Source organism: Calliphora vicina, chromosome 1, assembly GCF_958450345.1.
Source record: "Calliphora vicina chromosome 1, idCalVici1.1, whole genome shotgun sequence".
Taxonomy (NCBI): Eukaryota; Metazoa; Arthropoda; class Insecta; order Diptera; family Calliphoridae; genus Calliphora; species Calliphora vicina.
The window spans coordinates 95,056,652-95,128,740 of record NC_088780.1 but is presented as its reverse complement, the minus strand read 5'-3'; the positions used below and the strand labels follow the sequence as shown (position 1 = coordinate 95,128,740).

Below are 72,089 nucleotides of genomic sequence, written 5' to 3'. Positions count from 1 at the left end.
CTTTTTCGAAATTCGAAACTTTTAGGGGAGAAAACGGGTAAAAACTGTATTTTGGTACTTTTTTGGCACCATATGTATCTTTTAAATCAATAAACATAGAATCAAATTTTAAATCGTATTCTTTACTTATCAAAAAATAAAAAATATAAGTTTGGTACTTGTTGGAACTTAGAACCCTTAAGGGATAAAAATTGTGTTTATTTTTGGTACTTTTTCATAAAATATGTTTTTCATACGAATATTTTATTATGAACTCCCACCACGATGCAGATTTTTATTTGAATAAAATTTTACCACCGCAATGGGGATAAAAAAGGTACCAAAAAGGGGATAAAATCGGGAAAATACATTATATTTGAAATTATTAAGCCAATTTTGATAATTTTTTTAACGTTGGTTCCTGGATTCATACAAAAATTAACTAACAGGATGTTATTTGGAACTCGAGTACCAAGGTGTATATTGGGCCAAATCCGGGAAAACAGTTTGGTACTTTTTTTAAAACATATTTATTCTTGGGCACATTAACACAGATTTTAATATTTTGAGACATGCCTATAGCATAAACAATTTTGGCAAAATGGAATATTTTTAAATTTCAAACTTGGGGTGTTCAAGGAAGAAAAGGGAAATTGGTACTTTTCTCTTAATGGTACTTTTTTAACATTTTAAATTATTTCAGTTATCGACATTAAAGTTAGCTGATATGTATCTGAGTGAAGTTAGTGTTAGGAATAGGGGATAATATTTAGGTACCAAAATGTGTGAACTGAACTGTAGGTACTTTTTTTGTTCTTCTATTGGTACTTTTTTGAAATTTCTATAACAATGGACTTAGAAACATGAAATTAAACATATATGGTCCTAAGTGAGTGAGAATTCTAGGGGGAGACTTTTTGGTACTTTTTCTTTATTGGAATGGTACTTTTTGTTATTTCTTCACCAATGAACCTAGAAACATGAAATAAAGCTTATATATAAACCGAGTGAGTGGGAAACCACAAGTGTGGGTTTTTTGGTACTTTTTCTATATTCTAATGCTACTTTTTCGAATTTGCTATAACTATGGACTTAGAAACATGAAATTAAGTATATATGGTCCTAAGTGCGTGAGAATTCTAGGGGACACTTTTTGGTACTTTTTCTTTATTCGATTGGTACTTTTTGTAAGTTCTTCACCAGTGAACCTAGAAACATGAAATAAAGCTTATATGGAACGGAGTGAGTGGGAAACCACAAGTGTGGGCTTTTTGGTGCATTTTTTTATATTCTAAATTAATTAAAATATATGTAATTTGCAATATAAAATTAATAAAAAAAAAATTCATATCTACTTTATAAACATTCTCATTAATGTTTGCGTACTTTTGTCACTTTTCCTAATTTCGCTAATTCTTTATAGTCTGCTTTAAATAATGATTTTTATTTGGAGTAGAAAAAATTTGCAATATTATTGGTACTTTTTGTTAAGACTCAATTGGTTTTATTTTTAATATTAATTGACATATTTTTATACCCACTATCAAAGAAGATAGGGGGAATATTGACTATATCATTCCATTTGGTATCATCATAAGATTCTAAGACGATCTAGCTATGTCCGTCCGTCTGTCTGTCTGAAATTTTTCACAAAAACTCTCTGTTAACAAGGTTTATTTGGTATTGAAAATGGTCGATGATTTCACCATACAAATCTCTTTATTTCTACTTATTTTGCCTTGTTTAGGAAAGATTGTTATTAAAAAAACTACTTATTAAGAGTACTTTTATTATTATTTCGTAGTCAAATGTCCAATTAAAAATTTATGGAATTTAATAATGAAATAATATTTTTCCTGTATTCAAAAAATACTTTATTCTAAACCACATTTCAAACACCTTTAATAATGCACTTAAATGTCATAACTCGTGCCATATGTTTTCCTATTCAATTAGCAGACAACCAAAAACACAAAATCCTTTTTTCAAGGATTATCACTCAAACACAAAATGAAATACTTATATTTATAGTTTTAAATAAAGAAAATCAAAAGGTGCATACTTTGCATGCCTTCATCTAAAAATCATTTCTCAAAATGCGTGTCAATATTTCTATTGCAGTCTTTAAATAGAAGTAGAAACCGTTCAACAAACATCATCTGTTTTGTAACCCCTTGTTGTATGAGGAGAAATACAATATAGAAAATAAAAGAGGAATATGTAGAAAGAATGTCTTTGAAAGAAAAAATATTTGTGTCAATTCGTTTATTGTCAACTTCATCTGCATTTTTATTTACCGCATAAATGTTGTTATCCTTGCGTTTGACATTTACATTTCATTCATATTATTCAGTTCAGTTCAGTCATTCATTCATAACCATAAGAATAAGGCTATGCCAATATACATACGTTCATACAAAAAAACAAACACATAGACACATATTCAAGAATAGAAAGAAAAATACACTTAAAAGAGTCATATTAGTAAATTATAAATGAGAAAAAGGACCTTTAATGGATCAACCCTTGTAAAACGTTTCTGTGTGTGTATGTGTAATGTGGGTAAAATGAGCAACAACAATCAACATTTTTCTTTTATTTTAATAAACAAATAATGAAATAACAAGAAAGGAATTTTCGATAAATTATGTCTAAAAGAAGAGTTTATTATGAAAATATTATTAAGGACACTTTTTTATACAATTTAAAGATCTTAAATAAATTTATATTTATTACCAACTTTTAGTAGATCGAGCATATTTTTCAGTGAGAAAATCTAACATAGCCTGTAAATTTTTTAATATGACTTTAAATGAAAAAAAAGTTATTCTGTGATCACTCATATTTCCGTTTAAAATATTTTGCTGCAGAAAACGATTTAAAGTCAAATCCATAAACACAAACAGCCTAACCACAAAAGCCTTAAAGTCGATTTTAAGTTCATAAAGTTTTAAATTTCGTACCATAAAACAAATTTCAAATATAATTTAAAATGTTGTTTTATTATTTTAAAATAAGATTTAAGTTTTGAACATTTTTTTTTTAATTTTTTGAAATTTATATTTTTATTTACATTCACTGCAAAATATTTTTATTTATTTGAAAAGCTTTTTTTAAATATTTCTTATGGTACGAATAAAAGAAAAGTTATATTTTAAATTAAAGTCGACTTTAACAAAAATTCACTTTAAAATTTCTTTTATGGTTAGGGTGAAAGTTTAAATTTAATTTATTACTATGAAAATCTAAAATCACCTAAATCATTGTTAATATGCGTTTAAATGGTAAAAGGTAGGTAGGTCCTCTAAATTACACTGTACAACAAATTGAGGATTTTTGATTGGAACAGAATAGCGACCCTATAAAGGACATGTTGAGTAGATAATTTTTGTAGAATAAACATATAGTCCAGCTGGTCTATTTTTTTACAGTGGGTCAAAGTATTCATTTTTTGATCGAAGTGAGCATTATACTAAATGTAAAAATGTTAATTTCTGAAAGATTCTTATTGTTAGAGTTATATTGTGGAATTTTATGGGGATCGTTTTTGTGGAAGATCTATTTCCTCTTTAGAGGTCAATTTGACCATTTTTCGAGAAATTCAAAAAAACTCCTTTGAAAAGGGACATTTAAGGATTAAAATATTCTAAGAAAATTGTTAACTAAAAATTTCCGGAATTTCCCGAATAGATGTGATTAAAAGTCGTGTTAACAACTACCGTAAATATCCATTATGACAACGATATCAATTGTTGAAAAGATCGATAACAGTCGCTAATCTCAGATCGAATAAAAATCATTATGTCCCATGATACAGCTCAAATTACAGCGTACATGAAGTTTCATTCTATTAAATTTGAAATGCATACCCCTGCTGTCAAGCAAACTTAGATTAGGTGGAATATCCATCTGGTGTCTGTGATACTGGATACTAATTTATTGTGATAATGATCCTGTTGATTTTAATGTCTAAAAGTTTATTTCTTAAAACGGTCGTGGGTTTGCTGAAGAATATATGTTTTTATGTAATTTTGCTGATGAAGAGGATATAAACTGTTAGTGTTTTTAATCTACATTGCGGTTTCTTAATGATTCTGAAAGGGTTCTGACACTCATGATTTCTGCAGCACTAAAGATTGATTTACATCAAAAAATATTGAGGACTTGGACTTGCCAGATCCATGCACTGATTGAACCAAATTTTAAATGTCAATTTATCTAACATGAACAAAAAAATTATTGGGTGTATGATCTAAAAATGCGGAATCTATTGAACGCAGTTTTTGTTTTTAATAACTTATTTGTCATTTATTCTCACTTAGTTATTGAACATTATATTGTAAAGAACAAGGTTTTTTCTTGCGGGAAGTATTGCTTTACTTCTTTAATTTGAAAAAAGTGACGCTGAAGCACGCCGATTGGTCGCCGAAGGTTAAGGCGAATGCGAGATATAGTTTGTGCAGTCCAGAAGTGGTGATTTTGACACGGAAGACAATGATCTCCCATTCCAGCCAAAAAAGTTTGAAGACCAAGAATTGGAGGCAATTAATACTCCATGAAGATTGTTGTCAAACTCAACAAGATCGTATGTGAAGCTTGGCCAACCAGCCGAATCGGCACCAAAGCCAAATATCCATGGCGCTAAGGTAATGCTCTGTATTTTGTGGAAGCAAAATATTCCTATCTATTATGAGCTATTGAAATCTGACCAGACCATCACAGGGAACCTGTACCGAATGTAACTGATTTATTTGAAGCGCACATTGCACAGTGGGGAAAATGAAAAAAGTTGAAATAAATCTGTAACTTCTAATCCGATATTTAAATTTTAATAAAATTTCCCAGGACTATAGAAGAGGTGTAGCAGAGTTTTTGGAAACTTTGATTTTCTTTTCAAAAATATATAAAATTTTTAAGAATTAAAAAATATGGACACAAGAAATCTTAGCAATTTTTTTTAGAAAATTTATATTTTTTTAAATCAAAATACGAAAGTGAAAAAGAAATTAGTGAAAACTGCTTCAGACAATCCCCAAAAATCCCAAAAATTTTATTTTTTAGATTTTTGGGTCTGTTGACGGTACCAAGGTCCGGTCTATAATTTCCCTTTGCAAAATATTTACATATTGTTTCATACAAAAGAGGTTTCAATTATTTGAAATCAGCTATAGGATTAGAAAAAAATTGGCATACATTTGAAATTACATAAAAAATAAGTCTACTTCGGAAGGCTCTGGACCTTGCAGTAATACAAATTATGAAATTATTTTTTTTCTATAGTATTTCCCAAAATATTACCTTTCAGAAAAGTATTACATATTTATTTTGTTTTTATTTTCTGTACAAAAATTCGTGAAAAAATTTTTTTTAATTTAAATGCACATGACTTTTGAATAATTAAATAATGTTAATTTGTTGTTAATTCAAAAAAATACATTTCAATAACATCGGAAAGATTTCGATCCGTTATTAGCAAAAAAAGCAGACAAAGGTAGGTAAAAAAAAAATAAATTTTAATTTTCAAATGCGAATAACTCGTAAACTTTATATAACTCATAAACTTTATATATAAAAAAATCCTTCAAATCGAACCCAGAACAAAAATTAACAAACATTTTCAATTTTTCCTTAGGGAGGATCCATATGAAAGCGGACAGCAGTCGAATTTATCATCTCCGATTTTAATGAAATTTACCACATACTATATCCAATACGTTCCTCATATCAGTGACTTTTTCAATGGAAACTTATTCCAATGCAAAAATATCGCGATTTTAAAATTGAAAAATTTGTTAAAATTGACACACATAATTGCCCATAACTTTGAAAATACTCAAAGACCAGCATAATTTTCAACTCCATTTTAAAGCCAAAGATATTGTCCTTAAAATGGTATGAATAAAATTGTTTACTTCCAAAACGTTGAAGGTAAATTTTTGGTGTATATATTTCAATGTAAAAAATTTCAAAGATCGCAATGTTAAAAGTTAATAAAGATAACGATATGAGGACACCTAAACTCTCTACTATATTCGTGCAAAAAAAATTCTCGACTCGACTCTTCAGGAGTTATAAAGAAAAACGTTATTAAAAGTAAGTTTTTTCATATAGCCATGGGAAGTTGCAAATTTATTTCTATTTTTTTCAGTTCCCTCACTATGTATTGGCCGAAAAACGCCCAGAATATGTGGCCAGACATGAAACCGTAATATTCCATCATTACAACGCTTGAACACATGTTGTAATATGTACCTTAGGGTGGCCCTTAATAAACGAAAGTTGGATTTTGGCCATTCTCACCCCCCAGTTTGCTGAACATTAGTAAAAAAATCATCCTGAAAACATTTTAGGTAAATCGGTTGGGGTTAAGACGTGCCGCAAGCCCTCTGAAGTTTTGAAATGCATTTACAAGGGGAAAAAATGCATTTTTTTCAGTTTTTGTAAAAATTTTGCCATTAAAAAATTACCTTTGTAATTTAATTTAAAAGAATCGAAATGTGTACGTAATTGTTGGTAAAAATTGGTCAAAAAATGTTAAGATTTCGTTCGCATTCTAAGCAAAAGAAAACTGATTCGTTCACATTAACATGAAGTTAAGGAATCCAAAATCAGATTTCTTCCGCTTAGAATGCGAACGAAATCTTTCATTCGATATAATTCACGTGAATTAAATATGGAAAACCGTAGAAGAATTTCATTGAACGAAAAACTAAAAATTTAGATGAATGAATGAAATATGGAATAACAAAATTCTCAACATGTATTTTGAAGAAAATAAAAACAAACATTTTATCGTGACTAAGTTTTTTTGTAAATTATCTTTACACAAATTAAGTGGAATCTTCAAAATCTGTTTTTTTTTACATGTTTGTCCGAGAATCGATATCCCTTACAATGAAGGCTTTATTAATCGTGGAAAATACACCAAGCCATCCTCCAGAAGAACAATTAGTAAAAACTACTAAAGATATACAAATTTGAACGATATTCTTGCCTCCTAATGTCACACCGCTCATCCAACCTAGGGATCAAAATTCCAAAATAGAAAAAGTTGTCCAAAATTAAAAAAAATCATCTCGATATAACGAATTTTTCAATTTAACGAATGGGCCTGACAACATATCGTTCGTTATACCGGGATTTGCCTGTATTTATAAATTATTTAAACCTTAATTTTGATAATTCTAAATTAACTTGTATCACATTTCAAGCCTAATTTCTTAGAAATTATTTGCAATTTCATACTTGAGCTTTATTTTGTTAGCAAATAATAAACATTTGATTCAAAAATTATTCATGAAATCAAGCGAAATTTATAACACCTTTTCAAAACGATCGGTTTTAATCATTATTATATATAACAAAATACATTAAGGGCGGGTAGCTAATTAAAATTTAAAACTGTATATTTACATATTTACACATGATTAGAATACTACCTCTTTTAATAAAGTAAAAACACAAAGTGAATTATATACACCTTATTTATAATACCAACAACAACAATGAAAACTAAAAAAAGAGAAAACACACCTTGATTTTGTATTTATCATTTTATTTTACAACTAAAAATAAAAAAATAACCACAAAACCAATGAACACTTGTGATAACAACTGTAACAAATATGTATTTCTAGTACATGTTAATTTATATATGAAAATGTATATACGTATAATGAATATTTAATTATATTGCTCATACATCCAAGTAAACTCACTCATTCAACTTTACTCATTTTACAACCTGTATTAAAAACAACAACTAAATATGTAGTAGAAAAACAATAAAAACTACAAGAAAGTATCGAGAAAAAACAACTAGAATAAGTACAAACCAATATAAATAAGTATGTTTGCATTTCTGTGTACAATAAATGTACGTATGTATATACATATGTATGTAGATTCGTATGATTGTAGGTGTTTGTGTGTCATTTTATATCATTTGTGTGAATGAAGCTCCACCTACCTCCACAACCACACAACTACACCAATCTCTTAATATATATAAAAAAAAACAACAACGAAACAAAAAAAAAATTACTCATTAATGTGTGGTTTTGTTTTTTGTGGCTGTTGTTGGTTGTTTTTTTAGTAATTGTTGTTGTTGTTGTTTATTTTGAACGTTTAAACAAAATAATACGCACTCACGTATGAAAAGTACCGATATATACACTTTTATATACCTACTTAAATGTATATAGATGAGTGTATTTGTATATAAGTCTGTTTGTATGTAAATAAATATATTTTTATTATTTAAATACTTGTACTTTTGTTGCTGTTATTGTTTCATTTCGTTTAATATTGCCTTTGTTATTGTTTTAATGAGTTGATATGTAACACATTGTTGTTGATCGCCAGAACTTTAAAGTTGAAAAATGTTTGAGCTTCCCATACGAAGTGATTTTTATAGGGAATTTTTATAAAATTTAATACACAGTTTTAATCTTTTAATTAAGAGCAATACCAGCAAAGACTGCAATCTCTACTTTTTTAGTATATGTTATACATAACAATAACTTGTATATCTAAAGATTCTTATATTTATTATATTACATGTTTTGTTACTCACAATTTTGGAAAAATTAGGTAACATTGTAGGTAGATGAGAGTAAAAGCTACTATCTCCAATGGACATTGATGTCTTTGCTTCATTCGGTAGTTTTTGACGATAGATTTTATATTGCTTAAAAGCGGATGGCTTTATTAAATAAGTTCACGCAAAAAATGTATATACCACCTAATTATTGTACTAACAAAAAAATTTATCAGAATTGCCCGATTTATTGTATATCTTCCACAAAAATTATCTTCATAAAAATCCACAATAGAACTCTGACAATAAGAATTCTCTCAGACATTAATTTACAAAATTTGTTCGGTTAGTATAATGCTCCCTTCGATCAAAAAATGAAAACTTTGACCGACTGTAAAAAAAAATTCAGACCAGCTGGACTATAAGTTTATTCTACAGAAATTATCTACTCAATATGCCCTTTCAGAATTATAGGGTAGCTATTCTTTTCCAATCAAAAAGTCTCAATTTGTTGGACATTGTAATTAAAAACAAATTGTAGGAGATATACTACAATTCGAAGGGAGCATTATACTAACTAAAAAAAAGTTGTAAATTAATGTCTGAGAGAATTCTTATTGTCAGAGTTCTATTGTGGATTTTTATGGAGATAATTTTTGTAGAAGATCTTAAACCTCACTTTAAGGGTCAATTCGACCCTTTTTTTGGGAATATCAAAAAAGACCTTTCATAAAGGACATTTAAGTATTAAAATATTCTACGAAAATTTATGCTGAAAAATTTCAGTTGGGGTCACAAAAGATACCAAAGTTGTAAATAAAGCTAATAATGCTAATTAAGCGTAAACGCCACAGGGTCTCACATTTTTTAAAAAATCGCCAAAAATCAAACTATGATCAGAATGAGCTAAAATTTAAAATGTAAATAGTTCTTAAGAATGTCTACAAAACACATGTACACATGTAAGTTATCTCTTTTAGTTCAAGAGATATTTTGGTTTATTTATTTTTTTTTAACTCAGCTCGATCTTTTTTGATTTTTTAGATATGGAGAACCTATGGAGGGTCGACATTTTTTTTAAAAATATCTGGCTCACTTAAGAGGACATAGTCGCCCCCAAACCTATCCAAACTTTGCCAATTTAAAAAAAAATAAAATAAGATTTGAGTAAAAAATTATAGAAAAGCAAATCCTCGATTCTCCATTAGAACTAAATCTCAAGAAAATATTCATATACAAGACATAATAAGCTATAATATAATCGCCATGTTCATCTTCTTCTCACTAACAGCTCCAATTGAAATCATTGTTCTGTACACTGGAACTTAAATGATAGTCATATTAAACAGCTCATATATCTCTTGAAATGATGAGCGCTTGTTCTCGTTCTCAGGAATGAGAATTCCAAGAATTTCACTATCATTATTATTATTAATTCCTTTAGTTCCTATAAGGAACATAGGGCCTCAACAAAAGATTTCCAATCGTTTCTGTTTGATGCTAGGTTCTTGATTTCATTCCAACTTTTTCCTGCTAGCGAAGCCTCTATGTCTAACTGACTTCTCCAAGTATGGGCAGGCCGCCCTCTCCTTCTACTACCTTGCGGATTCCAGTCAATGGCATTTCGGGTTACATCTCCGGGTTGTCTTCGTAATGCGTGGCCTATCCATCGCCATTTCCTTCTCAAAACTTCGGAATGTATTTGCCTTTGATTTGTGACAGTCCAGAGGTGTGTGTTGGATATTCTGTTGGGCCAGTAGATTTTTAGTATTCTTCTTAGGCATTTGTTGTGGAAAGTGTTTACGTCTCTAGCCGCCATATTCCACGTTTCACAGCCATAAAGGAGCACAGACTTAACACACGAATTGAAAATTGTTAGCTTAGTGCGGGTGGAGATTGATGGTGATTTCCAAACTCTGCTTAGTTGTCCGAAAGCTTGCCGAGCTCTCATGGTGCGATTTGAGACATCATCAGAAGAGCCTCCAGTCGATGTTATGATGCTACCCAAGTAGCATCATAGCACGTCCTGTAGTTGGATGTCTTGGATAGAGAATGGCCGGTTGGATGTTGCATTTACTCGCATTACCTTCGTCTTATTTATATTTACTTTGAGTTCTGCCTTTGCAGCTTCTGTCTCTACCATTTGAAGACTTTGCACCATGTCAGAGTGACTATGTGTTAGAAGACATATGTCGTCGACATAGTCAAGATCGGCCAGGCGGCCGCCTAAACCCCATGTTATGCCTCTGTTGTTGCTCGTTGCATTTCTCATGACAATGTCCACCACTACGTTAAAGAGTAACGGCGACAAGATGCAGCCTTGTCGCACACCAGCTTTAACAGAAACCTTATCGCTAACTGAATTCCGGTGAAGTATACGACAGCTTGCGTTCCTGTATAACTCTTGGATAATCCCTATTATTTTCCTGGGTACGCCCTTGCATGTGAGTGCTTTCCAAATGGTAGTGTGGACAAGTGTGTCGAAAGCTTTTTCAAAGTCGAGGAAGACCAGGTATAGGGGGAACCTCCATTCTACTGATTGCCCAATTATTATGCGGAGACTGTTTATGTGATCTACACATGATTTTTGAGCTCTGAATCCAGCCTGCTCGCAACGAAACTCTTTGTCGAGGGAGTTAGCAAGTCTCATGTTGATAATGTTTGCGATCACCTTATTTATCATGCTTAGGAGTGTGATCCCCCTCCAGTTTTTGCACTCCGTGAGATCACCTTTCTTAGAAATGTTGATGATCAGACCCTCTTTCAGTTCGTCGGAAAGTTCATTATCATCCCAGAATCTTTTCACCACATTCAGAAGCAGGAAGGCACTTGTTTGAGGGTCTGCTTTTAGCAGCTCTGGGTTGATGTTGTCAGGTCCTGGAGCCTTGTGGTGTTTAAGGGCGCAAATAGCGTTTGCTATTTCGGTTATAGTGGGGGAGGTTGTGGGTATGTCGTCCCTTTCGATGTGCCGAGTGCAGTTACATAATGGTTGGGGTATGTGCACGTCCATTGACAACATGTTGGAGTAGTGGTGTACCCAGATATCTAGCTGTTTGGGATTCTGCATCCGATCCTGGAACTGGGGCTGCCATCACGTTTATATAGCGAGCCGCTTGTTATAAGATCCGACGCTCGCTTCCTTCTAACATGAGGGACAGTCGCTGGTAGTTTTTGGCAATTGGTTATTTGAAGGCGCCAATTACTCGCCTTGACGTTCCAAGTATCATAGGCACTCAGAACTTGGTAGGAGTCCGGCGCCACCCTCTGAGACTCTCCACTCGGAACCGCTGATTGTCCGCGACTGCCATGGCAGCTGCTCCGCATATCTACGGAACTTTCCACTATCCGCAACCTGTGGACGCGCCCGGTAGCTTCCTTAGGTCGTGGAATGAACTCACTTGAATAAGACCATAGATCTCAATTTCGTGCATTGCTCAATCCATTCCCGACGGCGGGAATGGATTTTATCATAATATTAATTTATGTCTAAGGCGACGAAAAAATTTGTCTGTAAAAACACTTCAATTATTCAGAATATTATTTATGAAGTAAGATATGAAACATCAAATTTAAGTTACTCATTGAATTGTTCATTCTTTCTCATCCTAATTTCTTTCGGAAAATTTAGAATAACAATTCCAACTTGTATTTCTAGTTGATATGATGGCGAATGATGCTTCGAATTCATTCGAGTGCCAAATTTTTTTGTTAATTTATTTATAAAAAATACCCATATATTCAACTGATATTTAATTTCATATTAATTTGCACCGGCTGCCGCGGTCTTAAGGTTATCTTTTCAAGAACAGTGATCAAATGTACTCAACATTTCATCGAACTAATCGACAAGAGGCTTTTATAAAAGTTTGTTAAATTATGCGGTTATCCAATCCTTTTTAAAGTAACATTTTCAAACAATAACCACTGCCTAATTCTTGTGATTAATTTAATGATAATCTTACAACTTTCACAACACCATTCTGAAGGAATTGATCAAACAAAAGATGAATTAATAATTTTTTTTTTACCAGACATAACATTTTATTAAAACCTTAAAATTCCATCGTTTTAGAACTCTGCCCAAGACTTAAAGCCAATAGGTTTTATTTTCTTTTCAACAAAAAAAAAACACAAAAAATATAAGAATTTATCCGTAAGATGTTTAATTTGAATGTGTGGTTCGCATCTCGATATATATTCAAAATGTATATTGAACCTTTAAAAAAGTAAAAACAAACAAATTACTCAAAAACTTTTTCAAGAGTTAATTTAGTATAGAGATGAACAACAAAATAAAAATGTGTTCAAGGCAATTATCTCAAAAAAACACACAAAATTAACTGTATGAAAAAATAAGATGAAGAAAGAAAAACAAATTCATTGATTGACGGTTCTTAGGAACACAATGAAGGATGGCTCTTCAAATGAAATGTACATTTTTGAAATTAAATTAATTTTTAAATATGTACTCGCATTTTTAAAATTAAGCAATTTTAGTTTTTTGCCGGTTTTCAAAATATTACTCATGTATTTGATATGGAAAGTTCTTAGAAATTAACAAAGTTAATTTATAATAATTTACACTTTTTTATTTCCCAGAATTTATTGAAAATTTTCACAAGTGTTTATTTATTAATTTGCATACAATTGGCATTGATTATTTAATTTAATTATTCTATCATAATATTTTACAACTGTTTCGTTGCATTTCTTTTCTTTTCTAAACTCTTAATTAATTAATAAAGAAAATTGTACATCAGTTATTAGTTCATTTGTATTTATTAAATATTTGCTTCTTCTTTAGCATACAGAAATATGTATTTGTTTATTAATTTTATTCAATTTTCACATCTTTCCATATGGTCATGAAATTAACAACTCAAACTCGTATCAGTTTTCAGAATTCAATTCTATTCTATTCTTCCTTTCTTTCACATACAGTGTATTTAACCCTCATCTTTTGGTGACTGTTTCATATCTTGTTTTTAGTCAATCGTGTAGTGTTTTTTTAACGTAACTTTTACAGTTTCGTTTTAAGGGATATGTGTGTGAGTTTTGTGCAATTCTACGTTATAAAGGGATGTTACGATGTCTATGTTAACTTTACATTACCATGTTAAAGTTGTCGTAAAGTGAAAGCATTTCCCCTGTTTTCTCCGAATGCTGTACAATTTCCAAATCATATGATGGTAATTTAACAGGACTGTCAACATTAAGTAAAGGATTATGTTCTTGTTATTGTATAAAATTGGTCAGCTTTTTACAAACACAATGTTCTTTTTTACGATTACTCAATGATACAACTGACAGCAATACAACAAAGATCTTATGGGAAGATCCTAACAGCTATACAAAATAATTTCACGTGATTAAGATTCTTTCAGAATAAAATAATAAGAAGAATCTGACCTCCAGCTTTAAGAAATAAAAAAGGCTTTTAAGACATTAACTCCATTGAATAGAAAAAACGTTAACGGGAAGAGGTACTGCTTCCAAAACCTTCCGGAGTATATAGACTATTGCATTCCTGAACCCTTTTTGACATAGAACCTCAACTGCTTTGAAGCGCCATATACTCCTTGGTATAAGCCTAGTACTCTGTTCATATATGAGAGAGTTTGTCTACATCGAGGACTTTGAGGATCTCGACCAGGATCTCCGTAGTACTAGAACTGAACTAGAACTGAACTATAACTGAACTAGAACTGAACTAGAACTGAACTAGAACTGAACTAGAACTGAACTAGAACTGAACTAGAACTGAACTAGAACTGAACTAGAACTGAACTAGAACTGAACTAGAACTGAACTAGAACTAGAACTGAACTAGAACTGAACTAGAACTGAACTAGAACTGAACTAGAACTGAACTAGAACTGAACTAGAACTGAACTAGAACTGAACTAGAACTGAACTAGAACTGAACTAGAACTGAACTAGAACTGAACTAGAACTGAACTAGAACTGAACTAGAACTGAACTAGAACTGAACTAGAACTGAACTAGAACTGAACTAGAACTGAACTAGAACTGAACTAGAACTGAACTAGAACTGAACTAGAACTGAACTAGAACTGAACTAGAACTGAACTAGAACTGAACTAGAACTGAACTAGAACTGAACTAGAACTGAACTAGAACTGAACTAGAACTGAACTAGAACTGAACTAGAACTGAACTAGAACTGAACTAGAACTGAACTAGAACTGAACTAGAACTGAACTAGAACTGAACTAGAACTGAACTAGAACTGAACTAGAACTGAACTAGAACTGAACTAGAACTGAACTAGAACTGAACTAGAACTGAACTAGAACTGAACTAGAACTGAACTAGAACTGAACTAGAACTGAACTAGAACTGAACTAGAACTGAACTAGAACTGAACTAGAACTGAACTAGAACTGAACTAGAACTGAACTAGAACTGAACTAGAACTGAACTAGAACTGAACTAGAACTGAACTAGAACTGAACTAGAACTAGAACTGAACTAGAACTGAACTAGAACTGAACTAGAACTAGAACTGAACTAGAACTAGAACTGAACTAGAACTGAACTAGAACTGAACTAGAACTGAACTAGAACTGAACTAGAACTGAACTAGAACTGAACTAGAACTGAACTAGAACTGAACTAGAACTGAACTAGAACTAGAACTGAACTAGAACTGAACTAGAACTGAACTAGAACTGAACTAGAACTGAACTAGAACTGAACTAGAACTGAACTAGAACTGAACTAGAACTGAACTAGAACTGAACTAGAACTAGAACTGAACTAGAACTGAACTAGAACTGAACTAGAACTGAACTAGAACTGAACTAGAACTGAACTAGAACTAGAACTGAACTAGAACTGAACTAGAACTGAACTAGAACTGAACTAGAACTGAACTAGAACTGAACTAGAACTGAACTAGAACTGAACTAGAACTGAACTAGAACTGAACTAGAACTGAACTAGAACTGAACTAGAACTGAACTAGAACTGAACTAGAACTGAACTAGAACTGAACTAGAACTGAACTAGAACTGAACTAGAACTGAACTAGAACTGAACTAGAACTGAACTAGAACTGAACTAGAACTGAACTAGAACTGAACTAGAACTGAACTAGAACTGAACTAGAACTGAACTAGAACTGAACTAGAACTGAACTAGAACTGAACTAGAACTGAACTAGAACTTGAATGAAGTAGAATCGATCTAAGTTACTAACTTTTTCTTACTACTTCTTATACTTATTTCTACTAAAACCTAAGAAAAGAAAATTTAAGCTATTGAAATGGTAAACAAAATGTTACTTTTGTGCTTTAAGTTATCAATAGTTGTCTAGAAAGCTTCATAAGTATGAAATTATAACAAAGTACAAGACACATAAAATACTGCTCCCCCTCAAAATTCCCTTAACATTAACACTAAACCATTTCCCCTCATTCTGTTAAGTATACCGTTATAATAACTTAAAAATGTTAAAAGCACACATACGAAAAACGGAAAAACACCTCCAATCTATATAGAATTTACAGTTAAGGCACACTAACACAAAATATTCTCGCTCTCTCTTGCACTAATACAACCAAATAAAATAATCAAAACAGAGAATAAATGAAAAAGCACACGTTCACACAAACTCCACCAAAAACTAATGATAATTAACGTAAACATATCAACAATTTTTAAATACAAAACAAAAAGAGAGCAAAATTGTATACAGAGCGACAGACATAAAATGTATCTGTAAAAAAAAAAATAACGATAATAAACGAGAGTTGTATTCGGTCGTATCTAAAAGAAAACGTCCCTTTGAAATTGTTGATGCTGCTGAGATGTGTGTGAGTGAGAATTTTGGTTTGATGATGATTGTAATAATGATGATGATGATGTTGTTGTAGTAGTTGCTGTTACTTTTTGTACTCTTGGGTGAGATACTTTTACTAACTGTATAGGTACGAATGTGTGTGTTGAAGAAGAGTTGTGATATTTTTGTATGAAGGAAGTGTATGTGTGGCGGTGTGTTTGAATATGAGCAGCAAAATAACAACCCATATTCTTACATCTTTCCATCCATCCATCCAGTCAACCAGCCAGCCACCAGAGAAGACTAGAGTAAATTTTATCCGTACATGTGTTCAAAAGTGAGTGTGGCTGTGTTTTTGTAAATACAAATAAAGAGGGTCGTTTTTATTTTCCTCTTTGGTTTTTTTTCTGCGTTATACGTAAAAGAACACGGATATACACACATGTAGACACGGCATGGACGGACGGACGTACAACCCAACAAGAGTTTATTTGAAATAATATTATATTGAGTTTTTGTCAGAGTTCGTTCGTTCGTTTCAGTCACAAATGCAACGGTAAAAATTGGAATTATTTTGTCGCGTACAAACGTGTTTTAACAGTAGCGAACTGAACGTCGCGGCGAAAAGACACGCGCTGTTCTTCTTCACACTAGACAAAATTTCAGAACAAAAATTTATAAAAACAAAAAGAATTTAGAATTTACCAAAATAAACAAACACCACAACAAATTATTATAATACAAACATAAAAAAAGAAAGAAAATTATTGAAAAATTCAAGAATATTTTGAAACGTGAAAAAAAGAAAAAATTTTTAAAGTTTTCAAAAAGTATTTTAAAAAAATATAAACAAAAATTCTCTAAAACAAGTGAAAATATAAACAGAGTGTAAATACCTACATAAGTTAAATAAATTTCGCAAAAAAAAAAAACAAAAATATTGAAATTTATACAACAAAAAAAAATAAAAGAAACTTAAACAAAAACCTAACAAAATTTGGATTATTTAATTAAAACACACAAAGTTACTACAAAGTGTTTAAGATGTCTTCTCAAAATATTGAGATAAAAGCTTTAACACAAGCTTGAGCTTATTGATATGGAAAATATTCGATTTCATTTATTGAATATATTGTGATTTCAATTGTGAAAATACAAAGTAGAAGAGTGAAATTAAACAAAAAATAAGTTTTTTTGTTGAATTTTGTTTAATAAATTATAAAAAAATATCAACAAATTACTACAGCAAACACCATTCCAATGTTGTCCTGTTTGGTGCCGTCGTCAACATCACGTTTTGGTCAAGAGGATAATATTATCAATCAAAGTATGCCCTCATCGCCAGCATTCACCATGCAATGTAAGTATCTATTTAGCAAAACAAAATTTCATTAATTGTTAGGAATTGTAGGGAATTTTATAAATATTTCTATTTAAAGCTTGCTTTCAAACTTAAATTTTTTTCTTTCAAAACCCAATATGTTAGAAATATTTAGATTAATGGCTTTAGAAACGAATTTGTTAGTTAGGCTGTGTTTCAAAGTTGTAATCTTCTTAAAAATTTCATTCGCTTTGAACAATTTAACAGGTTTAAGTTTATTTTCAAAATTTTAATTGGATTTGAAATAAGTTTTTCGTAACAACAAAAATATTTTTCGCATGAAAAAAAATGTTCATAGAGTTCTTTCCGTCGATTGTTTTCAATGTTTTACTGTTTTCTGAGATTGTAAAACAACTTTACCTCTTAAAGACTTTTGAATTCAAATAATTTTGATATTCCGAAGGTAAGCACTTGGAAAATTTAGCTCTTAACACTTTTATTCAAGAATAATTATCGACTTTTATGTTAAACATAGTTCATTTTAATCTTTTTAACTTTAGAAATTCAAATTCTTGTGGATTTGAGTGAAAAATTAACTTGAAAAGTACTATTTAACTAATTTTGTTAAATTCAGTATTAGCTGTTTAAATAACGCCCTTATAAAAGGGGCGTGGTAAGCTATATTTTTTTAATTTAATACCTCAAGTCATAATTATCTTGGTAAGCAATAGAAAATAGTACTAAAAATAAAAAAAATTCAATTATGCTAAAATAAAGTCTATTTGAATCAATATAAAAGTCCTTATTTTTCTTCAAATGTGATATTTATTTTATCATCTACACATAGGTTAAACTTTTAGTATTGACATGACAAAGTTTTAGCAAAATCGTAGCAAAAATACCAAAATAAAGAGTAATTGAAAAAAGTACGAAAAATATAAATTTTAATTATACTAAAATCAACTTATCTTGTATCAACTGAAAATTTTTTATTTTACTTTGAAAGTACTTGTTAAATTTGCACCCACAAATAACTAAAGTTTTCATTAGGTTCAGGTGACAAAGTTTGAGTCAAATCCCAGTTAAAGAACCAAAGTTATGAACAAAACAAAAAAGATGTTAATCTTAATATGTTCAATTTCATTTCATTTTTTCTGTAACAAATAAAATTTACAATATTACAACACATATTCTTCAATCATTCATAAATTTTATTTAATTTTCTAATTGAATTGTAAAAAATCTTACAACAAGTCATTACAAACCTCAAACGAATTTCATTACATATTCAACAAATGTTTTAATTCATTTAATAAAACATTTAACAAATTTGTTTCAAAACGTTTGCAAGAAATGAAAAATATTATTTGAACAAAAACAAAATAAAAATTTTAATGTGTCGCCAGTATAAAAATGAGGCGTTGCTAAATAAAAATTCTTAATATTATATGTTTTTTTCTATTTTGAACAATAAAAAAAATAAATAAGCAACACCAACATTTTTAACATAAAACAAATTGTGAAAAATTTGGCCAATTAGATTGAGCAAAAAAAGATGGCGCTAAAAATTATAAAAATAAATTTATGAAATAACACGATTTTATAATTTTTTTTTTTAATATTTTAGTGAATGTTAAATGTATAAAACAAAAATTGATAGATAAACACCAACAAATATTAACTTTTATTGAAATAAATAAATAATATAACTTAAACTTATAAAGAGGAAGTTTAGCTAAACTTTAGTTGGTGATTAAACTTGGTTTAAACTTTCTTTCATTCATTGTATTTTTATTGGCTGCTTAGTGCAAACGATTAGGCTAAGGCTTGGTTTAACTTTGTTTATTGGTTAAACATGGTTTAAACTTCAAATACAGTTTCAACTCAATAACTTAATATTATTTTTGTTAAGTTTATGTGTGAAACCAGAACAAACTCATGTTATGTTGAGAAAAGTGAAAAATCCTGAAAACTATTACACCAATTTCAAATTTTGACTGAATTAAGTTCGACTAGTCCAATGAATTGAATGCTACTTGACATCCTTAGAGCATAAATTATATTATAGAAGACCTATAGATTGAAAAATAAAAGCTTATTCACAAAATATCTATAGTTAAGCATAAGGAAGTATGTACTAAAATTAAATATTTTTAATTTCATTGAAAAAAATAATATTAAATCATTTTTACTTGAAAGGAGCAATAGAAACCTTAGCTTAAGTATTAATTAAGTAAATAGTAAAATTCCACTCCAATCATAACATTAGTACCAAAGTTATGAACATTCAAAAAAAGTACTAAAATAAAATAATTTCAGTTTTGATATGAAATAAAGTTTATGATTAAATTTTATTAAAATCAAAATTTTTCAAATATTGCGAACATATTTAAAAAGGATAAAAATCATTAGTTTAAATATTACTTAAATAGCTCTTTTTCAGTTTAATACTTGAAATATTACCATAGTTAAGAACATTTAAAAAGTACTAAAATTAATTATTCTAAAATTTCTGTAATATTATCATTTTGCTAATATTACTTAATTAAAAGGCGAAAACATAAACTAATTGCTTTGCAGTTAATAGTTTAAGTATTAAGTTTTTATTTAGCCAATTTCTAACTTTAATACCAAAGTTAGGACCATTAGAAAAAAAGTACTAAAATTACATGTTCTCAGTTATACTTAAATAATAATTTGGCAAATATTCCTTAATTAAAAATGGCAATCTACTTAAATTTATTTGCAATTTATAGTTAAAGTGTTACTTATGTTAGCATCCAAATTTTAGACAATTTCTAGCATTACTAACAAAGATATAAACATTAGAAAAAAGTACTAAATTTTAAAATTTTTAAAATCAAAATTAAGTTTATTTTTTTTAAATTTAAAATAAAAAATGAAAAATAAATGCAGTTGTTTGCAATTAATAGTTTAAGTGTTAAGTATTTCATTCAAAAAGTTTCAGCCAAGTCTTAGCTATAGTACTAAAGTTAGGAGCTTTAGAAAAAAGTACTCAAATTAAATGTTGTTAATTATGTATATTCAAATCATGATTTTTAAAATATTACTTATGGCAAAATAGTTAAATTTACTTGCAAATAATAGTTAAATTGTTAATTATAATTACAGACAAAATTTCAGCTAATTCCTAGTATTAGTACCAAAGTTAGGTACATTAGAAAAAGGTACTACACTTTAAAAGGTACTAATATTTAAATACACTAATATCTAAATTTTTAAATAATTTAAACAAAATAAATTAAATAAATTTGTTTGCAGTTGATAGTTAAAGTGTTAAGTATTTATATTTAAAAATTTACAGCCATTTACAGCTAACTTTAGTACCAAAGTTAGGAGCATTCAAAAAAAGTACTAAATTTAAAAATTTAACATTTAATTCAAAATTAGTTTTCTCTTTGTCTTAAGGTGATTTAGAACTAAAACATAATTTTAGTTCTAAAACAATTGTACTTAAGGTACCATTTAGGTACTTTTAAGAATTCTGGGACTTTTTTTTAAATAACAGCAAAATCCTAGTTATCATAACAAAATTATAAGCAATAGAAAATTTTTTTTAAAATTTTTGTTTATTTTTCCCTACACTTTATTAAAAATTCTTTTATTTTGTTCAAAAACCTTTCAAATTTTGCTGAAATATAAAAATTGTAAACATTTTTTTGTTTGCAATTAACCCACAACTTTTGTTTATTTTCTTAAAAATATCAAACAATTACATTTCTTTCCTAGTCTGCTTTATGAATTGAAATTTGATGCATTATTTTTGTTATTGTTTAAAAAAAGAAAACAAAGAAGCGGTTTATTTTTGAGGCTCAGTTGAAAGTAAAAAAAAAAGTGTGTTGGTTGGTGGTGAATCAAATAAGAAGAAAAAGACGATGATGGTGGTTTAAGGTGAATTTTATTTGATATTTTTAAAACAGTAAATAAAGCAAAGCAACCTAATACTTATACTTATATGCCAGTATTAAATAATGTAGGTGTAAAATAAAGTTGTCAATTTCATAAAAACAATCCGACCACCCCTGTTGATTCAGTTTTCTAAATAATTCGTTATTTATTTTTAATGAATGAATATTTTTCTGCAAAAAGAGTGTTTAATCAATTCATTTGAATATTGTAGAAATCATTATAGCAAAAATATAAATATTTTTATTGTAATTTTGAGTGCATTAACGTTTATTTTCTTATTTAAGAGATAACAAAATGTTTGTTTTAATATTTAATAAGCAAATTAAAAACAAATAGAAAAAACGTTTTAATAATATAAAAAAACTAGGTTGAGTCATTGGGAAATAATAAAGCGCAGTTTTTTATATTAAAAGGGAAAATTTAAATAGGAAAAATCCCCTTCCTGTATTTACCCAACAAATTAGTACAGATTAAACTCTAGAACTACCTGTCTACCACAAAACAAACCCCTAAATTTGTTCGACTCTTGACATTCATTTAAGCCACACTTATCACTCACACCTTAAGACAGACAGACAGACTGAAACATGCGCATGTGAACAGGTTTTCCTTTGTTTTGTTTAATGTGAATGGCTACTGTTACACCTTTATCTTATTCAAACGCTACAGGTGACTACAGCAGGTAGATGGATAATAGTAGTACAAGTTGAAAAGTCACTCAGTCAGTCATTATTATCAATGGGTTTTTTTCTTTGTGTGGAAAAAGCAAATGGCTGAAAACCACAAGTATTTATATGAAACAAAAGGTGTGTCTTATTTTAAGTGGTTATCAGTTGCAATAAACAAATAAATAATCACAATGACTTGGGTTTTTTCACAAAAATGTAATTGTAAATACAAGATAAAGAAATTATTTAATTAATAAGGGTTTATAAATAATTATAATACAAATTATGAGGATTTATTAATTGATATTATTTGTGGTGAAATACCCATTTAGTTACAATCATTTGCAATTAGAATTACGAATAACTTAAAAGCACTATGGATATTTCGGGAAATTTCTTAATTTCGAAAATGGTTTTACAAAAATTAATCAGTTTTAAAACGTTTAATTGAATAAAAATAATTATATGACTTAAATTTATATATAGGAAGTTTAGTTCGACTTTATTTAATGGTTAATCTTGGTTTAAACTTTATTTGTATTGTATAGTTAAACATTGTTTAAACTTGTTTTAGATTATATGTTTAAATGAGCTGCAAACTCTAGCTCTAGTTTAATTTGTCAAAAAATAAGAGAACTCAGGATTAGTTTAACTTTATTTGCTAGTTAAGTGAGGCTTAAATTTAAAATACTATTTTAAGAACTAACTTAACTACAAATTAACGCTATTAGTTAAAGTCTTAAATATTTTGTGCTATAAATATTTTTTGTGCTTAAAATACACACTTCTGTTTAAAACAAATATTAAGCATAAAGTACCATTTTGGTACTTTTTGGAAATTGTTAGAAATCTCTTATAAAATAAAGCTTATAAAGTGTTTTTGAGAAGCAATTTGTACTTAAACAAAAGTTAGTTATATAAATAGCAAGTTAGCAGAGCCATGCTAATAAAAGTACCCAAGTTATGGCTAATAGAAAAATAGTACTAAATTTTCAACTTTTAAAAACCATGAGTATATAACTAGCAAATTTTAAATGATATTTGGAGAAAAGTACCAAAATTATGAGCAATTGAAAAAAAGTACTAAATTTCAAGTTTTTTAGATTTCACAAAAACATTATTTTTTAAAAAAAAATTACAAATCTAGAAGGATTTTAATTCATACATAGCTAAATTTCAGTGATATTCTAACAAAATTACCCAAGTTATGGCTAATAGAAAAAAAGTACTAAATTTTCAACTTTTCAAATTTAACAAAACCATGTTTTTTTCCGTAACTTACAAAACAAGATGCCTTTTAGTATATAAATAGCAATTTTTAAATGATATTTGGAGAAAAGTACCAAAATTACGAGCAATTGAAAAAAAGTACTAAATTTCAAGTTTTTTAGATTTCACAAAAACATAATTTTTTTTAATAAATTACAAAACTAGAAGGCTTTTAATTCATACATAGCAAACTTCCAATGATATTCTAACGAAAGTACCCAAGTTATGTTTAATAGAAAAAAAGTACTAAATTTCAAGATTTTTTAAATTTTATAAAAACATAAATTTTTTGGTAAATTATGAAACTACATAGTTTTTAGTACTTAAATAGCTAAATTTCAATGATATTCTAACAAAAGTGTCAAAATTGTAAGCTACTAAAAAAAGTACTAAATTTCAATTTTTAAAAATTTTTTAAAATCGATTATTTTTTTATAATTTAAAAAACTACATGGCTTTTAATAAAAAAGCTGAACATTTTTAGAGATATTTTATTAAATTTACTCAAAGTTATGAGCAATTGTAAAAAAGTACTAAACTTCAGGATTTTCAGATTTCACAAAAAAATATAATTTTTAGTAAATTACAAAACTTGATGGCTTTTAGAGTATAAATAGCAAATTTTTAGCAAAAGTACCAAAAAAAAGTACTAAATTTTTCTTATTTTACAAAAATATGTAGTTTTCAGTAAATTACAAAACTATTTGGATTTTATTATTACACATAATTTTCAGTAACAAAAGTACCAACGTTATGTTAATAAAATAGAAAAAAATTACTAAATTTGAAATTTTTAAACTTTTTAAAAAAAAAAAAATATTTTTTAGTGAATCTCAAATCTAGAGCGCTTTTAGTACATAAATAGCAGTGATATTTTAACAAAAAATCCAAAGTTATGATTAATAGAAAAAAGTATTAAATTTTTTTATTAACTAAACTTTTCAGTAAATTACAAACAATGGAGATATTTCCCTTTTAAAAAGCTTTGGCTATAATAAAAAATCATGATGAGGTAGGTGCATTTTGCTATTCTACTCCCTTTTTTAAAAAAAAAAATTGATAAGACTTTTAGTTAACTTAAATTATTTTGACAGAATTTCTATCTTGTGTTTTAAGTTAAATTAAAATTAATTAATTTTTAAACTATTTCATGAAATAATTTATTTAAATATATAAATTTCTAAGAAAAATTGTGTTGAGAAATTTTGCTAATTTCTTTATTTTTTTTCGTAACTTAAAGTATTTATCACCTTTCAGTTTTGTACATTTTCTGACTTTTTTTTGCGGCTGCATATTTTTCAGTAAATTTATTTTTCTGTCCACCTTTTTCTAATATTTATAATATTAAATATTTTGTTGTGGTTGTTGCTTGTGTTGTAAAACAATTTCTTGTGTTTATTTATTAAATTTTTTGTGTTTTGCTGCTCATATTTTACAAATTATTATTTGCTTGTTAAAAGTCATAAACACTACATCATTTTGAAAATTGTACTACAACAACAGCAATAAACACTTGGTGGCTAAAATACTCTCTAAGATGTAAAGTAAACTAGTACTATTTGTTCACGCCTAAAACTAATTTTCTTAAACACACACTACTCCTCTTTAACAAATTAAAATGAAACACAAAAACAAAATAACACTTAATTTTTATTAAAAAATTGAAAAATTTATTAAACTTTACACCAACAAACAAACAAGTGAAGGCAGCTAGATAGATTTTTATAAACAAAACATAAATGTGTCAGTGATGAAAACTCATCATCATTTGCTTAAGTTTGAAAAAACATTTTCAAAATTTTAGCTAAATGGAAGGTGTGAAAAAGATGTTTGTGTAAAAGTAAGATTTTATTTTAATTGGAGGTAAATTATATTCCTGAAATTCACCTTGTTTTTTGAACAAATTTTCAAACTAACAAACGTATTTATTTAATTTGAATTTGTTACAAATGTGAGATTTTCCCACAAGATTAATTGCTTATGTCCACGCTTTAGAAGCTGACAAAAAATCAGTTTTATGTGTGTATTCCATGCAATGCAAGAATTTTAAAATGTTGCTGCAAGATTTAAATAAATCTCTAATAGGGGGTTTGCGCTGTACCTTAAGGCATTAATTTAAATACTCTTTTGCCATGAGTGAGTGAGTGTGTGTCTGCTAACTTGTCAAGTTTTTATATTTTCTAAATCTATTTTGAATTTCTGTTTTGTTTTTTAAAAAAATTATAATTTATGGGCGTTTTAGTAGGTGTATAACAAAAGCAACAGCAACAAAACAACAATGACAATCATAACATTTAGTAGACATTTAGTATTTCAAATTAAAGCAGAGGTACCCTTAATAAAACACACACACACACAAACAACATGAAATAAGTCTAAACAAATTTAGAGAAAAACAGATCACCTCATATGTAATCGATCAAAAACCACTACGAAACAGCTCGAGCATTACGTTGAACATTCAAAACCGCCCCCTCCTTCTGCTACTTCTGATCTTAAAGCAACAACAACAAAACTTAATTCACTAATTTGTTTTACAGGTTTTTTTCAAATATATTTCTGATTTTGATTTTGATTTTTGTTTGTGGTACATTAAGCACTGAATGCTAATTTTTCGTTGTCTTGTTTTATTTGTTCTATTTGTTATTTTTTTTTTCTATTTTGAAAAAACATTTTTTCGAGTGTAATTTTTTTTTTGTCCGTTTTTGTTTCCTAAGGTTTTTAATGTCAATGGGCAGCTGTTTGTAAAATAGATCGAAACACTTTCTATTCTCTCACACACACAATTACACATGCATATATTTCTCTAAGATATTAATTGGTTCGTGCTAAATGCAAAATAAATGTTCTTTTTTTCTTGCTGTCTTACGAAATCTTTATTTTTTTTCCATAAAAAAATCCCCTCTTGTCATAAATCAAAAATACTACAAAAACAGCAGCATCACGAAAATTATTAATACAATAATTTAGACAAAATATTTAAAAGATTTACCTCAACATCGATTTGTGTCTGACAAAAAAAAAATGAGAGAAAAAATTTGAGTATTTGAAAATCAAAATATTTGAATTGTATTGAAAAAGTTGAGAATTTTACAAGATTTACGTTAAAGATTTAATTAAATTTAAAGCAATTTTTGAAATAAATTTTTTTTTAAAGAAAATCGAAATGGGAGGAGCTTTAAACTCATTTTAAAGAAAACTCAATTGTCTTTTTCTTTTTTTTTTGGGGGTTTTTTAGGATTTTGTAAAAAATAAAACATAAAACGATTTGAAACGCAAATTTCAAATAAATCTGGGGATTTGTTCAATAAAAAAAATTCAAATTCAAATAAAAAAAAAATTTCAAATATTGAAAACAATTGAAAAAAAATATTTGTCTAACTTTTGGCCCTAAAAAAAGAGAATTGCTGCTTAAAGCTTAATTAATGATGTATAAAGACTGACGATTGAAGAACTTACTAAGCTGTATTAAAACTTACAAATTAAGCACAATTAAAGCTATATAAAGACCTATGATTGAAACTTAACTAAGACTATCTAAAGATCTACGATTAAAGCTTAACTTTCTAAAGAACTACGATTGAAGCTTAACTAAGACTATCTAAAAACCTACGTTTAAAGCTTATCTAAGCTTTAAAGCTTATTTAAGACTATCTAAAGATCTTTGATTAAATCTGTATAATAAAGCTTAACTAGGAATATATACGATTAAAGCTTAATTAAAGCTTTATAAAGATCTACAAATGGGACTATCTAAAGACGTATTATTCAAGCTTAACTAAGACCTACGTATAAAGCTTAATTAGACTGTCAAAAAGATAAAAATGTAAGCATAAGTAAACCTTTTTATACTCTCTACGATTGAAGCATTACTAAGGTAATATAAAGACGTATGATTTAAGCTTAATTTAAAGCTTAACTGAGTATGCAAAAACCTACTTTAAGGCTATGTAAAGACCTAAGGTTAAAGCTTAACTAAAACTATCTAATGATCTACATTTAAATCATATCTTATGATCTACGATTAAAGCTACATTTAAAGCTTAATTTAGACTCACTAAAAACCAACGATTGAAGCTTAACTAAGACTATCTAAAGATCTTTGATTAAGTCTCTATAATGAACTGCAATTAAAGCTTAACTATGAATATTTAAAGACCTATGATTAAAGCTTAATTAAATCTGTATAAAGATCTACGAATAAAGCTGTATAAATATCTATGACTGAAGTTTAACTAAGGCTATGTAAAGACCTAAGCTTAAAGCTTTCTTAACACTATATTTAAACCTGACTAAATCATATTTTAAATTTATCAAAAGTATTAAACAAATTTTGAAACTAAATTTTTCTAATTTCTCTTTTATAAAATATTTAGAATCCCAGCTAACTTGTAGCTAAAATTTTAAATAAAATTTAAAAATTTGTCTTAATCTCTCGCACATGTATTTAATATTTCAAGTTAATATATTATCATTTTTCTATTAAGAAAAAAATTTATTAATTTTCCATTTCAAAAGGTGTTAATGTTGTTTTATTTATTTATTTTTTTCTTTAAATTAAAAAATTTTGCCTCATTTTTCTTGTGTTTTATTAATTTATTGTGAAATTTATGTATTTTTATTCCAACAAGTTTTTTCATTTAAATAAATCATAAAAGCTTTAAGTGTTTTTGGTTGTTTTATATTGATTACTCTAGTATACATTTCTTCAAATGATTTCAAATATTTTTTATCAGAAAAAAAATTTAAAAATTTAAAAAAAAAATTATAAGAATTTTTGTGGGAAATTTATGTATCTGTTTTGTTTAAAATTTAAGGCATCTAAAAAAATAAAATTTTTAATAATTTTGAGGGTCATAACAAGTAAAAAGCAAAGAAATTTTTAAAATAAAAAGGGATTTCTTCAACAAAACTATATTTTTTAACCGAAATTTCGAAAATAATTAAAATTTTCAAAATTGTTTTTAAATATTTAAAAGTTTTAACGACAATTTTTTGTAAATTATCTAAAAATTAATTAATTTCCTTTGATTTACACAAATTTTAATTTAAATTTTTTGTTATTTTTTCAAAAATTTTGGGTCAATCTAGAAATTTTAAAATAAAAAGGGATTTTTTTCTGAAATTTTAAAACTTATTAAAATTCTGAAAATTGTTTTTAAATATTTAAGAGTTTTAAAGACAAATTCTTGTAAATTATCCAAAAATTAATAAATTTCCTTTGATTTTCAAAAATTTAAATTTAAATTTTTTGTTATTTTTCAAAAAATTTTGGGTCAATCTAGTTTGTATTAAACCTATTTAAAAATAAATTAAAACATTTTTATTTCAATTTCAAAATTTATGTTGACTACGTCCCGGTTTTATGATGTTTTTTTATTGAAATATACTCTGGTAAAATTTTATGGGAACAACCATAAAAAACCGCTAAAAAAAATAAGCTTAACTAAATCATTCATATATTTGTTTTATTTTTTCAAACATTTTTGCCTCAAATACTTTCAGATTTTCAGGCAATTATCATAAAAAATAAACATTTTCACCTGTTTTCATTTGACAAACATAAATTGTCATAAAAATTAAAGTAAATTCGAAACACACCCACGTTCAAATACTTAAACGCACAAGTGTGTTTTTTTATCAAGACAAAGAGGTAAAGAGGGGATGGAATGTACAATTTGCTTTTGTCTATAATCAAACACCTTTATGATATTATAAAAATCATTTTAATAAATTATAAATTAAAAGAAAAAAAAAATATCAAAAGAAATTTGTTTGAGCAACACAAAGTAGTCATAAATAAACAGAATAACACGCGAAATGGCCACATTGACAACAATTTACTACAAGAAATATGAGCTTTAAAACATTAGAAAGAAGAAAAAAACAAATAAATATTTAGTTAAGACCCCTTTGATATAAAAATAGTAATGATAATAAATAATTAAATTATTAAACAAACAACAATCCCACAGGTAGCTTAGACCTTTGGGAATATTTAAATAAAAAACCTAAAGCAAAATCTTTAAAAGCATATTTCACTAATAGTTTAAGTTAAAAAGCATTTTCTGACATTAAGCTGTCATTAAATTATTAAAAAACTTTTAAATGCCAATGGAATGCTGACATTCTTTTGTCAACAGGTACAAATTAGCAGCAACTGATACCGACCAGCAGCATGAAGGCAATAATAAGTGTTTTAAATTTAGTTTTGACAGTGTTTTACTGTTTGATGTTTCAAACACAAACAAAACCTTGAGGGTGTAAAGAAAATACACAAAATATCTAGATATTCAATATTTTGAATATTTCACAAAGTGCTAGCTAGAGAGAAGAAATGAACCGAAATGTGTAGAAAACAATTTTAAAATATATAAATCATCACAAGGGATTTTTCTCAAAACGTACATAAATTTAAAATATTAACAATTTTTTATAGAAAAAATACTTTTTTATTGTCGCCATAAAAAATGACGCAAAGAGAACATAAAAAAAAAATGTTCCAAATACAACTACAGCAAAAATAATAAACAACAATCTGTTGTTGGTTTTTATTTTTTTTTTTCATTTTGGAAGACATCTCAGTGACGTTGATTTGAGGTTTGGTCAGATGAATAGATAATAATGAAACGTATGTTATGGTTGGTGTTGGTGGTGGCATGTGCACAGGTGATGGAAAACATTGACACAAATTATTATTATTGTTTCATCTCATACACACTTGTAGTTTTAAATAAATAAACAATTATGTTTTATTTGACTGGCTAATATTTGAGACTTTATGCAAAACGTGTATTAATCTAGGCTAATAAATAATTTGTTTAACTAAACAATTTAATAAATTTTGTTATTTTCGGTTGCAACAAAGAGAAATATATATATAAACACCCTTATCTGGGTTGGGGTAGGCGTTTAACGCCATCGACAGTTTCGTATTAGATTAAACAAACAGGTTGCATTTTATCTTCAAATCATTATATCAAACGTTTACGCGATAAAGATGATTGCACAGTGCAACACGAAAAAAAAACATATACAGACACCACTACGTCATAAAAGACCATAAAAAAAGACCCATGTCTCCCAGCTTTGCCCAAAGTCATGAACTTTTTTTATTGGCCCCAAAGATTTGGGGCCTGGGTATCATTTTTGCAAAAAACATATCCTTTTCTCAGGATCATATCTTGCAAACAGTTCGGAATTTTGATTAACTCTCTGAGGCAAAGTTGTAGGCCTTGTCATAAAGAACAAAAATTTTGAATATAAAAAATCAAAATAACTTCATCTTCAAGATGAATATCGCAAAAAATTTGAAAATATTCGAAATATTTTTTTTTAAAGTAGGACTTTTTTTCTTTTTATTTCAATTTACCTCATATTTTACAACTAATGTTTTACTTGATCTTAATGTTTTAAATTCAGAAATTGTTCTTCTCTTAAATTATGCAAAATAGTCTTATTTAGAGACATTAAAGAGGAATGTCTGAACTTTTATTCTTTTTATTTCGATTTACCACAAACTGGAAAATAAAACTCTAAAATTACCCATTCTTCGGTACAAATTGAGGCCAAAAAGTACCTGTATGCATAAGGCACCCGTTTAGAGCCATTTCTACATTACCTTAAACATGAAAGATTTTTTTTCTATTTACCACACTCTTTGAAAGCAAGAGTGAATCTGAAATGTGAATGAAACTTTGAATTTATAATTTTTCGGGAATAAATGGGGCCTGCAAAGTATAAAGTATACATATATTAAATAATTTCTGTGTAACATTTGTTTCTTTTTATTTATATTTATTACACTAATTTAAACTAATTTTTACTCAATATTGATATGTTGACAGTAGAAATGTTGATAAAACTTTCAATTTAGACTTTCTCAGGAACAAATTTTTGATGCAATGGGCCGCAATTTATACCAGAAGCACTTACAGCCTTTTATAATATCTGTAAGACCTTTTAAATTATATTTCCCACAAATTTTAAAAGAAAAATTTTACTCGACCTTGATGTATTAAGAGTAGAAAAGTTGATAAAACTTTAAATTAATAATTCCTGAGGTACAATTGGATGACACTTTTTTCTTTTTATTTCATTTTACCACAAATTTGTAAGACAGACTTTTTAGTCCTCAAAGTATTACAAATTTTATAAATATTACCTTTTCTCTTTCCATTTAATTTCATTATTATTTAGAGTTTTATTTTCCTCTTTTTCATAAAAATCCTTTCCTAAACTCCAATTCTTTTTAATCTCTCTATCTTGAACAAATTCCTGTTCATTTTATTTTTATTTTCCTGTATTCTCTATAAGATTTTCTTATAGCTTACCTTTTGAAAATTAAATCAAAAACAATAAAAACATTAACATATTGAAAACACATGTTTCTACTTACAATTTAAACAAGAATCCAAAGAAAAAAGTACTAAAAAAAACACAAATAAAGGCTCATATACAAAATACAACTAATAATAAGCAAGCACTGCCTTTTTTGCCTGCCTCAAATGATTTGTAATAAAAATCTGTATTTCAAAGTGCATATTTATAGATATTTCCTTCCAACAGTCAACACTTAAGAATTTTCATTTATTTCTCTTTATGCACCTTTATTACTTTTGACTTTACACTGTAAAATATATAAGGAATGATTTGTAAAGTGTAGGTGTAGTAGAGGTTTCATATTCCTATATATAAAATTAAAAGACTCTAGGTAAAATGAGTAGAGTCAGAGGAAATCACCACCAACATATGTGGTCTTCTTGTTCTCCTTCATAGTCTTTACTTCATCATGTGCGTTTTGTTTTCTGTGATTGTTTGAAAAGTGATTCATTTTTAAATGCTTCTTAAAAAGTTTGTATATTTAGTACATTTTTTGTTGTTGTTTCTTGTAGCTGCCATCCATGGTTTTAAATAACTATTTGGAGTTTTTCAAAAGGTGCAAAAAAACGAAATTGTAGTTTGTTTGTTGTCACAGGTCTTGTGTTGCCTGCTGCTGCAGTTGCTAAATGTTGAAGGAGATGTGTGCTGCATTAAATAAAATGAGACTAATTTTAGCTTGAGTCTTTTTTTATATTTTTTTTCGCTGTTGCCTTTGTTCACTTTTACATTTTAAGACAGACATGTCAAGGCATCATGATGTATTATGCATAGAATGAACATTTAAGCATATTGATGGCAACAGCACTGTTTAGGCAAGGGAGAGACCAAAGGAATGGTTGGTTGGTTGGTTGCTTAACTTAAACATTTTCTTATAATAACAATACGATTTTTTCAGTTTAATGAGTGATTGTGTAAAGTGTTTAAAAAATTACATAAGTTGTTTAAAATCAGCTATAAAAAGTGTCCGGTACAACATAAAATGAAATAGTTTTCGGGAATTATAAGAATATTAAATTTTTTTTAAAAATCCTTAAACTCTTAGCTTATACTTAGGTGTATTTCATGGAAATATAACCATATACGGACTGGTACGTGATAAAATACCAAAAAAGAGACCCGTGTCTCCCAGTATTTTTTTAAGTTTTTTGCGATTTTGATCTTGAAGATGAAGTTTTTTTGATTTTATATGTTCACAATGTTTGTTCATTATGACAAGGGCTACAACTTTGCCTCAGAGAGTAAATTCAAATTCCCAACTGTTCGCAAGATATGAGCCTTAGAAAATTATCACTTTTTTGCAAAAATAACACCGAGGCCCCAAATCTTTGGGGACCCATAAAATAAAAAGTGCATGACTTTGGGCAAAACTGGGAGATACAGGTCTTTTATCATGTAGTGGTGTCCGTATATGGTTATATTTTTTCCTGTTGCACTGTGTAGTTGTACCTATTTTAGCTTAATTAAACTACATTTTTTATTTCCCTCCACATTGTTATTAAAACTTTTTCATGAATTGTTATTTAAAACAAATTTTTTATATTATTTTTCTTTATTTTACATTAAAGTAGTGTTTTTTTTTATTTTTATTTTTAAATATTTGTTTTACCTTATAAAGCCTTTTGTATTAATTTCCAAATGAAATGTAACAACAAATTTTATTGGATTTTATTTAACATTTTAACAATTACTGGGCAATTGTGTGAAATTTATAACTATTGTACATTGCTTAAAAAAGAATACACAATATTTACATAAGTTTTTTTTATTTATTTTTTTTTTTTGGAAAAAAAATTCATTTTTTAACTCATACTTTTTTATAATTTTTTTTTATTTCACTTAGTTTAATGCAGGCGTTGCATTGTAGCCTTTGGCAAATGCTTTTGTTTCTTAAAACAACCAAAAATTTTATTTAAAATTAATACCAAAAATAATCACAAAAAACCCAGCAAATATTTTATATCCCCCCTCTCTCTCAATAATAAAAAAAGTAGATACAGCTTAAAATCTTTTGTTAAACTGCCGAAAAAAATGTTCAATGTTTTGTTTTTTTTATTATTTTCTTGTGATGTAGTCTATTTTTTGGGCAAAAAAATATATATTTTATTTCCTGTGAAAGATTTTTTTTTGTTTGTTTTTGGGAGATTTTTACCCAAAAGGTATTTTTGTATTTTTGCATATGTTTCGAGTATGTTTTAACTGAACAGATGAAGTTGGTAGCAATAAAACATTCCATGCAATTTTCAGTTTTACAACTGTTTCAAAAAGTGTAATGCAAAGAGTTGTATTTAAATTTACAATAAGAACAACACCAAATATTGGCAAACAATTTACTTTTTTTTGTTGTGTTTGTAATTTTAAAACCAACCTACAGAGAGAAACTCTCAAAAAAAAAAAAAAAAAAAAAAACAAGGAGGAAAACAAAATGTTGTACATGAAACAATACAAAAATAATTTTCACAAAAGAACTTGACACTCTGTCTCCTGCCCCAATGGATACAAATATATACATACATTGATATATACAACTGTAAAATTGGAATGGAGTCATTTGTTTGTTGGTTTAAGGCTTGACTATTTCGGGGAGTGAGCAAACAGTCAGTCAAGTCAGTTTGTTGATTTTTCTATAGATTTGTAAAAGAACTGCAAATATTTAAACATGAATTTTTTTGTTGTAGAAAGATCTTAACATGATTTATGATTTTTTTTAACATACCTTTAATAATTCAAACAAAAACTATAGAAAAAAACCTTAAATTTGTTGATAAATTTGCTTGTTTTTCAATTAGTTTTGATTAATTTGTTTCCCTCCAAAAACGAAAGACACGAAAACTTTAATTTCCTTTCAAAAAAAAATAACAAATTCACTTGACAACATGTTTTCTTATTAAAGCAAAAATATCACATGTCTGTTGAAGTCTCCAAAAAAAAAACACGTTAGATTTTTGTTTGTCCAAAATTATAGAAAAATATTTATATTGATAAAGTAATAAATAAATTGGAATTAATAAAGCAATGAATTTAAGTAAAATGACTAGCAAAATATTCACAAAACTTTAATAGAAATGTTAGCAATTTAAGCAATATTTATCAGAGGATCACCGAAATTAGCAATTTTAGCATAACAGATACACAGTGAGAACGGTTTCAATTGCCCCAACAAAGTTTACAGCCGATCGGTAGTATCAAGGCGAATTCAAATAAGGTGTACTCGTTAGCACAGCTGATCATTAGCTTCCTTATTATGACAACTTCTACAAAAGTCGTTAAACCGAAGTTCCAGTCGCATCTCGTCTGCCAATTCATCGGCTATACACGATCATCTGATTCAGAGACACTGGGCATTCTTCGGTTAACCTAGATGTCGACAATAAAAAAACACAGCAAGGTTAGGTGACAGTAAATATGCAAATTTCATCAAATATTCGATAATATATAAATTAATAAGAACAAAATTGAAAAAAAAAAATATAAGATTCTGACCGTTATACAAATGCCTAAATTTTGCGGGAAACAATTCTGTGAGAATTAAATAAAATTTCCTAAATAATTCTTTTGAAACCAAATCTTTTCCACTTTAATTTACAAAATGATTAATTTTCCCGAAAATAATCCTATTAAGTTACAATCTCTATTCCATATTTGCTCTACCTCTATATTCCTTTTTTATGAACCCGCATTTATTCCAAATTTTTCTATTCATATTAAATTTTTTCCACGTTTATTGAACTTTATTAATTGTTATAAACATTTTTTTATTATACATACTCTGTTAAAACCAATTTAATAAACATGATTCCTGCAGTCCAATAAAATTGTAACGCATGCGTGTTAGTTTTAATCAAAGGTATTGAAACCAAACCAGGCAAGCAACAACTGTTGTTCAGTGTTATAAAAATAAAAAAAATTTCCCCCACAGTAAAATACTACTACAGTATGTAAGTGTGCGCGCCCGCATTTAACTTTATGCAGAGAGTAAACGAACTCCATGCAGCCGCCGCAATAATAAAAACAACAACAGTTCATAGTAGTCATTGAATGTAATGTATTGTTAATTGAGGTAAATTAAGGTACATTTACAAAGCGCAACACAAACGATCAAATGACATTTGATGAAACTAAAGTTTGTCTGAATAAAAACGAAAAACAACAACACAATTTAATGCATTCTTTCTTTAATAAATAAAAACAAACACAGCTAGGTTCGGTGACTGCTGAATGAGTGTATTACACATCAACATTATTTTCATCATCATCATTACGATCATTATTATTATTATTAAAACAACAATTTCTTTACAATTGAAATTAATGTTTGGTACATAACGTTATTTTAGTTATAACTGTACATATCTACATTAAAGAGATAACGTCGTTAAACTCCATTTTTTGTTTGTTTATTATTTTACTGTATAAAAAGAGAAAGAGAGAGAGAAGCAAGGCAACCATCTTGAGGTTATTTTCTTACTACATAGCAAGTGTGTGCGTGTGTTTGTATGTTTTAATGACTTTTCTTGTCTTCGTCTTCATTTCTTGCGAGTTTAAGTCATTCATTTAGTTATTGTTGTTGTTTTTGTTTGGAGTCTTGTTTATTTTTTGCTGTCTCACCTTCGCTTTACAATTTATGGCTGGGTTTTTGTAGTTGTTGTTGTTAAACTCACATGGAAAACAACATGGTGTCTTCGTTAAACTTAAGTTTTTTTTCGTTGTTATTTTTTACACTGTCTTATAAAGAACAAACAAGGGGTATTGTTGTGAATCAAAAGATGAACAACAAAAAAAATATCGTTGATCTTTGAAGACCTCTCTTAAAGTCAAGAAGTCAGTTTTTATTAATCATGTGTGTGTGTGTTTATAAAACTTTAGTTTTTGTGTTAAAGTTTCTGTTCCTTTTTGGTTGCTTTATTAGTTAAACGATGAGATCATCAGTAAAGTCTTTAAATACCTTTTTAGCAAAAAAAAAATAAATAAAAAAGAATTGCCCTTTAAAAAAACACACAACACACATTTATTCTCTCATACAACTTTTTATACCCGGTACTTTTTTTGTGCCCAGTTTACAGTTATAATTAATGGCGATTCTTAGTTTTTTTTCTATCCATTTATACATGTGTGGGTATTTTGAAAAGAACCCGTTCATTTCACATAAATTTATTTAAATTATTGTTGTGAGTTCATTTTGGAATCGTATAAAAGACTTTGACTTTTAAGCTTATCTCTGGCCACACATCTCAACAGCATAACTAAATAGGTTTGGTATTTAAAGTTATTGAAATGGTACTTTATTAAACCAAAAAGTACCAGATAACTCGGAAAGTTTTTTAAATTTAAATAAAGCAAAGTCCTTTTCGCTGAGCAATGGTACTAAAAAAAAGTACACTTAAAACATCTCCCTCGCTATTCCTGTTACTGATGTTTGTATATAAATTTCTTGGTAGGTTTGTGTTCAGTTAATTTGTTTTGATTAAATAAATTCTGTGTATGGTACGGAGCAAGAATGAAATTCTTATTTATAAATAAAAAAAAACATTGTTATTTTTTGCTGATTTATTCTTTTCCTTAAGGTAGTTTTAAGTTTTAAATTAAAAATATTTCTGCTCAACTTTATATGTGTTTTCTTGTCATGATTAATTAATTCCTATTTATTTTTCTTAAAACCTTTACAGTTCCTTCTTTGGCCTCTACATTGCATCATCATCAGCCCAAGAGCGGTAGTAGTGCCACAGTTGATGATGAAAATTCAACGGGTATGCCTGCCTCTTCAATGGGCGCCTCTTCGCCACAGCCACAACAAACAGATTTTATGGTCTCTTGTCCACAATGCCATGTTAGATTGTCGGGTTTTGAGGTGAGTATTTATATTATATCTATAAAAATTACTAGGTACATTTTAAACATTCAATGAAAACAAAAATTTATTACTTTTTTTAATTCCTTCTTTGTTTTTTTATCATTTCCAGCCTTTACGCAATCACATAGCCTCCGAACATCCTCACGATAAATTAAACATTGAACCATCATTTCCCAGTCCACATGGCGCTGCTGACCATCACAACCACCAGCAGCAGCTGCATTTGTCGCATCACAATTCGTCATTGGCCGCAACCAATGTGGAGGAGAGCGATGATAATGAGAGTAATATTAGTTCGGCTGAAAATAAATCATTTTTAAACAATAATAATAACAATAGTCAAGAGAAAAACAACAATAGTATTATGCCACAAACATCTGCACCCAATTCGCCTACACACTCCTCATCACCCACAACAGCAACAGGCAACATGTCCTCATTAACGGCCACAACTAATAATACACAACATCCAACAACAACAGATCTCTCAACAACGGCAACACCTTTTGCTACAGCTGCAGGACATTTACCACACAATTTACATCCGGCTGCTGCCGCACAATTTATGGCGGCCTTAGCTATGCAACAGCAACATCAACAACAACATCATCATCACCACCAGCAGCAGCAACATAATAATGGTGAAACCTCACCCACATCACATTTATTAGCTTTTAATGGTCATCCTCATCATGCAAATACGCACTTATTGCAACAACATCATCAGCTCCAGCATCAACAGCAGCAACAACAAATTCAACATCATAGCTTTGCCGGTGAAATGGATACAATGCGCTCCACCTCCAGTCCTGGTTCTTGTGGAGGCAGTGATAATAATTCCGCTGCTAGCAGTATTAGCGGTCCCTATCAGTGTCTACACTGCACGGCATTGTTTCAAAATCGTCATGAACTCGAAAAGCATGAACTCATGCATTCACCCAATGCGCAATCGCCCCAGTCTCAACAGAATGGTGTTAATCAAGTGAGTTTACATTTATTTTTTTTTCTTTTTATTTCATTTTACGTCCATCACTGCAATTCTTTCAACTCAAGAATTGTAATGGCTGCAAGTGTTAATGATACGTTAAATAAGAATACACATACAATTTGAATGCTTGGAAAGCAGAAATAAATACATATTTCCTTAAGAGTTTAGGAGGCTTTTTCGTGGCAGCAAAACAAAGAGCTTACATTGTTTTCTAAAAATATTACTTAAACATTTAGTGGTGCAGAGTGAGTAAGAGTTATAGATGTAACATGATAAGCCGGCTTTTTTACATTTCAGTTTTTTTTTATTTTTAAATTTTTTTATGAGTTGTGATAGCTCTTTAACCATTTAGGCATACAAGTTTATACATAAATTCCATATGAATCATATGACCACCATTACAAAAATACTGCACGATCACTATCTCTATTTTAATTTACTTTTGCAAAACCACAACCGTATAAATATAATCTTATTAAATATTTGTACTGCCTTTACTTTTTTTTTGTTGTTCACAATCAGCAACCACAAAGGTTTGAATTTAATTTAAATATGCACCTTATTCGTTATTAAAGAAATATTATAATTTATATTATTATAATTTTATATGAAAAAAAAGTACAAAAAAAACTGTATTGTGACTGATCTTTGTACCCGTCATTTAGAGTACAGTCAGTCAGTCATTGGCAGCGAAATCAGAACAAAACTTGGCTTTGTTTGTGTTTTTTCTATGTCTTGTGTTGTCTTGCCTTGTATTCAAAATGGTTTTTAGTAGCAGTACCTCAATGTTGGAAAGAATTTGTTGCCTCTTCTTTTTTATAGTAATTTTATTGATGTCTCTGATTGAAATGTGTTGATTAAGTATAGAATGTTCAGCTGTGTAGATATAGAATTTACTTTAAATACTTATTTTCTGAAGAATTTAAAGCATTTCCGGTTGCGCATATTTGGTATTTTTTTTTAGTTCAAGTTAAGTAAGAATTTATTATTTTGATTTGAGTTGAAAAATAGTGGTTTTGTATTTGTGTTTATTTTAAAAGCTTAACTTTATTTGTGATATGTTTGGAAGTACTTTCAAATGAAAAAAGGATATTTTAATTTATTTTAACGCTTAAGCAGATGCTTATGTGTTTCAGCGCTTAATTCGAAATTATTTTTTTTAAGCTGCCTAAAAGTATGCTTTAGTTTATAATAATTTAATAGTTTATGGCCCAAAACACTTAATTCCTTTAGGTTTTTCTTACCTAAACGGTATTAAGAATGATTCCTAGTAAATTCATATGTTCTAGAAAGTTATTTATTGAGATCTTAGCTACATTTTTGTAGTTGATTGTTTCCTTGAATTTTGAACGGTTTGCTAACTATGAACCTGAACAGGGGAACAAAGGTAAACAAAAATCGATTTTTTTCGAAGTTTTTTGCGATTTTAATCTTGAATATAAAGTTTTTTTGATTTGATATGTTCACAACTTTTGTTCTTTATGACAAGGGCTAAAACTTTGCCTCAGAAAGTAAATCAAAATTCCGAACTGTTTGGAAAATATGAGTCCGAGAAAATGATAACTTTTTTGCAAAAATTACACCAAGGCCCCAAATCTTTGGGGGCCATAAAAAAGTGCATGCATTTGGACAAAACTGAACTTTAGAAGAAAACTAAAGAAAATATATAATAAAAAATGGTTAATCCGGATTATCAAGGTTTTACTGTACTTTTGACAACTCAATACATTTTGTGGCTACTCAATACTTTTGAAAGCTTAATTTAAGATTTAAAAATTCTTATTTTTAAAAACAGAGTTGCTCTTTTTCTTTGACAAGTATTTCTACGGTTATAGCTCTGAAAAATATAACTCTGAAGGTATCCAGAAGTTACATTTTGCTCTTGAGTACCGGAAAAAATTTACTGTCTTGTGTACTAAGTACAGAGAGGGCACAATTAATGCTGGGGAATTTTAAATTTAAACTTTTTTAATTAAGAGGAAATTGTTACTTTAAAGAATTATAAATAGAGCCATATTTAGTTCACATTCACCTGATTGTAAAGTTTTGTTTTAACATTTTGCTATAAATTTAATTTATTTAACAGCAATTTATTAAATATATAAAAACACATGTTGGTATTTGTATTTGTATTTCATTAAAATAATTTATATAAATTTTATAATAAATAAAAAACAAGTAAACAAAAATCATGTAAAACAATGCAATTAAACACCTTTTTGCCTGGATATACAAATTTATCATAAAATAATAATAATTAATTTGCTACAAATAGCATAGGCAAGTCATCATAAATGAACCTCACAACCTGCAGCCAGCAGCTAACAATACAATAATCTCATTTAATACGCCAATATTATGTGTGAAAACCAATTAATTATGCAAAATAGTAGTGACATATGAAATAAATATTTTGTGTAAGTACGTTTTGTGGGTTAAAGGTGTGAGAAGTTAAAACCTGTGGCTCCTTAAATGTTTTACAGAAAACCCATATTTTTAGTAGCTTAAAAGTAAATATTTTTAAATGTATTTTTTTTATACACAATTTATGTGGCGTTTAAACCTAGTTTAACACATGTGATATATTTACTATTATTTTGTTTTTCTATATACATTAATAAAACAAAAAAAAGAAGAAATTTAACACTATAAAGTGTATGGCCAACCACTATGTGGTGACATTTAAACAGAAAAAAAATATATATATATTGTATGGCAAGTACACCAAAGCCAACATTCATGGGTCAAACAAATGAATTGTACGTTTATATGCCAGTTTTGCTCTGGAAATCATTTTGGCATCACCCACTTGACCACAGAGTAATGGCAGGGTGAAAAAAGCGGATGTATGTGAAAGGATAAAGTGTTTACTGTTTAAATATTCAACTGTATTTGTGTGTGTGTGTGTTTGTTGTTATTTACAGTTAAATATATACACTCGGCTTTTTTAACTGTTGATGCCTGATGTCTGCCATTTAAATGGTAAATACAAACAGTTGTAAATATCAATGTATATATATTGATGGTCAGACATATGGACAGACAGACAGACAGACGGACAGACATACTGAAATACAGCCAAACATATGTACTGTGTTACAATACAATACAAAGTGATGATATTGAAGCTATTTTTTTTTTTGTTTGAAAAATCTACGCTGCATATTTTCCCCACGTACATACTTGCCCAGTCGAGAGTTTGTAGTCTTTTCATCATTATCACTTGCTATTTGAAATGTTTTATAAACACTTTACGCTGTAAACGTACTGAAACGAACAATCATTCGTATTATATTCATACACTCACATATAAATAATGGTAAAAAAAATACATTAAAAATAAGTAAAGCTTTAGTACTGCATTAGTTCATTTGGGTATCTTCCCAGCAAATTCAAATGTTTGATGTCAAATTGAGAATGTTTTGATATCAAACATCTCAAATGTCAAACACAGTGCAACACGAAAAAATACAACCATATACGGACACCACTACGTGATAAAAGACAAAAAAAATACCCTTGTCTCCCAGTTTTGCCCAAGAAGTTTTATGGGCCCCCAAAGATTTGGGGCCTCGGTGTCATTTTAGCAAAAAATTTATAATTTTCTCAGGATCATATCTTGCAAACAAAGATTGTGAAAATATAAAATCAAAGAAACTTCATCATCAGCATCAAAATCGCAAAAAACTTAAAAAATTCGAGTTTTTTAACTTTTTCCCCTGTTCAGGTCCATAGGTAGCAAACCGTTCAAAATTCAAGGAAATAATCAACTACAAAAATGTACCTAAGATCTCAATAAACAACTTTCTGGAACATATGAACTTGCTAGGAATGATTCTAAATACCGTTTAGGTAAGAAAAAAACTAAAGGAATTAAGTGTTTTGTGCGATAACCTAATAAATTATTATAAACTAAAGCATACTTTTAGGCAGCTTAAAAAAAATTATTTCGATTTTTTAAGTTTTTTGCGATTTTGACCTTGAAGATGAAGTTTTTTTGATTTTATATGTTCACAATTTTTGTTCTTTATGACAAGGGCTACAACTTTGCCTCAGAGTGTAAATCAAAATTCCGAACTCTTTGCAAGATATGAGCTTGAGAATATGATCACTTTTTTGCAAAAATGACACCGAGGCCCCAAATCTTTGGGGGCTAATAAAAAAACTGCATGACACTTTGAGCAAAACTGGGAGACACGGTTCTGATGTCCGTATATGTTTATATTTCCATGACTTAAAAAATTACACAAAGTGTAATAAATTGAGAATAATAGTGTTTTCAACAATTTCATGATGATGAGGTACATGAAGGACATTCAAACAACACGTAGTGATCAGATAGCAATAACATTATGTGCGTTAACACCTAAATTCTTTGAGTGTATTTTGATGTTTAACGTCATTGTAATGACCAGTGCAAAAAAAGGTCAAATACTCATATACAATATAATTGTTGACCAAATGACTGCCCATAAATTATTGGTCAACTCTTTTTATATACACAGGGTTGCTGCAAAACAAACCTTCATTCATTTATCCATTTAAACATTTTTATACAATTTTTTGCGCCATCAACAATGTTTGGTTTTTTGTTTTTTTGTTCACAGAAACTTGCAACAATTAAATATTTGTTTAACTGTAAGCATTTGTTTTGTTTGCTTTTTTATCTCTTATTTAAACAATTTTTTAACTTTTTTACATACATATTGAAACCATTTGTTACCTTTATACACAAACAAATTTTACACATTACATTTTGCAAAAAAAAAAAAAAAATAACGATTATTCACTATGAAAAACTCTCCAAAGGACATTGAAGTTGAAAACTCACAATCACACATACACTGCAGCAAACAGAGAGTTAAGCCAAAACCAACAAAAGTGAAGTATGTATGGCAGAGTGGAGTAGAGTAAAAAGTAGTAAATACAATTGAAAAATTGCATGCACTTTAGGTAGAGCAAGAGCAATTCATACAAATGAAAGCTCATAATATACAGACAAACAATTACAAGTGTTTAACAAAAACAGCAACAATAAAAAAATAGCCAAGCCGCCACTACTGTGTTCAACTCTCAAAAGGTCAACTTTGTTTTTTTTTTTTTATTCAATGAACCACCCTGCTGCCTTGCTGATGGTTACAACTAGTACATACTGCGTTTTTCGTATTTTTTGCTCTTACTGCACAAGTAAAGTGAAAAATTAAAAGCAATTTATTTTACGCATCTACTAGTTATATAAATAAAAAATAAAATCCCTCTCTCTCTATATAAATATGTAGGTATGTATAAAAAATATATAGTAAAAGAATTAATTTTTATGTTTATGTACTGTCCACAATGTGTGTGTTTAAAATTAATATTTGTAACAAAAAACCAACAAAGTTTAACAAAAAAATATTATTGCAATTATGTGTACATTTGTAAAAGTTTCAAATTTATGTTTTTAAAAAGTTTTTAATTATAAATTTCGTTTAAAAAAAAACTCAAACTCACACTATTTTTCCTATAAATTTTTTTGCTATAAATTTGAATTCAAGGTTTAGTGCGGCCTAAAACTTCTGCTTATTTTTGGGGTATTTATGTGTGATATTCTAATTAGTATAATTAACAAATTAAGATTTTAAGGAATGACTAAAATTTTAAAACCTGTTCATAAATCGTTCGAAAATATATTTAAAACTGAAAATTCAAAGTTTCAAACTTGCTAAGAAAACAATTAAGAGATAAGAGATCCTAATGATAAAATGGCCTTTACACGATCGCATTTTACCACACACTTTTGAGATGGTATCAAGTGTGTTGTATATTGTCAGAAAAATGCTCAGAAAATGGTTAACACAACCATGTGAACTTATGTTGAAACTTATGGTTGCTAACCATTTATTGAACATTTTTCTAACAACGTTGTAAGATATGGCAACCATGTATCAGAGACCTAACTCTTTTTATACCCTTCACCTTCGTGAGAAGGGTATATATAAGTTTGTCATTCCTTTTGTAATTTCCACAATATAATTTTCCGACCCTATAAAGTATATATTCTGGATCCTTATGTCCGTCTGTCTGTCCGTCTGTCTGTTGAAATCAATTTTCTGAAGACCCCAGATATATTCGGGATCCAAATCTTCAATAATTCTGTCAGACATGCTTTCGAAAAGTTTCCTATTTAAAATCAGCACAATCGGTCCACAAATGGCTGAGATATGAGGACAACCTCGATTAAAGACCTTTGCAACGACGTATATAAGACCATAGTAAGTTGGACCTACAATGGGTCAAAATCGGCAAAAATATTTTTGAACCCGAATTTTTTTTCACAAAAATTTTTTTTTTTAAATTTAAAAAAAAATTAAATTTAAAAAAAAAAATTAAAGAACAATTCGAAAAAAAAATTTTCCAAAAAATTAAAAAAACCACTTTGAAAAAATAAATAAATTTTGTTTACCTAAAAATATTTAAAATTTGTATTTTGAAATATAATTTTGTGAAGGGTCTATAAGATTCGGCACAGCCGAATATAGCTCTCTTACTTGTTTTAAACGGCTGACCAATTTCCTTTAAAATCATTTGATTTTTCAACGTTTTTTTTTCAAACTTTTTAACATTTTTAGGTACTTAGTTTTAGCTTTAAAAACTTTATTATTAACACTCTTGCTAGCAATAAAACCCAACTTTTATTTGCCAGTTTTTCGTTCCAAAAACATTTAACCAAAATTAGTTTTTAGTATAAAAGTTTTTTTGTTTTTGGACAACTTCCTTTTCATATTATGATGCTTAAGGTCATACTTTGCATAAACTCAACTTGAGAGTAAAAAAACAAAAAAATATGAGTTGAAAACCCTCGAGACTTGTTCATACATACGATTATTCATATTATCAAATAAACACATGTGTGCCAGAGCCTCATAAAATCAAAAAACATTTTTCTTCTCACCCAGAATGGAAATATTTATTATTATGTTTTTAGGTAACAATCACTGTTTAAATATAAAGATTATTTCATCAGGGTTATACCAAAAAAACATTAGATTTTTCTCAATGAAGACACTTTTTTAGAGGAAAACTGACCCTTACTTACGGCCACAATTTACAGTTATAGAGTTTATTAGAATTGAGAACGTATGTGTTTGTGTGTGTGAGAGTAAATTATAATTTATGTTTTAGTGATAGTGTCTGTCATATTGCCAGCACCTTAATGAAAATAAGGGTAATAATTTTCCCTTCCTTCATGCTACTTCAACGACGTTTTTTATGGTTTAAGACGCCATTTTTTTTCTAGGCTTCAAGATTGTTGTTTACTTTGTTGTTTTTTTTTTACCTTCTTATCACTAAAATAACTACAACAATCACAACGAAACCCAAGAAAAACTACTATTAATGGTTTTTGCTTTGAGGTACATACTAAGAAAACCAAGTATGTTCATTTAATAAAACTTATCTCTCTTCATATACATAGTTTATATTTAGTTGTTGGTTATTGTTGTTTTATATTTTTTTTCTAGCAGGCCTATCATTAAGCCAACAACAATTGAAAGTTATGACTGAGAGATAAAAAGAAAAACAATGTCATACTTATCAAGAGAACAAGTTATTGTGATATTAGACTGTGAACTCCCTGGCTATTTGGTGTTTAAGGTTTGAAAACTCCACTCACTCCATTGGTTTGATGTGGTCGTTCATAGTTATTATTATTTTTTGTTTTGTTTTTGATAGTCGTTTTTTTATCTTTACTTAAGTTTAGACGAGGTATACGCCTACGTTTTTGTTTACTTTTTTCTCTACTTTTATTTTATTTTTATGTTTATTATTTTGATGTTGTTAAAAAAATGTTAAAAAGGCGTTGTATAGTAAAAAAAAAATACAAAAATTCAGTCGTACATACTTAATATTTCCGTTCAAAAATACCTTAAAAGATAAAACTCGTTTAATTATTAAAACATTGAGCATCATTGCTTTTAGTACGACGTTTTTGAGTTGTTAGTTAAACTAAGTTTAAGCTCTGACTTGTTTAACTCGCTTTTTGTAAGCATTCGTGGCAAGTAGTTGCCTCTAATGACATCTCCATAGTGGTTGTATTAGCATTTTAAAGTCCCAATACTTTCGCTTTAACTACGACTGAGTTTTTTCTTTGAAAGCAGTGGTCGGCATAAGAAGAACTGTGAACAAAGAATAATAATAAACACTTTCTTTCCATGTTGTAATCCGATTTTTGTTTCATATTTCATGATTTTTGTGAATCGGCAAATAGGCGATTTTGTTCGGACCCTGATGGCTATGAGTGCCGACCATTGTGTAGCTGTCACTTGCAGCTAAATAAAATATGTTGTATATGGTTAAGTCATATTTAGTCATTACTATGTTCATGAACGATTTTGTTGCTATATATTTCTTTGCTACTAGTATCATGATGTGATATTACTGAATACTGGAAATAGTAATACAAAAATAATACAATTGTGGTTTTATTTGATTATGAAATATGTATTTAACAATAGACTACTTATATAAAGGAAATGCCTTAAAGATTAAATGAATGACATGCTTCTAATGAAAGCGCAAGTAACTAAAATGTTTTTAAAACTTCAGGCCACACCTGTAAACTAAAAAATTTCTTTAAAAAAAAAACAAAAACAGGCTATATCACCTGCATATTCCAATACATATATTAATTTTCCAATACACTTGAGATACAAATCAAAATCCATAAATTATTTAAAAGTGGCTGCCCCAATACCGAGCACATGTGTTCATAAAGTTAAATGTATGTCTCAGGAGACCTAAATTTCCCACATATTACATACTTTTAAAATTATTACAAATACAATTTTCTTTTAACAAAGATTTCCCCCTATAAGTGTTAATGATTAGTTGTGGTAAATAAATATTGTTAAATGAAAACCACAAGAAATAATATATGAGTTTTTGCTTTTAAATAAAATTTTAATTTATAAGAAAATTCAACTCTTTGGACACCAAAAATAAGAAATATACATATATTTTTTTTGGTTAAAAACTCATAAATATTATCAGTAGGAATCCAGCCACAATTTCTTTATAGATGAGATATTAAAATTAAATTAAGCATAAAACAAATTAAATACATACATATTTCTTAATAATTAATAAATTTCTAGCTTGTCGCTGAAAATGTTAAGTTAATTAATGAAAATATTTTTGAATATTGAAATAACATTTTAATAAAATTATGGATTAAGCAGTTTACTTAATACAATTTTTATTTAAATTGGAATCAGCAAAAGGTGGTCTTATAATATAATATTTTTTGTTTTAAAAAGTTATTGACCTTAAATGGATTATATTTTAATATTTTCAATTATTTTTGTGTTAATCATGATTTTCGTAATTCAAATAAATAATCTGTGTGTGTGGAAATGGTCTTTTTCTTATTTAAATATACTTTGTGTTGGGTTATAGAGTGGAACGATAACCTTAACTGGCCCTATTTTGTATACGTTTTCATTATTTCTAGCTTAGTGGGTTTAGTATTTAATTTTACGTTTAATTATTATTTTTTTCTTTTTTTTTTAATAAAAGGTAGATAACACTACTAAAATTCATTCACTTTTTTTTTTAAATTTTACAATTGAAATAAAGTTTTTTTTGTTGTTTGCGATAAGACTTTTAATGAGAGGTTTTTAGTTTATAGTAAATCAAAGCTAAATTAGGTCGCTGTTTTAAATATAGAAATATTAAACAATTAATAAATGTTGTTTTTGAAAAGAAGAGAAGAAAAATAAACGTAATAACGTAACAAATGCGTAATAATTCTTTAGATTAAATAAAAAGAATCAAAGAAAAATAATAGTTTTTATAAGATTTAAAATAAATAACTTGAATTTCTAAATATTTGATTGAAATGAAAACCCTATACTCAATTTTCTTATAAAAAAAAATAAAATGAAGGTAAATTGCGCTGTATTTAAAAAAATATATGACATTTTCAACCCATAAAAAAAAACAAATAAAAAATAGACAATAGCAAATTAAACCAAACAATATTTGAATAAATAACAGGTGTTTTTTATAAATAGCTTACAAAATAATCATAAAAAAACAAACGCCTCTTTTTTTAAGAAAAAAAAAACTGACAAGTCTTTTTAAATGTTTCTTAAAGTCAAATATAAAAAAACACACACTATTGAACATACAAAAATAACAATGCTAATTATTAATAATTTAAGAAATTTGTTTAGAAAATGTGTGTTTAAATTGAAATATCTTTTTAAGTAAAATGACGTTTGTTGAAGCTTCAACAAAAAAAAAAAAAAACATTTAACATAGTGACACTACAGAAATATTTTTGCTTTAGTCTGGCATCTTTTGTTTAAGAGAAAAAAATTTTAATTTGTTGACAGTTAGAATTTTATGTATCTTGTTATTTTGGTAAATATTAGACAGTATTGTAGTGTCATGAGCAATTATCATAAAATTAGTTTTGAAAAATATTGAAATGGGGTTTTTATGAGTTTCTTTTGATGATTTCTAGCATATTTATAGGTTTAAACCACATTATTGTGGTGTTAAATATTTCAAATATATATTACATATTAATTAAGTATTTTCAATTAAACAGTTTCATTTGTTAAAATGTTTGCCATAATATCAATTTGTTATTATTTATAGCTTTATTTCAAATATTATTTTTTTCTTTTTTTGCGGTTTCTAAGCATTTCCGTTTATTAAATTAAATTTCTACGTATTTGTTGTAAATGTGTGCCTTTTCTCAATAATAATTCCATATTATTTTTATATAAAATGTGCAATTAAAAAGAAAGGTGCTGTTATCAAGTGTTTTTTTTATAATTCTAAGGAATACTGAATTCTTTATAAATGCAGTAAAAAAAATCCCTTTTTCAAAACAAATAATTTTTATTAAAAAATACAAATAATTTAAACTCAAACTATAATTTCTACAAGTGTATGACAGTTAATTTCGTTCTCCTTGCTTTATTTACTCTTTCTTGCTGCAACAACAAACTCGTTTTTGTCCCCAATACTTCTTTATTGCAGAACAAAATAACAAAAATATACTTTTCCATTACACATACTTATTCGCTTATTTTATTAGTTTTTTCAATAAAAAAAAGAACTCATGCACCCACTTCACTCAACACTTCTCCAAAGAAATAATTAAAACTAATAAAACCTTGATTAAACTCGCTTTATTTAGCCAGATACGGCAACTCTTTACATTATTTGTAGATGAGAGGCTGTCTTGCTAATAACGGTATTTATGAAAGCAGTGTTGTTAATGTTGTTTAAATTAAAACCGGTTACTTTTCAACACTTAATTCAAGAAGTGAATTTGAACTTGAATTTGTAGAAAACAAACAGGTAAACAGCCATTTTTGATTAACAAATTAAATACCATAGCAACAGTTAAACCTGCTATAGTAACAGGTTGGTTACATTTAGCCAATTAAAAAACAGCTAATAAATAAAGGGGAAATTTTTTTATTATACGTTTTAAAAGAAGCTATGGAAAATAATTTTAAAGGTGTTTTAAACGGAAGCGGATATTTATTTAATAAATTACATTTATATTTGTTGTTTTTAAAACAATTACAAAATGTTTAATATAGATGTTTTAGAAATATGTATGTTCCAAGACATTTCAAAATAAATACAATAATTTCCTGTGTATGTCTAATGAAATATTGTAGTATAGAAGAGAAAAAAAAACTACCTACCAGAAAATCTAAAAGAATTTTTGACATCAAAAAACCGGTGTCGTGTGTGTTTTTGTTTTTATAGCCATAAAAGTTCTATATAAGACTGAGAAAAAAATCTTTTTGAAACAAAAACAAACAAAATTAATGATCATGATTTTTGTTTTCTGAACCAAATAAAATACTAATAACTAAATATTATTTTGAATACAAAAGAAATAATGAATGATATCATAGTTTTATTAAAACCTGGTGTCTAAAATCATGTTACAACACAACAAAAACAAATTTAAGAGGTTTCAAATGACTAAACGTAAAAAATTAATTAATGATATTAGTCATATTTAGTCATAAATGAATGTTGTACGATGTTGTTAAGCAATTTATAACACAAAAAACAACAGACAATAAAATAAAGACCTCAGATATGTTCAAATAGTCATTTAAAAAAAAACGATCATAAACAAAGATACAGCTCAAAAATAATAATATTTTTTTTTGCATATTTTATGCCTCCCCATTTGTTTAGCAACAAGCAAGATATAAAAAATTTACATTAAACTGAACTTTGTTCTTAAATTAAAGCCGTAGTGTATGAAATAATTTTCTACACTTCTAAGTAAATACTATAGATAGTAGTGATTCATGGTTTCTTATTACTATCTTTAATTGAAGCAAATTAATTAAGATCATTTTTGTGAGAGAAAAAACCAACACTATACACACAAAGTAAGTAAATAATACTTTAGAAAATAGGCGCCAATATTTAATTGAAATTATTAATTTAAACACTTAAGAATTTAGGTTGTTTGGTTTTATTTCTTTTATTCATTTCATAAAATAAATATGTAAACAATCTTTATATTGGAAATAAAGGTATTTTTACGAATATGTACATTGTTTTAGTAATGATAGTATTTAAGAACATGTGCAAACATTTTGTTTGAATATCAATATATAATTTATATTGTGATCAATATTGCTTTTGTTTAAAAATATTTTGTGTTGTGTTTGGATTTGTTTGTTTTTGTTTATAGTCGAGTTGTTTTTTTTTTTTTTTTGTTCGTTTCTTTACACCGTTTATTAAGAGGCTTAATAGATTGAAATATGCTTGTATGTATGGTTTTTTTGTATAATTTACTTTGATAAAAAAAAAGTTTATTATGCCTGGGTGTTGAGGTTTTATTGATTATTTTGTTGTTGAATTGTTTATTTAAGAAAAGTTATAAATTCTGAAGAAAAATTAAGGAAATCGATTAAACATATTGTGGATCAATCAAAAATAATTATAGATTTATGTGTTTTATACTAAACTGGTTACCGGTTACTTTGTTGGAAAAATCACTTTTATATTTTTACGGAAATTTAACTATATTTTTCTCCATATTTTTTTGTTTGGTGACAATTTTTAACAGTGGCGAATTTTCATGTGTTTAAATTTGTAAATAATTATATATTTTATTAAGTTTCTATTTCCTTAACAACTAATTAGATTTGCAGGTTTTACTCAGCAAAATATAAACATTTCTTTTATACCCACCCAACTACTTTTGTATCAATTATTTTTAGTAGGTACCTATTAACGTTTAATTTTCTTCATCACTAACTCTATACCTACACTCCGGTTTGTTTTGATTAATCTTGTTTTCTTATTTTTATTTTGTTTTTTATTTACACACCGTGTTCTTTTACTTATTCCCACCATATGGTCACATACACCTACCTTAATACGCATTCTTGCTTTGATTTTAATTTCCCCTATTTCAAGTCATTAAACTCCTACTTATTTCCCTTCTCTGTCTGTCCAACTCTTAAACAACAACAATACGAACATTTATTCAACACACAAAGCAACAATTACATGTTTTATTATTGTTGTAGTTGTATAGCCCCTTTAGAAACCAAAAACAACACAACGCATTTAAAATAAGAAGAAAAAAGTACCATTGTTACTTACTCTCTTTTTTGTGCACTTGTTATATTTTATCTCTCTCGCTCTTGTGGTTGTTTTTGAATTTACCTTTTGCTTAAATACATCCATACAAACATTCATACATAATAATGAAGATATTTGTTGTTGTTTTGGTTATTGTTATTCCCCACCTTTATGTTGTTTACACGTTGATATTTGTATTTATTGTTCGTATCGTATCACACTCGTAATATGTAGGTACATATTTGGTTGTTGTTGTTTTTTACCTCCAACAAAGCTTAATTGACAATTAAAGAAATAAACAAAATAAAACGGTACTACAGTGTGATAATGATGATTATCAACTTGATAATGATGCTGGCGGCTGTCTGTTGACAATTTTGAAATTTATTTATTTTTTTTGTTGCCTTTTCTTTGCTAGTTTGTCTACCTTTAACAGTTTTAAATTGTATTTACAATGAATAAGATCAATTTGGAGGAGAATACAACCAGAAAAAGTGAAAATACCTTGTTGTCAGGTTGTGCAGTGTAAAGAATAATATAAGCCGGTCGTTATAAAAATTTATCTTTAATTTAAATTGGCTATTTAACTGATCGCAATCAATATGAATACAAAAATATCCAGGAGTTATAATTTGGTAAATATTTGAATTTCAAATCCAATTGCTTTATAATAGTTTAGGGTTGCCCATACATATACAATTTATTTAATTAAAAACATTTTGTCAAAAACAAACCAACATAGCAACAAATACATACATAATTTAATACCTTTTTGTAATTAGCAAAAAAGCTTATCTCTCAAATTTAGAAGCTTATCATCACCTTAGCTTAACAAAAATAATTTCATTCATAATATTTCTAGACAATATTTTACGTAAATCATACAAATATGTATTTATTAAAAAAATGTAATCACTGAAACACGTGTAGACTCTTTATGATTAATGTAATATATTTCTTATGAAATCTTTCTCAAAAAAAACTAAAAAAAAGTCCCTTAACTAATTTCCGTTCACCTTCTTCTCTTTGCAGAGCTGTAAAATTTGCCATAAGGCTTTCGCCAATGTTTACCGTTTGCAACGTCACATGATCAGCCATGATGAATCTGCTCTATTGCGCAAATTCAAGTGCAATCAATGTGACAAGGCTTTCAAGTTTAAGCATCATTTGAAGGAGCATGTACGCATACATTCCGGTGAAAAACCATTTGGTTGTGATAATTGTGGCAAAAGATTTTCGCATTCCGGTTCGTTTTCATCACACATGACCTCGAAGAAGTGCATTAGCATGGGCCTGAAACTTAACAACAATCGCAGTTTAATGAAATCTATGGAAAAGAATACGGGCTTAACATCACCGCCCTCCCTCAAAACAAGTTCTCCCATTTCGAAAACGGATTCGTCAACGGCCTCGAATAGTTTATCTAATCCCATGAATTATTTCGCTGGTGATAGTACTAACAATGCCAGCAATCCTTTTTATACAAATCTTTTGCCCAAGTATGGTGATTATTCGGCCATGAATGCGGCTTTGTTGGCCTCGTTTCCTAATCCATTCTACAGCATGGCTTTGGATCCGCGCATACATCCCTATAGTATACAAAGGCTTTTGGAATTAACTGCTGCTGGACAGCAGCAACAACATCATCAACAGCAACAACAAGAGCCCGAAACCAATACACCACCACCTTCTCACAACGAAGGCGAAGAAGAGGTTGAGAAAGATGTGCATATTACCAATGGGGATGTAGAGGATGATGAGTCGTCCGAGGCCTTAGAACTTAACGAGGAAGATAATCATGATGAACCCAAATTGATCATGGATTTAGATGAAACTGAACACAAAGAAGATGAATTAAATACAAGTGCAAAATTTGCTGTGGAACACCAACAAGAAGCCAAAGAAGAAACCAAAGTAACGCAAGAAATTCCAAAAGTTTTCACTAGCTCTCCCATCAAACAAGAGCAAACCCCACGAGAATCTCCTGTACCCTTAGAGACTAATAATCTTAAAGAACATGTGCCAGAAGAAGAACAACCCAAGACTATTTCTCTTATTAAGCAAGAAAAACCAGAGGAATCGGAAGATTTGCCACAGGAAGAAGAAGAAGTTGACAACAACTCAAATAGCGCTCAAGAGTCTCCATCTCTTTTGAGGTGCAGCCGTTGTGACAAACAATTCAATCATCCTTTGGAGCTGGTGCAACATGAAAAGGTTTTATGTGGCCTAATAAAACAAGAATTGGAACAACAATTCCAACAGCAGCAACAACAACTATTGGAACAGTCCCACAACTCAAATTCCTTCATAAATTCCAGCGATGTTGAAGATGAACAGGATGAAAGAGACTCAATTTCACGCAATGATTGCTCAAGTGGTGGCGAAAGCAATGCCGAACGTAAGGTTCGTGTACGTACCGCCATTACTGAGGAACAACAGCAACAATTAAAGCAGCATTACACGGTTAATTCAAGACCCAGCCGTGAAGAGTTTCGCATGATTGCTTCGCGTTTGCAATTGGACGCCCGAGTTGTACAAGTGTGGTTCCAAAATAATCGTTCTCGTGAACGAAAATTACAATACAACAGCAATAAAATGACATTCCCCATGCAAATTCCAGTGGCACCCATTCAAGCAGTACCTCAAAGTTTTGACAAATCCCTAGAGGCGGTAAATAAGTCCAACATTACGGAAGATTTGCCTTTGGATTTGTCGGTTAAACCACAAAAGGCCAGCGGCAATCAACAGCAACAACATTCGCCCTTGTATGGTATTGCGCCCTTGCAAAATGCTGCCATGGGAGATATGCAGGAAGCCATGAACCTGAGCCGTAAAATGACACCACCCACAATGTCGCCTTCTTCGGCTGCCTCAGTGCCGGCGGCTTATAAACAGCAGGCTGCTGCCGCCGCCGCTGCTCTTTATTTTGCTGCTCCTTCCCAAGCAAATGGTGCCCCCAACTTGCCTCATAACATCCGACAGACACCATCGCCCATTGAAGCTCCTTTAATGGCGCCACAACAAACTTCAACACCCCGTGGAGCTGCTGGATTTCCCTCATTTTCACAATTGCCCCCCTACATGATGCCGGCGGCCATGGCTGCTGCTCAGCGATCTTTAATGCCCATGGAAGCTCTCTTCCAAATGACTCCTGGCTCTGCCGACTTTGCTCGCCAACATCCCTTAATGAACAGTATTAAATTGGGTGGTCCTGCCATTGACTTCAGAGGCAATAGCTTGAGTCCCGGTTCCGAGAAGAGATCTTGGCGTGATGATGATTCTAGAATCTCCCATGAAGATGATTTTGTTGCCCAGCAGCAACAGGCAGCTGCTGCCGCCTTAATGCCACCCAAACCCAAGAGAGCCAAAGCTGAGACTCATGGCCACGCAGGAGATCCTGATTTGCCGTTCATTTGTGATCAATGTGATAAAGCTTTTGCTAAACAAAGCTCGCTGGCGAGACATAAATATGAGCATTCCGGTAAGTACAATTAATTTAATAGTTTATTAAATTTAAAGACAGTTTATTAATTTGTTAATTGTTTCATTACAGGTCAACGTCCTTACCAATGTATGGATTGCCCCAAGGCCTTCAAGCACAAACATCATTTAACCGAACACAAACGTTTGCATAGTGGTGAAAAGCCCTTCCAATGTTCTAAGTGCCTGAAACGTTTCTCACATTCCGGCTCCTACTCACAGCACATGAACCACCGTTACTCGTATTGCAAACCCTACAGGGAATAGGTAAGCGACAATGCACAATCCACTTCCTGCGCCTCGAATACAACTACCACCACAACTACAACGAGTAGTGGAGGTGGTAGTGGGAGAACGTCCACGCGACGTAATTCAGCCAATCTACTCAACATGCAAGATTTTCGCAAAAAACTTAATGTGGCGGCTGCATTACGTCAGCAGCAGCACCAGCAACAACAACAACAGCAGCAACACCATAACCAAAACATGGCGGTATTTCCCCACCATCACCATCATCCACAACCTGTAAGACCTCATCACCTGATCAACAACTGGAATTTATTAAATCCAGCCGGTTTTGCCCAAAGACCAGGTCCTCACTTGCCACCACCCTTAATGCATAGTCCACATGCCATGGCCCAAATGCCACGCAATCCAGCATTATTTAGTGGTTCACTTCTGGCACCCAGATTTCAAACACCGCCATTGCACAACAATTTACCGTCCCAACAATTCAATACAACAGCTTCAGCAACAACGTCACCATTTGACTTTTACAACAGCAAAATCTTATTGAATTAAATGCCAACAAAAAGTAATTCAGCATTATGTGAATTATTAGCTGAATATTAATGTGTATAAATTTACATATAGAAAAGTGTATTCAGCTAATTAATATTCATAAAGGTAATGTTATTAATTTTCTAAATAATCTTTTTATAAATTCAAAAGCTGAATTTCAGTAAAAACGGTAAAGTTGCTTTAAATTTTAACTGCTGAATTACTTTAACTATAATGCCAAGAAAAATCGCACTTAAAAGCGTACTTAAACTACAATTTAAATAACGAAATTCATACCAAATTCATGTTCAATGCCAAAAAATCCAAAGTATTTTTTTTGTAAAATATTTCAGCGTATCTTTAGAAATTCATAAATTTGTGCAGGCACATTTACCTTTAACATTTTTTTAATTTGTTGAAAAAACAATTTTCAATAAATTTCATTCATGTACATTTCTAATATTCTCAATTTTTTTAATACAATGAATTCATTTTGTTAAGAGAAAAAACCTTTCGTTACGGATTTTTTTTATTATAATTTATTTTTATTATTTTCTTTTCATATTTTAAGTTTTGTATATTTTTTATAAAAATTTATCAATTAGAGCTTCCTTTCGTTTTATAATGAATAAACTCGTATTGTAGGTCAATAATTTGAAAATGACACAGTACCTTGTTTAAATACTCATTAATATAACTTTTTTTTAAGATTTTTAATATAATTTTGTTTAGTTTTTATTAGAAATTTAAAATATTTTTTTCGAGTTTATTTAAAAAAAATTGCAATAAACATTTTTAGGAAAATGAAAATAATTTGATATCACTGTTAGTTGCTAAGACAATCTTGCAAGATGTAAAATTTCGTATATCCTTCAAAATTCTGTAAATTGCATTTTAGATTGCGAAACTTACAAATGCAATTTTTGATCATTGATTCTTTTGTTAACTCTGAAACAATGTTTGTCAAGCAAAAAATTACTAAAATGTGGCAACTTCTTAACAAAAGCTTGTTTTTGTTTTCCTCTACTTTCTCTATTATTTTAATATCGCCATATTGAAGAAGAGAGAAACCAGTTTGATTATAATCCTGTGCATTCTGTTGTTGGATTGTTTGCAATTCTCTCTCTCTTTATCAATATGGAAGAATAAAATCAATGGGAGACAAAAGAAAATAACAAGAAGAATAGCAAGAATTTTTTATTTCGAATCTAAAATAACAGCTGAAGGCAATTAAATATGCAATTGTTATTAACTTTTCTTACAAAATTAACTTAGACTGGGGTTTTATTATGCAATTTTTTTTAAAATATTTTTCTTACTAAATTAGGCTGGGATTTTATAGCAATTTGGCTTATTTTCTTAGGTATTTAAACGTTGTAAATGTTTTTTCTTAATGTTCTTAAGATAAAAATAATAGAAATCTTACAAATTTTGGACCATTTAAAAAAAAAACTTTATAAAAAAAGACAATATTGAAGAAAATTTAAAGAATAAATTACACCAAAATCATTAAACAAAACCCTCAAACAAACAGTAATTATTTTTAATATTAAATATTTTTTTTTTGGAACAAAGCAAATAACTTTAACAAGAAAATAATAATAAAATAAAATGCCCACCGCTTTAAAAATCAAAGAAATATATGTATTTTCTTAAGTTAAAAAGAAAACAAAGATTTTGGTGTAATTTGAAATTAAAAAGAAAATAAATAATTTGGCTTAATAAACAAAAGATAAACTTGTAATAACTATACCAACCATTCCATTAAACTTTCATTATTTCATTATAAAAAATTTGTGGATGTGCAAAGAAATTAGAAAAGAAAAATAATGAAAGTTTTTGTAAAAATAACTTAAAATTAAACTTTAATAAAATTTAAGCTTAATTATAAATAAACAAAAGTTAAAATACTAACTTAAACTTATTCATTTGGCCTTATATATTAAAATAACAGAATTAATATTAAATTTAAAAATACATATAAATATTATAATTAAATTAAATAAAACATAAATATTTTAGTAATTAAACAAAAAATTTAGTTTATAAAAAATTAATAACTAAAATTAGATTTTTTTCTTAAACCTAAACAAACAAAAAATACTAAAAAAATACGAGTTGTGTTGTAATTTAAACTAAAATTAATTAAAATATATAAAAACCAAAAACAAAAAAATAAGAAAAATCTAAAGGACAATAAAAAACCTCTACACAAATTTATTAAAAACTTTTAAAAGTAACAAAGAAACACAGCATTACAAAAAATACCTTAAATACTTAAAAATTTATTTTTAATTTTTATTTAATTTTTTTTACAAAATTAATTTAAATTGTATTAAAAAACCAAACAACGAATGCCATAAAATAAACATTAACCAAAAAAATATTTTCAAAAACTCCTTTTAAAAGCAAAATACTCAAAACAAGGTTTCCAATACAACGAAGAATTACATGAAATACCAAAACTTCAATAATTTATTTTTTTTTATAAAAAATATAAAAATGCATTTATTTAAATAATTTTTCCTTGAAAATACGTTTAAATTTACAACCTACTCTTAATTATAATTAAGCTCTTTTTTAAGTTTATTATAATTTTTTAATGAAAAATCAAATATGTTTATAAAAAAAAACTCTACACAAAAGCTAGAAAAATCCAAAGACACTCTTGTACTATAAAACACAAATACACTTAAACTTACATATTAAAAACCTAACTATAATTTAAATTAAAGAGAAAAAACAATTTAGCTATTAAAAGAATAATTAAAAACTTTAACTTAAACTTTAACAACCATCATTACAAATAAAATATTTAGCATAATTTTCGCTTTAAAAACCAAAAATTATCTCTAAACTTTAAAATACCAACAAATGTTATTAAAAATTAATAATTTTTAAGCTTTTTTTACACATCTTACTTTCCTTTATATTTATATTTATATAAATAAAAAAAAAACAAACCAAAAAACTATATAATTAAAATAAAAAGGAAAAATTTGTGTTTTTTCTAGGGCCTTATTACATAAAACCAAAAATAAATAATTGTTAATATTTTCATTTATTATTTTACTTCATATTATAAAATCCTGTTTTTTTTTTGTTACTTTTTTTTGTACATATGAAATGTATTATTTTATTTTATATATATAATATTTTTAATTTTTTTTATTCTATATAAATATATATTTTTTATATAATTTTTTTTATTATCTTTAACTTTAAGTTATGTTTTATGTTTTTTATTATTATTAATGTCATAGTTATTATACAAAAAAAATAATATTTAAATGTTTAAGGTGTTATATATTATAAAAACAAATATAAAAAATAAATACAACAAATTATGAAAATACAACAAAAAATAAGTATATTATTCTATACATAATTCTATGTATTTTAATCAAAATTGTAAGAATTTTTTTTGTCATTCATATTATATAAAAAATTTACAAAATTATTATAATTATAAAATTTACAATTACAAAAAAAAAAATACAAAAAAAATAAAATATAAAAAAGATTACAAAAGAAATTAATAAAAATCTTTATTGAAAATTTAAAAAAAAAAACATTTGTTATTTTTTATGGAAATCCGCCAGTGCTTCCTAACGGGATACTAAATTTTTCATTAGAAAAAGATGGCAGCTCATCGCTTTAATTTTACTACATAATCCCTCTTATGACCCGTTGCCAGAAAAATATAGCCTATCTAAAGGGTCTTTCATTAAGTGCTTTCTTAATGATTATTTATTTTTTTTTTTTTTGGTGAAAAAAAATTCGGGTTAAAAAATATTTTTTCTGATTTTGACCTATTATAGGTCCCACTTACCATGGTCTTATATACGTCGTTGCAAAGGTCTTTGAAATATCTATCATTAGATATCCATATTGTCTATATTAATGACTTAGTAATCCACATATAGGTCAAAAAACGAGGTTGTCCTGATTTTTCCTCATATCTCAGCCATTTGTGGACCGATTTTGCTAATTTTAAATAGGAAACTTCTCGAAATCATGTCTGACAGAATTATTGAAGATTTGGATACCGAAGATATCTGGGGTCTTCAGAAAATTGATTTCAACAGACAGACGGACATGTCTTAATCGACTCTGCTATATATAAGGATCCAGAATATACATATATACTTTATAGGACGGAAAATTATATTGTGGAAATTATAGTAAAAATCCCAGTCTTGTCATCGAAAATGAGTTTTGTGTGGTTCGGGAAGTATGACATTATGTGAGACTCACAACTCTTGAAAGCCAAACCAAAACAAAGTTCAATCCCGACCATAGTGATATTATTTCAGAAATAATGGAGACTGTTTCAGCAGATTTGAAAATGTTTTTGTTTTTGTGCATATATATGCATACAACCTTACCTTGCAGAGCCCTGGTCGCTTCAAAAAGTACCATTTGAAAAACGAAAAGGTAAATTAAATCTCTCCTTTTGGTTATTTTTATTTTTTTTACCCGTTTCTCCCCGTTTTCTCCTCTAATTTCAAAAAAGTACCAGACACCTGTCTGCTAATTTTTTAAGTAGTGTATTTCAAATGTTTTTGGTATCTGTATTAGTTAAGAAGTTATAAGTTCCAATCCATAGTCCAAATTTAATTTCTCCACTTTTTGGCGTTTGAGATGTTGAATCAGTCAGTCACTCACTAACGTTACTCTTTTATATATAAAGACTAGTTGATCGCCCCGGCTTCGCCCGGTAGCATTTACTAATGTTAGTTCTGCAAGTTTCTCCAACCCACGCACACCAGCCTGTTCTTATTTATTTGCAAATAAAATATCTAAATCTGTACTGCACACTTTAGGGAGCTTGTTTATTACAGTTAACTGGACTCACAAAAAAAAAAGAATTTCCGAGTTTTAACCGGACCATTTCATTTTTATATATATAGCTAGATAGATAGATAAATCGATTATGAAAGTTTGAATAGTTAAATTGTTCCTCAATTCAAATCTATTACAAAAAGGCTTTAGACAATTTTTTTTTAAATTAATTTTGTAAATGATAAAAAGCAAAAAACAAAACTGAATAAAAAAAAAAATGTTCATTCAATTTAAATTAAAAAATTTAATCATTCAAAGGTTCAATGAATTTTATTATGTATTACATAAATCTGAACATTTTAGTTCATTAAGCTGTAATTGAATTAAATTAAATGTATAAACCAACAATTAAAACCAGTTTAACGCTATTAAAAAAACGAAATACATAATTGCAAGCGTTGTTTACGTAAACTGTTTTTTTTTAATTTAATTCTAGCGTATGTATTAAAATCTCAATTTGTATTAAACATGTGGACTTATATATTTCTCATACCCATTTTAAAATTAACAGTTTTAGTGTTGCAAAACACACTAATAAAAACAATGTTGTATTTATACGGTGGATAACACGGTGTACACTGCACTACCTTCTATGTCATATGCAGCTGTCAAACAAAAACAAAGAGAAATGTCAACATTTTTTTTATTTCACAAAACGTTTCTCTGTTTGTTGTACGCATTTTATTAAAATCGTGGAATTTAATGAATTTTATTACAATTTAATTAAGACAATTTACCTAAAACATGTTAAGTTTACAAAATTATGCCAGTTCATCGGAAGGAGAACATTCTGATAATGATGAGAAACAACAAATCATCAATGAAGTGGATAATAAAACACAAGAAATGCCCGAGTATTTAAAACCTATAGATCCCAAAATGTCTGTAGCCAAATCGTTAGCGGTTTGTGCAGCTCCCGAGGTTGTTCCCATGGGTGCTGTGGCAGTGCAACGTACCATAGATCCTACCGTCAAAGAAATTGAATACAATGCTAAATATGAAGAGCTGTACGCTCCTGTAAAAGGTCCGGAAAATCCCAGTTTAACAGAACAACTAAAAGCACCGCGTAATACACTAGCGGGTTATGTAGAAAAGGCGCATATCAATGCATTTGAATTTGAAAACCAACGCCGAACTTTTCATACTTATGGCTACGCTTTAGATCCCTCCGTGGATGAAGCGGCGGATGGGTCCTCGTTTGTGGGTGACCTGCAGTCGGCATATGACGATGAGGGCAAGACGGTATTTGAAGGACCAAAATCAAAAAAGAAACGAAAACAAGAGAAAAATGATAAGCCGGACGATATTGAAGGATTCTTGGGTCCCTGGGGACGCTATGAAAATGAACAAACTGTGGCTAAGCCTAATGATCAAGAAAAGGCTGAGCTGGATGAAATATTGGCTAAAAGACATAGAAGAGGTCGCATACCGGAAGATAAGCCTTTGGAAGAGAAATCCATATTGCATAGTAAGTTATTTTATAGAAATAAATGTACAGTATTTAACAAAATATTATTTTTTATTTGTAGTCAAAGATGCCTACGACTACCAAGGACGCTCCTACCTCCATGCACCCCACGATTTGGGTGTCAATTTGCGTACAAATGCTCCACCACCAAAATGTTTCCTACCCAAAGCCCATATACACACCTGGACTGGTCATACCAAGGGTATTTCTGCCATACGCTGGTTTCCACAAACTGCCCATCTTCTACTGTCCGGTTCAATGGATTGTCGTGTGAAACTGTGGGAGGTATATGGCGAACGTCGTTGTATACGTACTTTTAATGGTCATAGACAAGCCATCAAAGATGTTGCTTGGAATAATAAGGGTACTAAATTCTTATCTGCCTCTTATGATCGTTATATTAAATTGTGGGATGCTGAAACTGGTGAAGTTGTTTCAAGATTTACCGCTCGTAAAATGCCTTTCTGTGTTAAATTCCATCCGGACAATAATAAACAACATTTGTTTGTGGCCGGCACATCGGATAAGAAAATTATTTGTGTGAGTATGAAAGAATATTTTTTGTTTAATTTAAGGTAGATTTAAGAATTTAAATTAAAGCTAATGGTAAGTGTAAATAATCAGTAGCTAGATAATAGCAATTGAGGAATGAAGAAATTAATGAAATTTTAACTAACTTGATTTAGAAAAGTCTTAAATGTGATAAATTACAAAATTGTTCCTATAAAACCAATGTTAATTAATGTTTCCCTGGAACAAATATATGAAATTGTTCAACGATTGGCATAAGATGCACAACACTGGGGGCCATGGACAACATCTACACTTACTATCCAAATGACAAATAGGCCAATAGAAACTGGCAATAACGAAATCCATGTGCGTAAACAAATTTGAAATAGAGTGTTTTTATCCAAATGTAGGGTTTCTAGAAAATTGTGACATTGTTGAAGGGATTTATTTATATTAGCCTCCGATTAGTAACTACCCAATACGAATTTATACAAGGTGGAGTCAGTCAAACAGCTGATAATTTTTTTTTTCGCTTTTTGCTTCTAACAACTGTCAAGCTTGTTTTTATATTTAAATATCTACATATTCTAAGCTTATTAACAAAATATTTATTGTTTACATAAATAAATAAAGCCCTCACTATTCAATTATCTACACTACATTAAAACCTCAAGTAATACAGTCTACCTTACCCCCATTATTGTGATGTAATATAGTTTATTAATAATTTTTTTATTCTTTAATTTTTGCATTATTGTGATATATAATATAGTTTATTAAGAATTTTTTATTCTTTAATTTTTGCATTTAAAAAATTAAAAAATTTTAGCATAGACCATTGAAAGTTATTTAAAAAATGGTATTACTTTTTAGCGGTTGTCAAAAAAAGTTCACACACAAAACGCGGTAAAGTTTAGAGATAATTTTTTGTATTTGTTTTTATCCAAAAAACACAAATAGTTTTTTTTATAAATATATCAACCTGTATCTGTATTTAAAATTTGCGGCAAAGGGACTTTAAAAAATCGTTTTTGTGGGTGATGTTTTTATTCTAAAATTACCCGAAAAAATTTTATCGTAAATTCCACAAGAAAGCCTCAGAAATAAATAGACGTAAATGGCGATGGATTGCCCTGCTCATACCTCATGAGAAGGCAAATCGATGCAGAAATATCTGAAATATTGAGTTTTAAATTTGACGTTTTAGTTATTGATGAAAATAAACTAAATGAAACATAAAATATTTTTGGAAAACAAGAAAAAATTTTCAATGATGATTGATTCCGCCATGGATTTGTAGTAAAATATCAATCACACACGTAAACGAATAGTTCATCGGCAGTAGCTGTCAGCAGTATGTGTCTATGGGCCCTTTAAGACAATTTTTCAATTCATTTTGTAAATGATTAAAATCAAAACAAAACTGAATGAAGATTTCAATTAACAACATTTTTATAATTCAAAGATTGGATAAATTCTGTTAATTATTAACTTCAAAATTAATTCCATTTAAATAAAAGAATTAAGCTGAAGAATTAGGTGTTGGGAATGGATTTATTGAATGAAAGGCTGACATTTTTTATTTACGGATTAAGATTTTAGTGAATTAAGCTTAAATTTAATTAATTCGAAGCTCTAATATACATATAATGACTATAACACAAAGCTTTTATATGAAATTTAGCTCATTAAATATTTCGGGAATAGCTGGGAATAAAAAAGGTCGGGAAATTAAAAACACTAATTGTAAATTATATCTGGATTATATTAACATAGGCAATATCGAATTCTCTTGAATGACATTTCTTAGACCTTTCCAAGGACGTGTATAACACCATGGAAATTCCGATAAAATTTGGAAAACAAATTCACTTCGCAAAACTTTTTTTTATCCAAAAATGTTTTTGTGAAATATTAAAAATCTAGTTTTACAACTACTTATGAAGTAAATCTCATAATTTAATTGTTTCTTTGTATCCTTAAAATTCTAATTTATCATATTTTTTATACTTTCAGTGGGATACACGCAGTGGCGATATCGTACAAGAATATGATCGTCATTTAGGCGCCGTCAACACCATCACTTTCGTCGATGAAAATCGCCGTTTCGTAACTACCTCTGACGACAAATCGATGCGTATATGGGAATGGGACATACCGGTCGATATGAAATACATTGCCGATCCTACTATGCACTCAATGCCTGCTGTTACCCTAGCACCCAACGGCAAATGGCTGGCCTGTCAATCGCTCGACAACAAAGTGGTCATATTCTCTGCGCTCAATCGTTTTAAAATGAATCGCAAGAAATCATTTAGCGGCCATATGGTGTCGGGTTATGCTTGTCAATTGGACTTTTCACCCGACATGTCGTACCTAGTGTCGGGAGATGGTGATGGCAAATGTTACATATGGGACTGGAAGACAACGAAAATGTATAAAAAATGGCAAGCTCATGAGGGAGTGTGCATTAGCACACTGTGGCATCCGCACGAGGCGAGTAAGGTGGCGACAGCTGGTTGGGATGGTTTAATCAAGTTCTGGGATTAAATCGCACAATGGTTAGAAAATATAGGAATTCATAAAATATTATTTTTTTTGTATGTAATAGAATTTTAGTTTTAAGATTTAACCGACAAAGCAGTTAATAAAAAAAATACTTAAAATTATTCATATTTTTGTTACATGCTTCCTTAATTTATGTCATATTTTGTTATCTTTAAAGCCCATAGGGAATAGCATTTTGAATTTTGTAAACAAATAAGCAACAGTTTGTGGTTTTCCTTTAAACCCCTGAAAAAACCCTCTATTGTTTACAAAACAAATCTCTCTTTCTCCCTATTAGATGGTCCAAATAAAAAGCCATCGACAAAATACCGGTGTAGTAGAAAAAAATAACAGAAGCCGCATATTTTTGTTAATGAAAGAAATCAAAAAAAATTCACAACACATGCCAGTGAGTGTTATCAAATGATAAGAAATGGACATGCGCCTTAAAGTATGCAAGCAGTTGCCAAAGTAAACCACCCCAATTAAGGGGCTAAAGAAAATAATACACAAAAGAAAACATATGCGAGTCTAGAGTTACAAACAAGAACGGAAAAAATAAAATCAATATTTAGAAATTTTGGCAACGAAAACAACATAATTTTTGGATAAATTCACGGGGAAAAATTAAATTGAACAGAAAAATTCAAATAAACAACGATTTATATGAAAAATAAACGAAATTTTAAATAAAATTTAAAAATGCATAGAAATTTAAACAAAAAGTGTTTGGTGTAAAAAGTTTTGCAAAAAAAGTTTGAAAACCATAAGCAAATGTAAATAAAACCTTGAAAATGTAGAAAATTTCACGGAAAGTAACTCAAGACGCCATAAACTAAATAAACAATTTCCTTTAAAAAGCTTTATAAATTATTAAAATTTCATGAAAATTTAATAAAGAAAAACCTTGAATAAATTAAATTGTATTGTTAGATAATCCTTTTTTATAAACGTCTTTGTCCTTTTGGCCAGAAACAAAGCAACAAAAATTATATTAAAACGAAAATACAACAATTGTTTGTAGAAAACAGCACAATGACCAAACCACCCTCTGATACCAGTGGCTTGGGCTATGCCTATCATTTGCCTTCAGGCGGCCTGTTGTTGCGCCTGAAAAACTCCCTGTCCCAATTTAGTGATTTATTCAGTGAATTCAATAAATATATAGCACCAGCATATCATCATGATCGTTGTGAGAGATCGGTACACATGCGTTTGTACTCGATGCATAAAAGAGAGTTTGTTATGGTTTTCCTGGGATTTTTTACCTGCTTTGGTTTGGGCATTATTATCGGCCTCACCGGACCTCCAATTACTAGCACCACACAAATAACCGCCAAAACTATATTAAATCGTACATCCTTGGCTAATTCCTCAAATGTATTGGCCACCGGACCCTTTGCCATGAAATCGCCTCTGATGACCACCTATTCACAGCAATTGTGGTTGATAGCCAAACTTGTGACCAACAATAATGATGGTGAGTTGTTAAATTTTTCGGGACGATTTTCTATATTATAAAATCTAATTAATATGAGATAAAAAATAATAAAATCTGACTAACAATTCTAAAGTTATTAACAGTTTTACTTTATGCTGCCCTTTAAGAGTTCCCTTAAACACTTATGTTTTTCTTTACAGATGAAAAATATGACAAACGTTTCTATGTCAGCGTGTCCATTGATGGCATCACCGAGCAACATAAACCCCTAAGTATTTTAACCTCTGCTAATTTGCATAATCGGACACGAAATTTATCCTGTAATCGCAACGATTGTGAGGAATTCACCATTATGCATTTGGGTTTTTTGGAATATGCTCATTATATTATAACGGTGAGATTTTTGGGTTTGGAGTCGTTTCATCAGAAATACAATATTACAGGCATAAAATTTTATGTAAGTTTGTGAATTATTTTAAAATTTTAAATTTCTTAATTAATGTTTCTTTTATTTTCTCCTACAGTTCAAAACTTATAGTCCGGAATTTACACAAATAGAAATCTGGTTTCGTTTTATATTTCTGCTATTTACTTTTATTGTTATCGTAAGTTTTTTATTTGTAAATTGTAGAAGATTTTCGCTTAATTTATATGGTTTGCTTTTCAGTGTTGGTATGCTCATGCCTTGCGTAAATATCCGATTTATGATTGGTCCATAGAACAGAAATGGATATCGGTTTTATTGCCTTTGATGCTGTTATATGATAGTAAGTAGATATGGCTCCTACGGTCCAGTAAGATTAAAAGGATTCAATTATTTTTATTTTACATTTTTTTAAAGAAATTTAAAACATGTTTATTTATTTGAAAGATGTTCTTTGTAACAAATAATCTCCTATTTCTTCGGACAAAAGTGAGAAAAGACCTAGAAATTATATTATTTTTTTTAAGATTAAAAAACATAGTCCGACCTAAACATTTTTTCAGAACCGAACCTAATATTTGGTCTAACTTAGATTTTATGATTTTCATTAACTTAAAAAATCTAATAATTCGCTGGTGTTTACTCACTTTTGTGACTCAAAGTAATACCACCTCAAATCACGGACATCACAGGCCCGATAAAAATACTGTGTAAATCGTTGGCAAAGACTGAAGATTTTACTTTTAATCAACCTGATAAAATACGGGGTGTACTACAAAAAGTCAAAAAACAAGCTACATATATCTAAGAAAATATTGAGTCACTAAAAGGACAAGACAACCTTTGTAAAACTGAAACCTAAGTTCCATTAAAGGTTCGAAAGAATTAATTCCTTTGAAAATAAATTCTTTATTGAATCTATTCCTTACTAAATCATTAAATTTTTCTTTAATTCATATATTTTACAAACTAGTTTAATAAAATCTAAGGAATGATTAAATTTTGCATCATTTCAAATCTTTTGCAAGAAGGCTTTAGTCAATTCATTTTGTAAATGATTAAAAGCAAACCAAAAACAACACTAATTTGTATTAGATTTGAATTAACAAACATTAAACCATTCAAATGTTTAATGTAGAATTAATTTAACAATGAACAAATAATAGTGAGACCTCGATTATCCTCGATAATCAATTTTCCCAGTTAATTGAGTACCAATTTTAAGTAGTTTTTATACCCTTCACCTTCGTGAGAAGGGTATAGATAAGTTTGTCATTCCGTTTGTAATTTCTACATTTTTCATTTCCGACCCTATAAAGTATATATATTCTGGATCCTTATAGATAGCGGAGTCGATTAAGCCATGTCCGTCTGTCTGTCCGTCTGTCTGTCTGTCTGTCTGTTGAAATCAGTTTTCTGAAGACCCCAGATATCTTCGGGATCCAAATCTTCAATAATTCTGTCAGACATGCTTTCGAGAATTTTGCTATTTAAAATCAGCAAAATCGGTCCACAAATGGCTGAGATATGAGGAAAAAACCAAGACAACCTCGATTTTTGACCTATTTTTTTACCTATGTATATCTGGATTACTAAGACATTAATATAGACAATATGGATATCTAATGATAGATATTTCAAAGACATTTGCAACGACGTATATAAGACCATAGTAAGTTGGACCTACAATGGGTCAAAATCGGGAAAAAAATTTTGAACCCGAATTTTTTTTTTTTTTTTTTAAAAATTAAAAAACAAAAAAAAAAAATTTTAAAATTTAAAAAAAAAAATTTAAAATAACAATCGAAAAAGTTTTTTTCCAAAAAATTCAAAAAACAACTGGAAAAAAAAATAAATTTTGTTTACCTAAAAATATTTAAAATTTTGAAGTATAATTTGGTGAAGGGTATATAAGATTCGGCACAGCCGAATATAGCACTCTTACTTGTTTTAATACATATAGTTTTTCGATAATGACATTTACGGCTCTATATTGCACCCTGATCCATCAGTTGGATCAATATCGTCCAATTTGGTGGACAAACTTTCACAATAACGTTTTCAGCATTAAGGCAAACTGCTCTCAGGTAAACAATTTCAAAAAATGTCTGTTTAATCTCCATTATCTCATTGGTGAGTTTTTTCATTGATATGAATTCATTTAATTTTTCCACCAAAATTGTAGCAGCTATTAATCAGCAGCATATTTTTCTCCTGTTGCATTAAGTTTGTGAATACAATGTCGCTATTTTATTTAATTTTGAGTGAAATATTTTAGCCTTTTCTTCGCTGTTAATCCAGAAATTGGAGTTCCTTTAAATCTTTCCTTCCGGAACCATTCATAAACAGCAAAATCTACTTTTGTATATGCTTCCGAATCATCGTATGCAATAGAGGGAATTTCCCTTTTTCGTTTTATTCACATTGTTCAAATTGATTGTTCAAAAATAATCGAAAAAAATTATACTTTATAATCCCGGATAATAGAGGTAATTACGGTTAATCGATGCAAAAAAAATTAAATCGTTCGAAAAATATTTAAATTTTCTTTCCCGGTTAATTGATGTTGCCGGTTAATCGAATCACGGATAATCGAGGACTCACTGTGTATTCAAATAATAAAAAATAAAGCTATTATGGAATTACGTATGTCGGCTCATCACGCACAACTTTGTTAAAAACCAGTGTTTTCATTTCTTATTTAGAAAATTTCTTATTTTATTTTGCCTGGAAAAGCAGGCACAGGGTCCGCTAGTCTTCAAATAAAATCCTTTGAATGATTTTGATTTGACCTATTAGTTAAATATTTGAAAAAGTTTCCATTCTACGATCGCCTCCAATATGTAGCGTTTAGGAATCGCAAATGAATATTATATAAAAGTTTAAAACAAATTAAACTAATTTTATAAAAATTTATTTATTTCGATTTTTTTATTAAACTTGCTATATTTTTCACTTTTTCTTTGAATATTTTTGTTTTACTTTTTCAGATCCCTTTTTCCCCTTGATATTTCTTATGAACTCTTGGCTGCCGGGTATGTTGGATGCCGTATTGCAGGCTACATTTCTATGTGCCCTGCTAATGTTTTGGTTGTGCATCTATCATGGTCTGAGGCAAAATGAAAGAAGATTTGTGAGATTTTATTTGCCCAAAATTATCGTCGTTTTGCCCATATGGCTGTGTGCCATTGTGTTGGCCACCTGGGAGAAATGTAATGAGCTTAAAGATCCCACTTATAGTCATTTTGTGGATACCAAAAATTATAATGTAAGTATTCCTCTAAAAAAATAACACACGAATCTTATAATTATCTTTATATTCTTAAGGGTTTTAAAATGTTTTTCTATATTGCGGGATTAATGTACATTTTATATTTGGCCATGCTGATACTGAGAGCGTATACGGAACTAAGATCAATGCCATTTTTTGGTAAATATTTCTTCACTGCAAAAATCGTAAAAATTTAATTCAATGTTTTAAATGTTTGTTTCAGATATGCGTTTGAAATTTTTAACTTTACTTATGTTGTTTGTTATTACGATTACCATAACTGTGACCACTTGCCGTTTCGGTTTTGGCATATTGGAGGATAATTTTGTGGCCTCTTTGAATACCACCTACAAGAGTTCAGCACAGTTTATGTGTTTCTATGGTCTATTAAATTTCTATTTATTTACAATGGCTTATGTTTATGCACCCAGTGGTAGATTTTCTCAAGGTAATCTTTTATTTTATAAGCTTTCAAAAGATAAATAATATTTACTAATACCATGTTTAAAATATTACAGCCGAAATATCTGTTACTAAAGATAATCCTGCCTTTTCCATGATCAATGACTCGGATGAAGAAGTGGTTTATGGCTCGGAAGATGAATCCCGTCGCCCGTTAACCGTATCTGGTAAAAACGATTACGATAGCGATTAGTTAGTACTAACTATATATTCAAATTTAACACAAAACCTAACATAATTTGTTTAATTATATGTTTTTTTTTTAATTTTATATTTGTTAATTATTTTAAGTTCACTTTCGTTATTGTATGTACTTATTATCTCCCTATCGACATTGTACAGTTATTTTAAATCGTATTACTAATACATTAACATTAGTTTTTATTACATATTCCTTTAATTATTAAGGTGTAACATTACAAATTACATTAATGTTTAAAATAATAAATATGCCATGGTATTTAAAATAAGATAATGAGTATTTTAAATTCAAACCGTTTTATT

At 28.7% G+C, this 72,089-nt stretch overlaps 4 protein-coding genes across 4 annotated transcripts; all 4 read left to right on the top strand.

Moving 5' to 3' along the window:
• Nucleotides 1–16,543: 16,543 nt before the first annotated feature.
• Nucleotides 16,544–56,101, top strand: zfh1 (Zn finger homeodomain 1). The gene is made up of 5 exons (XM_065515182.1): nt 16,544–17,682; nt 37,556–37,737; nt 37,850–38,722; nt 53,387–55,835; nt 55,908–56,101. Exons 1-5 carry the CDS (start codon nt 17,583–17,585, stop codon nt 56,099–56,101), a joined length of 3,798 nt encoding a protein of 1,265 aa, XP_065371254.1. The 5' UTR covers nt 16,544–17,582.
• A 123-nt stretch (nt 56,102–56,224) lies between these two features.
• On the top strand, nt 56,225–56,635 carry LOC135963363 (putative uncharacterized protein DDB_G0294196). Its single transcript, XM_065515183.1, has one exon. The coding sequence runs from the start codon at nt 56,225–56,227 to the stop codon at nt 56,633–56,635; it is 411 nt and encodes a 136-aa protein (XP_065371255.1).
• A 5,483-nt stretch (nt 56,636–62,118) lies between these two features.
• On the top strand, nt 62,119–66,109 carry LOC135963361 (pre-mRNA-processing factor 17). The gene is made up of 3 exons (XM_065515181.1): nt 62,119–62,927; nt 62,989–63,467; nt 65,457–66,109. The coding sequence occupies exons 1-3, from the start codon at nt 62,204–62,206 to the stop codon at nt 65,988–65,990; spliced, it is 1,737 nt and encodes a 578-aa protein (XP_065371253.1). The 5' UTR covers nt 62,119–62,203; the 3' UTR covers nt 65,991–66,109.
• Nucleotides 66,110–66,993: 884 nt separating this feature from the next.
• On the top strand, nt 66,994–71,814 carry LOC135963360 (transmembrane protein 181). The gene is made up of 8 exons (XM_065515180.1): nt 66,994–67,467; nt 67,629–67,885; nt 67,953–68,033; nt 68,096–68,195; nt 70,843–71,120; nt 71,180–71,282; nt 71,347–71,571; nt 71,642–71,814. Exons 1-8 carry the CDS (start codon nt 67,023–67,025, stop codon nt 71,776–71,778), a joined length of 1,626 nt encoding a protein of 541 aa, XP_065371252.1. The 5' UTR covers nt 66,994–67,022; the 3' UTR covers nt 71,779–71,814.
• The last annotated feature ends 275 nt before the right edge of the window (nt 71,815–72,089 follow it).

Coding starts and splice junctions, on each gene's coding strand:
- LOC135963360 (XM_065515180.1), top strand. CDS start 67,023: ATGACCAAACCACCCTCTGATACCAGTGGCTTGGGCTATGCCTATCAT. Junction 67,886..67,952: donor TTACAGGCATAAAATTTTAT/GTAAGTTTGTGA, acceptor TTTCTCCTACAG/TTCAAAACTTATAGTCCGGA. Junction 68,034..68,095: donor TATTTACTTTTATTGTTATC/GTAAGTTTTTTA, acceptor TTTGCTTTTCAG/TGTTGGTATGCTCATGCCTT.
- LOC135963361 (XM_065515181.1), top strand. CDS start 62,204: ATGTTAAGTTTACAAAATTATGCCAGTTCATCGGAAGGAGAACATTCT. Junction 62,928..62,988: donor AGAGAAATCCATATTGCATA/GTAAGTTATTTT, acceptor TTTTATTTGTAG/TCAAAGATGCCTACGACTAC. Junction 63,468..65,456: donor CGGATAAGAAAATTATTTGT/GTGAGTATGAAA, acceptor TTATACTTTCAG/TGGGATACACGCAGTGGCGA.
- zfh1 (XM_065515182.1), top strand. CDS start 17,583: ATGTTGTCCTGTTTGGTGCCGTCGTCAACATCACGTTTTGGTCAAGAG. Junction 37,738..37,849: donor TTAGATTGTCGGGTTTTGAG/GTGAGTATTTAT, acceptor TATCATTTCCAG/CCTTTACGCAATCACATAGC. Junction 38,723..53,386: donor AACAGAATGGTGTTAATCAA/GTGAGTTTACAT, acceptor TTCTCTTTGCAG/AGCTGTAAAATTTGCCATAA.
- LOC135963363 (XM_065515183.1), top strand. CDS start 56,225: ATGCAAGATTTTCGCAAAAAACTTAATGTGGCGGCTGCATTACGTCAG.